Source organism: Hyla sarda, chromosome 3, assembly GCF_029499605.1.
Source record: "Hyla sarda isolate aHylSar1 chromosome 3, aHylSar1.hap1, whole genome shotgun sequence".
NCBI classification, from domain to species: domain Eukaryota; kingdom Metazoa; phylum Chordata; class Amphibia; order Anura; family Hylidae; genus Hyla; species Hyla sarda.
In genome coordinates, this window is record NC_079191.1 from 337,793,639 (window position 1) to 337,865,727 (window position 72,089).

The 72,089-nt window shown below is 44.6% G+C and overlaps 1 protein-coding gene across 1 annotated transcript; it reads right to left on the reverse strand.

The window, feature by feature from the left end:
* Window positions 1-4,494: 4,494 nt before the first annotated feature.
* Window positions 4,495-30,314, reverse strand: YIPF4 (Yip1 domain family member 4). The gene is made up of 6 exons (XM_056567395.1): window positions 29,949-30,314; window positions 18,529-18,682; window positions 17,872-18,043; window positions 11,041-11,118; window positions 6,492-6,605; window positions 4,495-5,192 (listed from the first exon to the last, which is right to left on the reverse strand). The coding sequence occupies exons 1-6, from the start codon at window positions 30,028-30,030 to the stop codon at window positions 5,055-5,057; spliced, it is 738 nt and encodes a 245-aa protein (XP_056423370.1). The 5' UTR covers window positions 30,031-30,314; the 3' UTR covers window positions 4,495-5,054.
* Between the last annotated feature and the right edge of the window lie 41,775 nt (window positions 30,315-72,089).

Consider the following 72,089-nt stretch of genomic DNA (forward strand, 5'->3'; position numbering starts at 1 on the left):
TCAGATTCAAAAACCTTTTATATGTTGGGCATCTTGGCAAAACATTAAAGGGGTACTCCGGTGGAAAACTATTTTTTTCATATCAACTGGCACCAGAAAGTTAAACAGATTTGTAATTTACATCTATTTAAAAATCTTAATCCTTCCAGTACTTATAAGCTGCTGTTTGCCCCAGAGGAAGGTGTGTAGTTCTTTCCAGTCTGACCATAGTGTTCTCTGCTGACACCTCTGTCATGTCAGGAACTGTCCGGAGCAGGAACAAGTCCCCATAGCAAACCTCTCCTGCTCGGGAGAGTTCCTGACATGGACAGAGGTGTCGGCAGAGAGCACTGTGGTCAGACAGAAAAGAACAACTCAACTTCCTCTGAAGAATACAGCAGCTGATAAGTACTGGAAGGATTAAGAATTTTTTTATAGAAATAATTTACAAATCTGCTTAACTTAATGATAAAAAATAAAATAAAAATTATCTATCTATTCTAATCTATCTATCTATTCTAATCTATCTATCTATCTATCTATTCTAATCTATCTATCTATCTATCTATTCATCTATCTATCTATCTATTCATCTATCTATCTATCTATTCATCTATCTATCTATCTATCCTAATCTATCTATTCTAATCTATCTATCTATTCTAATCTATCTATCTATCTATCTATCTATCTATCTATTCTAATCTATCTATTCTAATCTATTCTAATCTATCTATTCTAATCTATCTATCTATCTATCTATTCTAATCTATCCATTCTAATCTATCCATTCATCTATCTATCTATTCTAATCTATCTATCTATTCTAATCTATCTATCTATTCTAATCTAATCTATCTATTCTAATCTAATCTATCTATCCTAATCTATCTATCTATCCATCCTAATCTATCTATCCATCCTAATCTATCTATCTATCCATCCTAATCTATCTATCTATCTATCCTAATCTATCTATCTATCTATCCTAATCTATCTATCTATCTATCCTAATCTATCTATCTATCTATCCTAATCTATCTATCTATCTATCTATCCTAATCTATCTATCTATCTATCTATCTATCCTAATCTATCTATCTATCTATCTATCTATCCTAATCTATCTATCTATCTATCTATCCTAATCTATCTATCCTAATCTATCTATCCTAATCTATCTATCCTAATCTATCTATCTATCTATCTATCTATCTATCCTAATCTATCTATCTATCTATCCTAATCTATCTATCTATCTATCCTAATCTATCTATCTATCTATCCTAATCTATCTATCTATCTATCCTAATCTATCTATCTATCCTAATCTATCTATCCTAATCTATCTATCTATCTATCCTAATCTATCTATCTATCTATCCTAATCTATCTATCTATCTATCCTAATCTATCTATCTATCTATCTATCTATCCTAATCTATCTATCTATCCTAATCTATCTATCTAAATCTATCTATCTATCTATCCTAATCTATCTATCTATCTATCCTAATCTATCTATCTATCCTAATCTGTCTATCTATCTATCCTAATCTATCTATCTATCCTAATCTATCTATCTATCTATCCTAATCTATCTATCTATCCTAATCTATCTATCTATCCATCTATCCTAATCTATCTATCTATCTATCTATCTATCCTAATCTATCTATCTATCTATCTATCCTAATCTATCTATCTATCTATCCTAATCTATCTATCTATCTATCCTAATCTATCTATCTATCTATCCTAATCTATCTATCTATCTATCCTAATCTATCTATCTATCCTAATCTATCTATCTATCTATCCATCCTAATCTATCTATCCATCCTAATCTATCTATCCATCCTAATCTATCTATCCATCCTAATCTATCTATCTATCTATCCATCCTAATCTATCTATCTATCTATCTATCCATCTATCCATCCATATCTATCCATCCATCCATATCTATCCATCCATCCATATCTATCCATCCATCCATCCATCTTCACCAGAATACCCCTTTAACCTAATATACTTTATATAGAAATCATATATTTGGGGGGGGAGGGGGGGGGGGAGTTCCCGCTACCCTGTGTCATACACACCCCAAGAACATCAACAGCAGAAAGGGCATTATAGAGCAGTATTGAACAGACTAAGGTGTGAGTTAAGTGCTGGGATGAGATCTAAATGAATGGTCAGGCGATGGATTTCAAACATGTTGGCTTTTGATAGGGACAGAGTACACCTTTAATGTTTTTCACGGTATGGAATCAATCTTCTGCTCATTTTATTGTATGGTACACAATAATACAAAAGTATGCATTTTTTATGAATATGGCATTATGGAAAATAATGTTTTTTTTACTTTTTAAAACAAGTGTAGTGCAATTTTCTGTTTTGCCCAGCTTATGACTTATCTACTTACAGTACTACAAGAAAATAAAGTTAACCACACACTGATACCGTCTGTGTGCCTGTTTAGGCAACTTGGCTCACAACATGTTCAACATTTTTTTTTCTTTGGTGGAGGGGAATAAGTCAGTGTCTTTGGCAGCGCCATACCTGCTGAAGAAACTTTGAAAGCCAGTAGAGATGAGCGAACTTACAGTAAATTCGATTCGTCACGAACTTCTCGGCTCGGCAGTTGATGACTTATCCTGCATAAATTAGTTCAGCCTTCAGGTGCTCCGGTGGGCTGGAAAAGGTGGATACAGTCCTAGGAAAGAGTCTCCTAGGACTGTATCCACCTTTTCCAGCCCACGGGAGCACCTGAAGGCTGAACTCATTTATGTAGGATAAGCTATCAACTGCCGAGCCGAGAAGTTCGTCACAAATCAAATTTACTGTAAGTTCGCTCATCTCTAAAAGCCAGCATGGCCCACCCCTCTTTTCCCTGACACTTGATCTTTGAAAGACTTCCATATAGTGAATTTTCTTAGTTTTACATAACATTTCCTTTTTTGAGCAAGAAAATGTACAGCAACAGACATACAAACCAAAGGCATATTTCATCTTTGCAGTTTATTTTATTTTTTTTATTGAGTCAGAAATTAAATCTATAAAAAAAGTTATATATGTAACAGCAATTAAAGAAATGATGAATATCACATCAATAACTGTTACATTAGCTGAAATTAACATTCATAAATATTTATTTACCATATCTACAGAATAATTTGAAATAAAATAAAAAAAAAACTTTAACCACCAAAAAGTACACCGTCCTGCACAATTGCACTTTAATCTAGGGAACTTTTTTTTTTTTTTTTCTATTTTGTTAACAGCAGCATTATATGATTTCCTTTCTTATAAAAAGGGCAAGATCAACTTTTTATCTCAGGAAATTGAAAGGCATGAACACAAGAGGAAATCATAAACTATAAAGACACAACTAAGACTTGGCTCCAGAGTGACAGGCGCAAACTATGTCAAACCAATCACTTAAAGGGGTACTCCGGTGAAAACCTTTTTTCTTTTAAATCATCTGGTGGCAGAAAGTTAAACATATTTGTAAATTACTTCCATTAAAAAATCTTAATCCTTCCTGTACTTATTAGCTGCTGAATACTACAGAGGAAATTCTTTTCTTTTTGGAATTCTCTCTGATGACATCACGACCACAGTTCTCTCTGCTGACGTTATTATAATAATAATAACGCTTTATTTATTGTTGTCCTTAGTGGGATTTGAACCCAAGTCCCCAGCACTGCAAGGCAGCAGTGCTAACCACTGAGCCACCATGCTGCCCTTAGCATACATCTGCTATGCATGGTTGCTAAAATGGACAGAGATGTCAGCAGAGAGCACTGTGCTCATGATGTCATCAGTGTTCCAAAAAGAAAGGAATTTCCTCTGTAGCATTCAGCAGCTCATAAGTACTGGAAGGATTAAGATTTTTTAATAGAAGTAATTTACAAATATGTTTAACTTTCTGCCACCAGTTGATTTAAAAGAAAAAAGGTTTTCACCGGAGTACCCCTTTAAATTGCTAAGTGGAAGTTTCAGCATAAAACCTCCATGAATATGTATGTTCTGAATGTTCTCCACCTACTTTCTTCGGTACATTAATACAAAATATGTATCAGAACAAGTAAAAAAAAAAAAAAAGTTCTTACAGATAATTAAAAAAATGGGATTTAAAATATAACCCCCATAGAGACACTTAAAATTGGTGAACATATGATTAAACCCTAAAGTTTTTAATCCACCATAACTGCAGCTTATTCTCCTTACAGGCCCAGCTATTATAACAATTGAATCTTTATTCATTTTTCACAACCAGGTGCATAGTCATTTGAGTCTAAAACATCCCAAATCAACAATATGATTTTATCAACCATTTAAATTATCAGCTTGTTAGCTATGAAGATTTTGGTAAACCTTGGTAATTTTTTTGTCTATTAAAAGGTAAAAAAAAGTTTTGGACAAGGTGTGTATATATATATATATATATATATATATATATATATATATATATATATATATATATATATATATATATATATATATACACACACATACACACATATATATGCCAATAAGTCGTGAAATATTTAAATTCACTTAACAAGAAGATTATCCCAGAGAGAAAATCGATAACTTACTGCTTACAATCAATTTCTTACTGCTTACAAGGGCAAGCTGAATACACATCTTCCTTTTGCTTACTGTAAAATAAAATCAAGTTGGCCTCTGTACCCAAGATACAAAGAGTGATACGTGTTCCAGATCTGATAACAGTCATGTGCTATATACATCATGTAAGGGTGGAAAAGACCAATAAAATCGCTGCTTTCTTTTTCTCAAGATATTCTTATACTTTCAATGTAAGACAAATAAATGCTAACATCATAAAAAAGTTAGAACTTTAATTGCTTTGTAGGTCCCTTCTATGTCAGATAGGCCTGCACCATATTGCCATAAAGAATGAGCCCCCTTACAAGAGCTTCAGGTTTAATATATACAACATAGGCGTAATGCACACCAAAGGTTTGGGAGGGCGAAACCTCTCACCGATCATCCAGCACTATACTTGACCACTGTACCAAATGAATAGAGCATCTTATAGGTCCTCACACTCCGGTGTACAAAGATAGAAAATAAATGTACAATAAAAAGATGGGATAAATAAGAAGTGGCTTTTTTGTCTTGAACTCTTCTCCAACTAATAATGAGGCCGCGCTGTAAGCCGCCCAGAACACTCCGAACAGCTGCAAAACAAAAAGCACTGTCATTGGTATCAAAATGAGCAATTTAACACTGAGGAAATTTACTAAGGCTGGCATTTTATACGTCAGTAAAGTGCGCAAGTGCAAGATGCACCAAATTTAATAAAAGGTGAAGGCCTTTTAGGAATTTGTGCATCTATGGCAGCCTATGTACCAAACACAAAAAAAAAAGCAGTTTCTGGTTAATTTATAATTACCGTATTTTTTGCCGTATAAGACGCACTTTTTCTTCCCCAAAACTGGGGGGGGGGGGGGGGGGAAGTTGGTGTGTCTTATACGGCAAATACACACCTATCGGGTCAGTCCCGGCGGCCATCAACAGCCGGGACCTGCGGCTAATACAGGACATCACCGATCGCGGTGATGCCCTGTATTAACCCTTCAGACGCAGCGATCAAAAGTGACCGCAGCGTCTGAAGCGAAAGGGACACTAACCCGGCTGCTCAGTCGGGCTGTTCGGGACCGCCGTGGTGAAATCACGGTGTCCCGAACAGCTCATAGGACACCGGGAGGGACCTTACCTGCCTCCTCGGTGTCTGCTCCGTGCCGGGATCCCCTGCATGGCCAGCGCCCTCCTTCGACGTCCTCACGTTGTCGCGCACGCCGTCCCGTCATCCAATAGGAGCGGCGTGCGTAGCGACGTGAGGACGGCAACGGAGAGCGTGGATCCAGGGGAAGAAGATGTCCGGAGTGTCGGGGACACCACGGGGATGCGGCGACAGCGATAGAGCGACATCCAGGGCAGCGGTGACGGGTCCGGAGCAGCGGGGACACGTGAGTATTACCTCCTACCAGTGGTCTTCAACCTGCGGACTTCCAGATGTTGTAAAAGCTACAACTCCCAGCATGCCCGGACAGCCAACGGCTGTCCGGGCATGCTGGGAGTTGTAGTTTTGCAACATCTGGAGGTTCGCAGGTTGAAGAGCACTATTGGGTTCAGAATTTTGTTTTTCTAGATTTTGCACCTATAGGGCGAAAAATACGGTAATGTGACAAGCCTCTGGAATCCATGCCCCTCCTGCTAAGAGGCCTGCCTTGTAAGACTTTTCATGGGGTCGGCTGTCAGTTTTAAATGAAGAAACTTAGATAGAAATATTTTGTGTGCCAAGACTTTCACCGAAAACAAAGGGCTAAAAGTAGTTGAGCTCTGTGCCTTCCCAGATTCAAAAAAAAAAGACTATAAAGCTTTCTAGTAGGGTCTGTTAAAATATTTAAGAAAATAAATAAAAATTTGCTACATAATTCTCAATTGTACCAGTTTCTCAGTTGTAAACACCTTACCTTGATTATCGTAGACACAATTTCAAAGGATCCAACAACTATAAGTGCAGGGACAATAACAATTAACGGCAGTAAGGAGTATCCTATAACACCAAGCACCTGTCCATAAGAAACCTAAAGAGACAAAAAAAAAAAAATGGTAACCATAATACACGCGGTGCAGTTAGCTATGCTCTTTACTATGGATCTTAAAGCTTGCATGTACTTGTTTCAGAGTAATAGTTACCTTTGCATCAATCTCAAATAAATGGAAATATAACTAGACACGGGTTAGGATTTAATATATGTATAGGAAATGAGAGAGTGTTATTAAAGGGGTATTCCAGGAAAAAAAAAAAATTTTTTATATATCAACTGGCTCCAGAAAGTTAAACAGATTTGTAAATTACTTCTATAAAAAAATCTTAATCCTTTCAGTACTTATGAGCTTCTGAAGTTAAGGTTGTTCTTTTCTGTCTAAATCCTCTCTGTTGACACCTGTCTCGGGAAACAAGAAGCAAATCCCCATAGCAAACCTCTTCTAAACTGGGCGTTTCCTGAGACAGGTGACATCAGAGAGGACTTAGACAGAAAAGTACAACCTTAACTTCAGAAGCTCATAAGTACTGAAAGGATTAAGATTTTTTTATAGAAGTAATTTACAAATCTGTTTAACTTTCTGGAGCCAGTTGATATATATAAAAACGTTTTTTCCTGGAATACCCCTTTAACCCCTTTCCGACCTATGACATACCTGTACGTCATGGGTGGCAAGGTGTTCCCGACCCATGACATACAGGTACGTCATGGATATTACTGCCGCTACTCGCGGCATCCCGCAGCGCCCGGTAAGATGGTGGCTATCACTGATAGCCAGCCATCTTACCGTGCGACCATGGGGGGTTTCGTCCCCCACCCCCCCCCAGCGATCGCTGCTATCAGCTGGTCAAATCTGACTAGCTGATAGCAGCGTTTCGCTATCAGAATACTTAGCAGCGCGGTGTGCGAGTCCCGATCACGGGGATCGGGACACACACCGCTCTGCTAAGTGTCCCTGTCCCGTCCCCCGGCGTCACTTACCCGTCCGAGCGGTGTCCCGAGCGGTCCCGGCGCTCCCGGCGTCCTCCGTGCGGTCCCGGCTGCGCTGCGTCCCGGAGGTGAGTTTCCGGCAGCAGTGCGGCATCTTCATTGGCAGCAGTGAGATCGCCGTAAAGCGATCTCACTGCTGCCTCTGAGAGTTTCAAAACTGCAACTCCCAGCATGCCCAGACAGCCTTTGGCTTTCTGGGCATGCTGGGAGTTGTAGTTTTGCAACATCTGGAGGTCCACAGTTTGGAGACCACTGTATAATGGTCTCCAATCTGTGCTCTTCCAGATGTTGCAAAACTACAAATCTCAGCATGCTCAGTCTGTCCAGGCATGCTGGGAGTTGTAGTTCTCTAACATCTGGAAGAGCACAGATTGGAGACCATTATACAGTGGTCTCCAAACTGTGGACCTCCAGATGTTGCAAAACTACAACTCCCAGCATGCCCAGACTGCCCAGGCATGCTGGAAGTTGTAGTTCAGCAACATCTGATCCTTCAGATATTGCCGAACTACAACTTCCAGCATGCCTTGGCAGTCTGGGCATGCTGGGAGTTGTAGTTTTGCAACATCTGGAGGCACACTAGTTGGGAAACATTGTCCGTTTCCTACTTCAGTGCCTCCAGCTGTTGCAATTGTTGCAAAACTATAACTCCCAGCATGCACTGACAGACCATGCATGCTGGGAGTTGTAGTTTTGCAACAGCTGGAGGCACACTGGTTTGGAAACACTAAGTTTGGTTGCAAAACACTTGAAAGTTTATTACTTAACTTAGTGTTTCCAAACCTGTGTTCCTCCAGCTGTTGCAAAACTACAACTCCCAGCATGCACGGACAGCCAAAGGGCATGCTCGGAGTTTGCAACAGCTGGATGTTTGCCCCCTCCCCCCAATGTGAATGTACAGGGTACACTCACATGGGCGGAGGTTTACAGTGAGTGCTGCAAGTTTGAGATGGCGCAAATTTTGCGCTGCAGCTCAAACTTCCAGCGGCAAACTTGCTGTGAACCTCTGCCCATGTGACTGTACCCTAAAAACACTACACTACACTGACACTAACCTAAAATAAAAAGTAAAAAACACTACATATACACATACCCTTACACAGCCCCCCTCCCCCCAAAAAATGAAAAACGTCTGGTACGCTACTGTTTCCAAAACGGAGCCTCCAGCTGTTGCAAAATAATAACTCCCAGTATTGCCGGACAGCCATTGACTGTCCAGGCATGCTGGGAGTTTTGCAACAGCTGGAGGCACCCTGTTTGGGAATCACTGGCGTAGAATACCCCTATGTCCACCCCTATGCAAATCCCTAATTCAGGCCTCAAATGCGCATGGCGCTCTCTCACTTTGGAGCCCTGTCGTATTTCAGGGCAACAGTTTTGGGACACATATGGGGTATCGCCGTACTCGGGAGAAATTGCCTTACAAATTTTGGGGGGCTTTTTCTTCTTTAACCCCTTATGAAAAGGTGAAGTTGGGGTCTACACCAGTATGTTAGTGTAAAAAAATAAATTTTTTACACTGACATGCTGGTGTTGCCCTATACTTTTCATTTTCACAAGAGGTAAAAGGGAAAAAAGACCCTGTAAATTTGTAACGCAATTTCTCCTGAGTACGGAGATACCCCATATGTGGGTGCAAAGTGCTCTGAGGGCGCACAACAAGGCCCAGAAGGGAGAGTGCACCATGTACATTTGAGGCGATTTGCACAGGGGTGGCTGATTGTTACAGCAGTTCTGACAAACGCAAAACAATAAATATCCATATGTGACCCCATTTTGGAAACTACACCCCTCACGGAATGTAATAAGGGGTGCAGTGAGCATTTACACCCCACTGGTGTATGACAGATTTTTGGAACAGTGGTCTGTGAAAATGAAAAATAAAATTTTTGATTTGCACAGTCCACCGTTTCAAATATCTGTCAAACGCCAGTGGGGTGTAAATGCTCACTGCACCCCTTATTACATTCCATGAGGGGTATCGTTTCCAAAATGGGGTCACATGTGGGGGGGTCCACTGTTCTGGCACCATAGGGGCTTCCTAAATGGGACATGCCCCCCAAAAACCCTTTCAGAAAAACTCACTCTCCAAAATCCCATTGTCGCTCCTTCCCTTCTGAGCCCTCTATTGCGCCCACCGAACATTTTACATACGCATATGAGGTGTTTCCTTACTCGAGAGAAATTGCGTTACAAATTTTAGGGTGATTTCTCTCCTTTTACCCCTTGTAAAAATTAAAAAATTGGGTCTACAAGAAAATGCGAGTGTAAAAAATGAAGATTTAGAATTTTCTCCTTCACTTTGCTGCTATTCCTGTGAAACACCTAAAGGGTTAAAACACTTACTGAATGTCATTTTGAATACTTTGGGGGGTGCAGTTTTTATAATGGGGTCATTTATGGGGTATTTCTAATATGAAGATCCTTAAAATCCACTTCCAACCTGAACTGGGCCCTGAAAAATTAAGATTTTGAAAATCTTGAGAAAAATTGGAAAATTGCTGCGGAACTTTGAAGCCCTCTGATGTCCTCCAAAAGTAAAAACTTGTCAATTTTTTAATGCAAACACAAAGTAGACATATTGTATATGTGAATCAATATGTAATTTATTTGGAATATCCATTTTCCTTTCAAGCAGAGACTTTCAAAGTTAGAAAAATGCTAAATTTTCAAAATTTTCATGAAATTTTTAGATTTTTTACCAAGAAAGGATACAAATATCAGTGAAATGTTACCGATAAAATAAAGTAGAATATGTCACGAAAAAACAATCTCGGAATCAGAATGATAAGTAAAAGCATTCCAAAGTTATTAATGTTTAAAGTGACAGTGGTCAGATTTTCAAAAAATGCCCAGGTCATGAAGGTGAAAATGGGCTGGGTCATGAAGGGGTTAAGCATGATTTCCGCAGTGCAGGGCCTACATGTATACGCGACATCACGTGAAAAGAATACTCTACTAGATCATAGATAACATAGTCAGAAAAAAAAGTCACATCCATTTTGATATATTTTACCACAGATTTTTGAGGTATTCAGCAAATTTGTAATATTCTGTATGTGGTACATTTTAATAAAGCACATTGGTTAATACAATTCAGCTTGTAAATATATTCCTGAAATGACATGCTCATCCGTTTGGATGAAAGAAAGGGAAGGTTAAAGGGGTACGCCACTTGGAACAAACTGTTCTGAACGCTGGAGCCGGGAGCTCGTGACGTGACGTCACGTTCCGCCCCCTGAGGACATCATGCCCGCCCCCTCAATGCAAGTCTATGGGAGGGGGCATGACGATGTCACGCCCCCTCCCATAGACTTGCTATAAGGGAGCGGGGCTATGACATCACAAGCTCCCAGGGCCGACTCCAGCGTTCGGATCAGTTTGTTCCAAGCGTTGAGCAGCGGAGTACCCCTTTAAGCTAAATTAGGTCACAAGCAACTTATATGCATTAGCTTAGGAGCAAAAAAAAAAATGGACTTACTTCACCACCAAGAACTCTTGCCAGTAGAAAGATGGTCAGTGATCCAAATATCCAAATTGTAATGATCCAAGACACAACCTTTTAACAAAAAAATACACATGTATCTAAAAAGTCTAAAAAGGTTTTATACAGTTGAAACAAAAATATCTTTACATCTACAATGGAACTTAAAAGTTTGTAAACCCTTCTGAATTTTCCAAATTTCTGCATACATTTTACCTAAAACTACATCAGATTTTCACAACCTTAAAAGTACATAGATAACAAAATTTAATTTAAGTGTACCTCTCATGAAACAAACTTTTTATACATTAAAGATAAAGCACTACTGAACAACTTTTTAATTGCTTTAATTAAAACATTTTTCCTCCTTTCATGTTTTTTTTTACTTTAAAAACCATCTCCACTAGGGGGTCTCCCTAGCAAGCATTTCGGACTTCGTGGTGGAGATTAATTAAAGTTGTCAATGTCCCGCATCAATATAGACCAAACTACAGAGGGTTAGGCTGGTCTATTGTGCACCTAAATTATCAAAAGGTGCACTGCTCTTGATAAATTCTGTGCACAGACTTTGGGATCTATGCTTTAGGCTATATTTAAACCTGCTCCAACATGGTCTGACATTTCAGTGTACTTTCAGCCGATGCGAATTGACGCTTTTCTGTCTACAATAGACTAGAATGCATCATATTCTAAAATCCTCTAAAGCAAAAGTCGCACGTATTTAGACTGCAACTTTCTGTACGACAAATTTAGTCTAAATCCTTTGAAAAATATCCCCCAGTGAGGGAGTCTGAAATCAGCTCAGTGCAGTTCCCTGCCTGTCAGACAGACAGACAGACAGGCAGGCAGGTGGGAGGGAGGGAGCACTGAGCTGTACACAAGCAGGGAGCGAACAAAGAGGATACATTCCCTCTTCTATTTTCATGTTCCTCTCCCCTCTGTCCACTTTCCACATGGCTAATTATATATGCACTGCTTATCTCCTCTCTCCACCACTTGCTGTTGCTATGACAACCTCCCCTGTTCTTTCCCTACAAGTGAGCTACTGAAGAGCATAGACAAAAGGTATTTTTAGGGGGTTTTACTGTGCAACACACAGCAGTTTGTTGTTGCAAAACTACAAATCCCAGCATGCCCAGACAACAAACTGCTGTGTGGGCATTCTGGGAGTTGAAGTTTTGCAAGATCTAGGCGGCCACAGTTTAAAGACCACTGCACAGTGATCTCCAAACTGTAGCCCACAAGCTGTTGTAAAACTACAAATCCCAGCATGCCCACACAGCAAACAGCGGTCTGGGCATGCTGGGATTTGTAGTTTTGCAACATCTGGAGGGCCACAGTTTGGAGATCACTGTACAGTGGTCTCTAAACTGTGGCCCTCCAGATGTTGCAAAACTGCAAATCCCAGCATGCCTAAACAGCAAACAGCTGTCTCGGCATGCTGGGAGTTGTAGTTGCGTACCTCCAGCTGTTGCATAACTACATCTCCCAGCATGCCCTTCGGCGATCAGTACATGCTGGGAGTTGTAGTTTTGCAGCAGCTGGAGGCACACTGGTTGGAAAATACTGAGTTAGTTAACAGAACCAAACTGAAGGTTTTCCAACCAGTGTGCCAGCTGTTGCAAAAGTACAACTTCCAGCATGCACAGTCTGTCAGTACATGCTGGGAGTTGTAGTTTTGAAACAGCTGGAGGTTTGCCCCCCCCCCCCCCCCCCATGTGAATGTACAGGTTACATTTACATGGGCGAGTTTACAGTAAGTTTCCTGCTTCAAGTTTGAGCTGTGGCAAATTTTTCACCGCAGCGCAAACTCCTAGCGGGAAAATCACCAGTGCGAATGTACCCTAAAAACACTACACTAACACATATTAAAGGGTAAAACACTACATATACACCCCTTACACTGTCCCCCCCAATAAAAATGAAAAAAGTATCGTACGGCAGTGTTTCCAAAACAGAGCCTCCAGCTGTTGCAAAACAACTCCCAGCATTTCCGGACAGCCACTGATTGTGCAGGCATGCTGGGAGTTTAGCAACAGCTGGAGGCACCATGTTTGGGAATCACTGGCATAGAATAGCCCTATGTCCACCCCTATGCAATCCCTAATTTAGTCCTCAAATGCGCATGGCGCTCTCTCACTTCGGAGCCCTGACGTATTTCAAGGAAACAGTTTAGGGCCACATATAGGGTATTTCCATACTCGGGAGAAATTGCACTACAAATTTTGGGGGGGCTGTTTCTCCTTTTACCTCTTATGAAAAGGAAAGGTTAGGGTCTACACCAGCCTGTTAGTGTAGAAATATAATTTTTTTTACACTAACATGCTGGTGTTGCCCCATACTTTTTATTTTCACAAGCGGTAAAAGGAAAAAAAAAGACCCCCAAAATTTGTAACGCAATTTCTCCTGTGTATGGAAATACCCCATATGTGGGCGTTAAATGCTCTGCGGACGCACAACAAGGCTCAGGAGTGAGAGCGCACTATGTACATTTAAGGCCTAAGGTGATTTTCACAGGGGTGGCTGATTTTACAGCGGTTCTGACATAAATGCTTAAAAATAAATGCCCACATGTGACCCCATTTTGGAACGTAACAAGGGGTATAGTGAGCCTTAACACCCCACAGGTGTTTGACAAATTTTCGTTAAAGTTGGATGGGAAAATGAAAAAAAAAAAATGTTTTCACAAAAATGCTGGTGTTACCCTAAATTTTTCATTTTCACAAGGGAAAATAGGAAAAAAGCACCCCAAAATTTGTTACCCCATTTCTCCTGAGTAAGAACATACCCCATATGTGGATGTAAAGTGCTCGGCGGGCGAACTACAATGCTCAGAAGAGAGGGAGCGCCATTGGGCTTTTTAAGAGAAAATGTGTCCAGAATTGAAGGCCACATGTGTTTACAAAGCCCCCATAGTGCCAGAACAATGGACCCCATGTGACCCCATTTTGGAAACTACACCCCTCACGTAATGTAATAAGGGGTACAGTGCGCATTTACGCCCCCACAGGTGCCTGACAGATTTTTGGAACAGTGGTCCGTGAAAATGAAAAATTTTATTTTTTCATTTGCACAGCCCACTGTTCCAAAGATCTGTCAAACGCCAGTGCGGTGTAAATACTCACTGCACCCCTTATTAAATTCTGGGAGGGGTGTAGTTTCCAAAATGGGGTCATATGTCGGGGGGTCCACTGTTCAGGCACCACGGGGGGCTTTGTAAACTCACATGGCCCCTGACTTCCATTCCAAACAAATTCTCTTTCCAAAAGCTTAATGGCGCTCCTTCTCTTCTGAGCAATGTAGTGCGACAGCATAGCACTTGACGTCCACACATGGGGTATTTCCATACTCAGAAGAAATGGGGTTACAAATTTTGGGGGTAATTTCATTTTCATCCAACTTTAACAAAAATCATCAAACACCTGTGAGGTTTTAAGGCTCCCTGTACCCCTTGTTACGTTCCTTGAGGGGTGTAGTTTCCAAAATAGTATGCCATGTGTTTTTTGTTGTTGTTTTTTTTTTTTGCTGTTCTGGCACTATAGGGCTTCCTAAATGCGACATGCCGCCCCAAAAACCATTTCAGCAAAATTTGCTTTCCAAAAGCCAAATGTGACTCCTTCTCTTCTGAGCATTGTAGTTCGCCCGCAGAGCATTTTACGTCCTAACATGGGGTATTTCCATACTCAGAAGAGATGGGGTTACAAATTTGGGGGGGGGGGGCATTTTCTCTCATTACCCTTTGTAAAAGTGGTTAATTGGGGGGGAAAAAAACTACACTTCAGTGGAAATTGTTTTTCTTTTTCATTCACACATCCGACTTTAAACGAAAAGTCATTAAACACCTGTGGGTTGTTAAGGCTCACTCGACCCCTTGTTACGTGCCTTGAGTGGTGTAGTTTCCAAAATGGTATGCCATGTGTTTTTTTTCTGCTGTTCTGGCACCATAGGGGCTTCCTAAATGTGACATGCCCCCCAAAAACCATTTCAGAAAAACTCACTCTCCAAAATCCCATTGTCGCTCCTTCCCTTCTGAACCCTCTACTACGCCCGCCAAACACTTGACAAACACATGAGGTATTTCCTTACTCGAGAAAAATTGGGTTACAAATTTTGAGAGGATTTTTCTCATTTTACCCCTTGTAAAAATTTAAAAACTGGGTCTACAAGAACATGTGAATGTAAAAAATTTAAGATTTTGAATTTTCTCCTTCACTTTGCTGCTATTCCTGTGAAACACCTAAAGAGTTAACACACTTACTGAATGTCATTTTGAATACTTTGAGGGGTGCAGATTTTATAATGGGGTCATTTATGGGGTACTTCTAATAAGAAATCCACTTCAAACCTGAACTGGTCCATGAAAAATTACGATTTAGAAAATTTTGTGAAAAATTGCTGCTGAACTTTGAAGCCCTCTGATGTCTTCCGAAAGTAAAAACATGTCAACTTTATGATACAAAAATAAAGTAGACATATTTTATTTGCGAACCAAAATATAATTTATTTGGAATGTCTATTTTCCTTACAAGCAGAGAGCTTCAAAGTTAGAAAAATTCAAAATTTTCTATTTCTTCATCAAATTTTACAATTTTTCCCCAAGAAAATATCGAATAAATTTTACCACTAACAAAGTAGAATATGTCACGAAAAAATAATCTCGGAATCAGAATGAAAAGTAAAAGCATCCCACAGTTATTAATGCTTAAACGCAACTGTCATGAAATTTTAGTGTAATAACCTGCACACAGCCTTTGTACTGTGTGCAGGTGTTGTGTACAGCAATTATTTTACCTCATATTTGCAGGCTTTCGTGAAGCTAAAAAGTGCTTTTAATCAAAGCCACTGATGGTCGGATAGGCGTGGTGCGAGGTACGCGATGCCCCGCTGCCGCCACGCCCACCCACACGCCCACTTTGTATCTCAGTGCTGGGACCGCTGTGTGATTGACACACAGGTCCCAGCGCATGCGCCATTCAACTAATGTAACATGCGCGCTGCTGCGTGTCATCCAGCAAGCGCTCGCTCCCACGCTCTCTGAACCTAACCCTTCGCAGGCGCACTGAGGAGGAAGACGGTGACAGGAGAGAGCTTGCTGGATGACATGCAGCAGCGTGCACGTTACATTAGTTGAATGGCGCATGCGCTGGGACCTGTGTGTCAATCACACAGCGGTCCCAGCACTGAGATACAAAGTGGGCGTGTGGGTGGGCGTGGCGGCAGCGGGGCATCGCGTACCTCGCACCACACCTATCCGACCATCAGTGGCTTTGATTAAAAGCACTTTTTAGCGTCACGAAAGCCTGCAAATATGAGGTAAAATAATTGCTGTACACAACACCTGCACACAGTACAAAGGCTGTGTGCAGGTTATTACACTAAAATTTCATGACAGTGGTCAGATGTGCAGAAAACGCTCTGGTCCAAAATGGGCCTGGTCCTTAAGGGGTTAAAAGAGCAGCAATAACTGCATCTAGACTTTTACAGAAATTGTTGATAAGTCTTGTACAAGCTGCTTGGGGGAATTTTAGCCCACTCCTCCATACAAGGGTTCACAAACCTTCAAGTGGGACTGTAACAGTACAGCAAGTAACTCCAAGGGGGAAGCCCTAATGCTTCCAAGACAATAGGTAATGTAATGTAAAATATCCACTTTTAAGCACTGTATTACTGTTAACCCCTTAAACATTAGTGCACACATTTTTTCCAGTGGTTAAGAGGACTCTATGGGTCCTCCTGTGCCACTCTGGAATAGGAGCTCAGCCATCTACTGAAAGCCCAACTCCGTCTCTAGCAGCCATGATCCAAGGAACCTCTGATCCTGGGGATTTAACCCTTTGACTGCAGTGGTCAAGAGCAACTACAGCATTAACTAAAAGGGATGACCTCTTCATTGGGTCACTGGGCTTTTCAGTGACCTGATGAGGGACCTAGAAAGGTCTCCAAGGCTGTCTGTATACAAAGCCTGCTGGAAGAATGACAATTAAAGTGTCAGCTCTAACATTCTGTTGGTTGTAACAAGAAAAAGAATGCAAGTTTTTTTTTTTTTTTTTTGTCAGACACATCCTTACCAGCTTATCTTGGCTTATGGTCACGGTCCAAGTGCATGAAGCACACTCATAAGCTAAGAGCGTTTCATATGTGAGGGTTAACCACTAAGGCCGAAAATCAGCGATCACGCCAATGACCGGTATTAAACTTTTAGACTCCAGCTGTAAAAGTTGCAAAATACACGTGCCAGTCATTCAGGATGGCTGATCGGGGTCTCTGTAAAGTGATTGCGGGGTCCCAATCAGATGTTATGACAACCCGATGGAGCTCTGCTTCGGCAGGCTGGAAAAGCAGAGCACCGATATCGCTGATCAATGCTCTGTTTGCAATTGAAAAATTGCTAATTATTAGCAATTGAGTGACATGATTTTGTTTGCACCAAATTTATGGTAAAATGAAAGGTGTCACTACAAAGTACAAGCCCTCATATGGCACCGTGGATGAAAAAATGTAAGTTACGTCTCTTAAAAGGAGAGGAGGAAAAATGCAAAAAATGAAAATTTGTCCTTAATGGCAAAATGGATCTCCTTATGAAGGGGTTAGAGATCCTTTGGTTAAAGCCATAAGTACTTCTCACTTGCTGAAATGACTACATATATTCGTTGCTGAGCACCTCTTACTGTTCTCTAGGAATGAAGTAATAATGCTGTATTCTACCAACATCAGTGGGTTCAGCCAACATTAACCTAATGTTTACAGTCCGCTAAACTTTACAAAGTTATTTATCAGGCAATCATAGCATAATCTGTGTAACATTGCATATGAAGCTAAAATACTTACCCTAAATTGTCCATACAGGGAGATCATTGAAAAGAACAGAACAACTGCAAGTGGCCCCCAGAAATCAGGGTTGTCTCTTACTACTTGTCTGTTGAACCCAAGGGATGGCATTGGCATAAGAACGCAGCGGATTTTATAGTAAATGTCTTTAAGGTCTATGTCCAGCTCCTCCCTGCAAAACAGTAAATTAATACCATAAAGAGACATCAAATACAGCCAAAGGGGACGTTCACACGTGCAGATTTTGCTACCAATAGGTAGTAAAATCCTCTGCAGAAAATCTGCAGCAAAATACGTATCTGTGAACATAACTGAATGGTAAATTTATTGGGGAAATTGGGAGAAATAACTGGTGGCCGAGATCAATGTTTTTATATTGAAAAAAATTAGACCTCACAGAAAAAAATAAAAAGTTTTTCATCTGCCTTTGGTTGGCATCTGTCTTTCGCATTCATATTATGTAATATAAGAATATTATGTTATTGTCTAAAATCTGTAGTGCATGGCCACTTCAAATCTGCCACATCATTAATCCATTGTTTAGAACACAGCCAGTAAACCCTCAGCTATTGCCACTTGTCTTTTAATGCACTGTATTGTATTGGTTATTACAGTAACAATAAGTCTATATACTGCAGAACCTAGGCAAACACTTACAAGAGAGGTTTATTGTCTTCAGGGTCATTTTCTTCAACTTCTAGTAACCATCCATACCCTCTTTGTCGAAGAAATGTTGTGGCCGTCGATTCCTTCGAAAAATCTCCACCAAGGTTTAACTTTACATCGGGAGCAGCAATGGAGCCACTAAGGTCTATGAACAGAAGACAATTAAAACATTGCAGGGGTTATTTGGTCATGAAGAGTAACAATGCATAATCAGCCAACTAACTTCTCAGTATGCTTAATGCATAATTCTTTTAACAAGTAGCAGGAAAGACTTAAAAGGGGTTTTCCAGAGAAATACTACTCGTGGCTGGGAGTTACATAACCGCATGCACAACTTTGATTTAAGTCAATGGGAGTTATGCAAATTGTGTAACTCTCCCACTTTGACTACTTTCGGCTTCCTGTCCACCCCCCAGCACACACAGATAGACCAGAGAGGGACAGAAAGCTGAATTTAGGAGATGGAAATACTAGGGATGTCCCGATACTAGTATCGGTATCGGGTCCGATACCCGGCATTTGCATGGTATCGGGGACTCGTTTAATATCCCCCATACCAAGGCCGATACCTGCTACAGTGTGGTTGTCAAATGCCCCGCTCCGCTGCCCCGTCCTGCTGTCCGCATCCCCGTTCTGCCGTCCGCATTATGGCGTCCTATGTAGGATCATGTGACACACATGTCACTCCACCTCCTCCACTGCGCCCAGCGTAACGCTACGGAGGAAGCAGAGTGACATATGTGTCTCATGATCCTCCATAGGACGCCATGATCCTGACGGGAGAACGGGGCAGCGGAGCGGCAATCGCCGGTGAGCAACTATCGTGGGGGTGCTGTCTAGAAGGGGTGCACTGTTTACAAGGGGGGCCTGCTGTTTACAAGGGGGCACTGTCTACAAGGGGGGGGCTGCTACTAATGTCTGCAACTATCTATACTACCTACAAGGGGCTACTACCTACTATTGAAGGCAATCTTACAGCAGAGTCACCTGCACTAACTTGAATTTATAGGTAGGCAGTGCAGGTGACCCGGTTTCTACCGCTGCTCACCATGTGAACATCAGCGTAATCACTCCGGAGACATCGGTCTCGATGCCAATGCAAATTCCCTGTCCTGTCTAATGGAGAAGAGAGAAATCTTGGCTCATACTACAGCAGCCGCCTCCATTGTACACAGGGAACCCACATATCAGCACGGTAAACAGCACCAGAAACCGCGTCACCTTGGTGTCAGATTCCCTTTAAAATAAAAATACTCGTACTTGGTATCGGCGAGGACTAGAATAAAAGTATCGGTACTCGTACTCGGTCTTAAAAAAAAAATGGTATCGGGACATCCATAGGAAATACCTCTTTATTCTGATCAATCATCTTCGGGATATGTTTGATAAATGTTCAAAAACTATATCCACCCCTATGTGCTCAGCTGCCTGGCTACAACAGCCTGACATAAGTGCCCGCAGAACAGTTCATTCACAGGTGCTGAAATAATACCAATAACCCTAGGGCTCCATGTACCAACAATTGTGTACACAGCTTATAACCACTAAGTCCTGAGTTATAACACTGGGAAACAAATACAACTTGAAGGTTTGTTTCTTCTTATAGTTTCATGAAGTACTGGTTTGTTTAGCAGAAAGAATGTACATTCTCCATTTCCAGCATAGCACAGATATAAATCAATCACACCTATCACAGCATGACTATGACTATCACCAGTTTTACTTAACCCCTACCTAACCATTGTTTTCCTTATTTCCATTATATGTATATTCGAAATATACATTGGTTAAAAAAGGTGTATATTTTTGGCTGAAAGAATACAGGGACAAGACAAAATACAGAAAGTGTGGACATACAAGCAGGGCTCTATGCAGTGAGGCTCTGCGACATGCTCCCGGCTCACACAGCAGGCTCACTGACAAGCCAGAAGCCAGCACAGGGCCCTACTTGTCCGGTCCTCACTTGCTGTATTAGCTGCAGGGACAGCATTTTTTACCCCAAAAAAAAAAAAAATGTTTTAACCAATGTATATTGCAAATAAACATATAATGGTATTATATACATTATTTCAAATGTTTTGCGAACCACAGGTACACTAAATGTGTCCAAAATTGAGTAAAAATTAAGAACCACATACTCACCTGTCTTGATTCCCCTGCCGCCACCGATGCCCAGTCCCACTGCTTAACAACTTCACAATGAAGTGCCTGCTCAGCCAATCAGTGGCTTAGGTAGTTCTCCACTGCAGCCACAGATTGGCTGGGTGGGCATTTCCTTGTGTTGAGACCAGGAAGTGCTGTGCACCAGGACTTTGCTCCATCTGGACAGCTGTGGTTGGGGACTGGGCAGGTAAGTACGCCTTTATTTCTTTTTAGCCCTTCCTGTGCACATTTCCATACAAAAGTAAGTCTCTGCAGTACCCTTTCAATGAACAACTAGGGGGGAGATTTATCAAGGGATTTAGAGCTCTTTTTTGCTTACAAAAGTCGCACAAAATGTCGCATCTGCGCCTAAGCAAATTTTTGTGCGACTTTTGGCAAAGTCTACAAGTAAGCAAAAATCTACAATAGAGCTTACCAAAGCAAATTTCAGTTTTCACTTTGCAGTGGTCAGGGATTTAGTGCGACAGTCGCACAAAAGTCGCAACCTCCTCCAAAACAGCGTAAATGTAAGCCATCCCAGACCTGGATTACAAAACTGGCTTTGGAGAGTGAGATTTCATACCTCCTGCCGGGAGCAGAGACCATGGCTCCTGCGGGAAATATGAAATCACGTCCCCCCACTCTCCTCCTGTGTGTCACGTCCCCCCCCCACCTGCCGCCTATGAGCCCCCGCTACACATTCCCCATCCGCCGGCTAGCCGTTACAGGACTACAACTCACAGTAGCCCTAACTCCATGCTGGGAGTTCTAGTTGCAACAGCTGTTAGTTGCGGGAGGATGGCAGGGGAGCAGAGCTGGCCGGATGCAAGGAGTATGAAACTACACTGTAATTTTATATTCCTTGCATCCGGCCAGCTCCGCTCCCCGAATGTCCTCACTGACATGGCATGCTGGGAGTTGTAGTCCTGTAACGGCTAGCCGGTGGGCGATCTAGAGCGGAGGCTGCTGCGAGTGGTGGTGAGGCAAACATAGGCGGCGGTGAGGGGGACGTTACACACACGGGAGCAGAGCGGCCAGGGGGGGGGGGGGGGGGATTGTCAATAAGCAGGGGTGGGGTCGGCAATAAGCAAGGTGGGGGTGGTGGGCTCTCCAGCCACCCGCCCGCAACTACCAGCCGTTGCAACTACAACTCCCAGCATGTCCTCACTGTTGGGGCATTCTGGGAGTTGTAGTCTTGCAAGAGCTAGCGGGCAGGTGGCCAGGGAGCGGCTAGTGCCTCCAGCTGTTGCTAAACTACAACTTCCATAATGGGAGTTGTAGTTTAGAAATGGGGTGCTTCCATGATGGGAGTTGTAGCTTATGAATGGGGTGCCTCCCTCTGTTGCTAAACTACAACTTCCATGATGGGAGTTGTAGTTTAGAAAACAGTGAGACTCCAGCTGTTGCTAAGCTACAACTTATATCTTTCCTAGACAACCAAAGGCTGTCTGGAAATGATGGGGTCGTAGTTTAGCAACAGCTGGAGGCTCCTTATTAGGAAACACTGGTTTATGGGCGTTTTCTTTAAGGGAGGGCACTATAAATGTACTAGCCTATTCTTCATGTTTTTTCTTATTATTTCAGATCCGTGTATGCATAGGACTCCTTCGGATTCGGTGGACTACCTCGTTGACCAGCGTTTTTTTTATTTAATAAAATGGCTAATAAAGGATTGTGGGGGAAGTGTTTTTTAGAATAAAAGTTTTTAAAAAGTGTTGTGGATTTTTTTGTTTAAATTTACTTTACGGGCTGTCTTATAGACAGAATCCATTACTAAGCCAGGGCTTAATGCTAGCCACAAAAACAGTTAGCACTAACCCCCAATTATTACCCCGGTCCCCACTGTCACAGGGGTGCCAGGAAGAGTCAGTACCAACAGGCCTGGAGCATCAAAAATGGCACTCCTGGGCCTAGGCGATAACAGGCTAGGGAGGGCCAGTAACAATGGTCCTCGCCCACCCTGGTAACATCAGGCTGTTGCTGTTTAGTTGGTATCTGGCTGAGAATGAAAATAGGGGGAGCCCTATGCATTTATTTATTTTTTGTTTATTATTTTGGGGGTTATTCATATTTTCATTCTCAGCCAGATACCAAGCAGCAACAGCCTGACGTTACCAGGGTGGGTGAGGACCATTGTTACTGGCCCTCCCCACCCTAAATAACACCAGCCTGTTACTGCTTAGGACCAGGAACCCCATTTTTTTACCCTCCGGGCCTGTTGGTACCGGCTCTTCCTGGCACCCCTGTGGAAGTGGGTACCGGGGTAATAATTGGGAGTAAGCGCTAGCTGTTTTTGTGCCTAGCGCTAGTCCTGGTTTAGTAATGGATTCTGTCTATTAGACGGCTTCCACTACTAAGCCTGTAAAGTAAATTTAAACAAAAAAAAACACTTTTTAAAAACTTTTATTCCAAAAAACACTCCCCCACAAGCCCTCGTTAACCATTTTATTAATATTTAAAAAAAAATACACTGGGCATCGACATAGTCCACCGAATCTGAAGAAGTCCTCTGAAATAATAAGAAAAAAAAAAAAACACACAGAAAATTGGTTAGTACAATCATAGTGCCCTCCCTCAGGGAAAAAGACCATAAACCAGCTTTTCCTAACAGGGAGCCTCCAGCTGTTGCTAAGCTACAACCCCATTCTTTCCAGACATCCTTTGGCTGTCTGGGAAAGATATAAGTTGTAATTTATCAACATCTGGAGTCTCGCTGTTTCTAAACTACAACTCCCGTGATGAAAAAATGAGCTCCCACACATCCCCATATACGGAAAAATAAAGTTAGAGGGGTCAGAAGAGGACAATTATAAACATGCTAATTTTCATATAAATAGGTTTAATTTTTTTTGAAAAAAGCAAAACAAAATCAAACCTATATAAGGTCCCTTTCACACTGCCACAAACATCAGTCAGCCACTTTTTTTTTGTGCCTTAACGGACGTTATTTATGACCGGGCTCAACAGGAAACAATGGGTCCCAACAGATGCCATTCACTTTTATAGGGTGTCAGGTGATGAAGTTTTCTGACAGGAGTAGCGGGAGAAAAAAAACATTGCATGATGTATTTTTCCTCCCGCTATTCTCCCCAGGTTCCCCGACGGACGTTACACTGCCGTGTCACAACGGTAGTGTGAAAGAAGCCCAAGTTGAATATCATTTCAATTGGATGGACCTACAAAATACATACATGGGTAGAAACGGAAGGTCCTAAAAGTTACAAAATGGCATTTTTTTCCCCCCCAATTTTGTCCCACAAATATTTTTTTATTTAGTTTCACCATAGATCTTGTGGTGAAATGATTAATGTCATTACAAAGTAAAATTGGTGGGGCAAAAAACAAGACTTTATATGTAAGGTGGAAAATTGAAAGCGTTATTTTAAGAAGGTGAGGAGAAAAAAAACTAAAGTGCAAAAAAAAATAAGTACATTTTTTTTTTTTTAAATATTTCGCAAATTTTTTTCACAAATGTAATTTTAGAGCAGAAAATTCACAGAGGAGAAGAGGTGGTGTTACAAAGTGCTGTTCTGAAGTCATTTCATGGTTTTTGCTTATGTGTGCTAAATAAATGGTATTCAAAAGTGATTTATCGTTTATTGCTAATGTAAGCCACATTTATCAACCCCATGTGATAGTGTAATAAATGTCACACATAAGCAAAACCAAAAGCAAGAAAAAAATGCCTACAGAACTCGCTTACCAAAGCAACGATGATACATGTCCCCGTAGATTTTTCTGTGTTTTGGCAGCCAAATGTTTATATTTTGTTGAATGGCTGTATGATCTATTTTAAGAGTTAAATTGTAAAAATAATCGGGGAGATTTATCGAAATCTGAGCAGAGAAGAAGTTGACCAGTTGCCCATAGCAACCAATCGGATCGCTTCTTTCATTTTTGAAAAGGACTCTGAAAGATAAAAGAAGCGATCTGATTGGTTGCTATGGGCAACTGGTCAACTTTTCCTATGCATAAGTTTTGGTTAATCTCCCCCAGTGTGTGTATTGTTCAGGGGTACGTATAAGTTAATGTGTAATTTATATGGATTTTTTTGGAGGCTTTTTTGTTCCCTCATTACATAAAATCCTATAAAAATAAAAATAAAACCTACAGATAGTTACAGTCGCATGGATCATTTAATTTGTATGTACAACTTTTTTTTAATACTAAAGCTCTTTTTCTTTGCAGCTATTTGAACCTTTTTATTGTATTGTTTCTTTCTACATTAAGGTAATTTCACATTTTGTACCGATAGATTAACGCCAATCACAGCTCAGCTTTTGTTTCTCAAAATGAGTCAGGATTGGTTTTAGAGATGAGCGAAGTTACAGTGATTTGATTCGTCATGAACTTCTCGGCTCGGCAGTTGCTGACTTTAGCCTGCATAAATGAGTTCAGCTTTCAGGTGCTCCGATGAGCTTGAAAAGCCGAATACAGTCCAAGGAGAGAGTCTCCAGCCCATCGGAGTCTCCTAGGACTGTTTTTACCTTTTCCAGCCCACCGGAGCACCTGAAAGCTGAACTCATTTATGCAGGCTAAAGTCAGCAACTGCCGAGCCGAGAAGTTTGTGACGAATCAAATCACTGTAAGTCCTCTCATCTCTAATTGGTTTCTGTCAGACATTTCTAATTTCAGGCAAATTGATAAATGAAATTGCATAGTCCTGTATGTTAACCCCTTAACGACGCAGGACGTATATTTAAGTCCTGCGCCGGCTCCCGCGATATGAAGCGGGATCGCGCCGCGATCCCGCATCATATCGCGTCGGTCCCGGCGCTAATCAACGGCTGGGACCCGCGGCTAATACCACACATCGCCGATCGCGGCGATGTGTGGTATTAACCCTTTAGAAGCGGCGGTCAAAGCTGACCGCCGCTTCTAAAGTGAAACTGAAAGTGACCCGGCTGCTCAGTCGGGCTGTTCGGGACCGCCGCGGTGAAATCGCGGCGTCCCGAACAGTTGACCGGACACCGGGAGGGCCCTTACCTGCCTCCCAGGTGTCCGATCATCGAATGACTGCTCCGTGCCTGAGATCCAGGCAGGAGCAGTCAAGCGCCGATAACACTGATCACAGGCGTGTTAATACATGCCAGTGATCAGCATAGGAGATCAGTGTGTGCAGTGTTATAGGTCCCTATGGGACCTATAACACTGCAAAAAAAATGTACAAAAAAAAAAGTGTTAATAAAGGTTTAACCCCTTCCCTAATAAAAGTTTGAATCACCCCCCTTTTCCCATAAAAAAAATAAAACAGTGTAAAAAAAAAAAAATAAACATATGTTGTATCGCCGCGTGCGTAAATGTCCGAACTATAAAAATATATCATTAATTAAGTCGTACGGTCAATGGCGTACGCGCAAAAAAATTCCAAAGTCCAAAAAAGCGTATTTTGGTCACTTTTTATACCATTAAAAAATGAATAAAAAGTGATCAAAAAGTCCGATCAAAACAAAAATCATACCGATAAAAACTTCAGATCACGTCGCAAAAAAATGAGCCCTCATACCGCCCCGTACGTGGGAAAATAAAAAAGTTATAGGGGTCAGAAGATGACATTTTTAAACGTATAAATTTTCCTGCATGTAGTTATGATTTTTTCCAGAAGTGCGACAAAATCAAACCTATATAAGTAGGGTATCATTTTAACCATATGGACCTACAGAATAATGATAAGGTGTAATTTTTACCGAAATATGCACTGCGTAGAAACGGAAGCCCCCAAAATTTACAAAATGGCGTTTTTTCTTCGATTTTGTCGCACAATGATTTTTTTTTCCGTTTCGCCGTACATTTTTGGGTAAAATGACTAATGTCACTGCAAAGTAGAATTGGCGACGCAAAAAATAAGCCATCATATGGATTTTTAGGTGGAAAATTGAAAGGGTTATGATTTTTAAAAGGTAAGGAGAAAAAAACGAAAGTGCAAAAACGGAAAAACCCTGAGTCCTTAAGGGGTTAAGGACGCAGGGTTTTTCTGTTTTTTTCACTTACGTTTTTTCCTCTTTACCTTTTAAAAATCATAAGCCTTTAAATTTTGCACCTAAAAATCCATATGATGGCTTATTTTTTGCGCCACCAATTCTACTTTGTAATGACATCAGTCATTTTACAGAAAAATCCACGGCGAAACAAAAACTGAAGAAAAAACACAATTTTGTAACTTTTGGGGGCTTCAGTTTCTACACAGAACATTTTTCGAAAAATCTACCAACTAATCGATTATGAAAATATTCACAAGCTGCAGCCCTACACCACTCATATCAGTCCCTGTCTCCAATGAGGCACATATATCAATATGTTCTAGAGCAGTGGTCCCCAAACTGTGGCCCTCCAGATGTTGCAAAACTACAATTCCCAGCATGCCTGGACAGCCGTTGGCTGTCCAGGCATGCTGGGAGTTGTAGTTTTGCAACATCCGGAGGGCCACAGTTTGGGGACCACTGTTCTAGAGTGTGAATAACCAGAGGAGACAGGGAGAACATACAAACTCATTGCAGATATTGTCCTTGGTGAAATTTAAACATAGGACCCCAGAGCTGCATGCAACAGTGCTACCACTGAGCCACCATGCCCTAACAATGTAACTTACAGTGCAGCCAGATCCCCTAGACTATGTTCACGTCAGAATGTCCATGTGGAACGTTGCATAGAGATTCCACAGCAGCAGAGTCCCATTGTATTCAATGGGATTCTGCTGCGCTGTGCACATGGCAGAATCTCCATGGAAATTTCTATTTCGCTGTCCGGACAGAAACACTGTCCATTCTTTCTGCGGACTCTGCACAGAATGCCTTGCCGTCTATGAGACGACGCATTCCAGAGCAGTCCTAGCGCTGGCATGTTATGCTGGCACCTGCAGTCTGCAGAATGTCCACATGGAGATTTCTTAGCAGTTGACTGGAGGAAATCGTGCATTGTTCTATGTTATGCTGTCTGGCATTTTTGCCTAAATCCGTGACAAAGGCTCCTAACAGAAAACAGGGCCCGACATATTCTGTGACAGGGCTTGTTACATATACGGTGGTGTGTCAGTCTATTGCAGGGGTCTCAAACTCGCGGAACAAAATTTTGCGGCCCGCACCAGGGATCTGGAGTTTGTATCGCCCAACGCCCGGGACATGCAGTTCAGGGCGCGGGCAGGTGATTTTTATTCAGGCATTTAGCCCTGCTTTGGCTACCTAATGTGGGAGATCTGTGCTACGGCTACCTAATGTGGGAGATCTGTGCTACGGCTACCTAATGTGGGGGATCTGTGCTACGGCTACCTAATGTGGGGGATCTGTGCTACGGCTACCTAATGTGGGGGATCTGTGCTACGGCTACCTAATGTGGGGGGATCTGTGCTACGGCTACCTAATGTGGGGGGATCTGTGCTACGGCTACCTAATGTGGGGGGATCTGTGCTACGGCTACCTAATGTGGGGGGATCTGTGCTACGGCTACCTAATGTGGGGGATCTGTGCTACGGCGACCTAATGTGGGGGATCTGTGCTACGGCGACCTAATGTGGGGGATCTGTGCTACGGCGACCTAATGTGGGGGATCTGTGCTACAGCGACCTAATGTGGGGGATCTGTGCTACAGCGACCTAATGTGGGGGATCTGTGCTACAGCTACCTAATGTGGGGGATCTGTGCTACAGCTACCTAATGTGGGGGATCTGTGCTACGGCTACCTAATGTGGGGGATCTGTGCTACGGCTACCTAATGTGGGGGATCTGTGCTACGGCTACCTAATGTGGGGGATCTGTGCTACAACTACCTAATGTGGGGAAACTATGCTACCTAATGTGGGGAAACTGCTACCTTCATAATGTGGGGAAACTGCTGCCTACTTAATGCTTCCCCCCCCAGCAGTATCACCACCATCATCCGTCAGCTCAAGCTATTACCACAGGGGGGTAGGGGAAATGGGGGGGGGGGGGGGGTTTCTGGTGGATGATGGGGGTGCTACAGCTGGTGGGGGTGTTGCTGGTAGATGACGAGGGGCTTTATGTGTGAGAGGCGCATGATGGGGGCATTATATGTGAGGGGCACATGCGGCCCAGCCGCTACCTACAGTGGCCCCCAGATAATTTGAGTTTGAGACCCCTGGTTTATTGTCACACATCAAGTCTATGGACATTGCTCCAAATGTGTCAAGACTAGGACTTCACAAATCCAGGCTCCATAGCGACTAAGAATTTCATGATTGTGCCTACAAGGCATAAGCAGGGTCAGCGGGGAAACGTAGGCAGAAGTAAAAAGTTTTTGTTTTGTTTTTTCTTTTTTTTAATGAATGGAACACACAGGAGAGTAATGAGGGGACAGAAATGTGTGTGACACACGGGAGTGGGGTGTTGGGGGGGGGTTATGATGAGTGGACAGTAATGTCTGTAACACAGTGGGAGTAACGAAGGACAAAAATGTGTGATACACAGGGGAGTAATGAGGGGACAGTGATTACTCATACGGGGAAGGGGTGATTAGGGGACAGTAATGACAGTGACACACAGGGGGGGCGATGAGGGGACAGTAATGAGTGTGTCACACAGGGAAGTACTAAAGGGTGAGTAATGCCTGTGACACACAGAGGAGTAAGGAGGTACTGGAATGCATATGACACAAAGGGGAGTAATGAGGGACAGTAATGTCTGAGACAAAAGGGGGAGTGCTGAGGGAACAGTAGTGAATGTAAAACACGGGAAAGGGGGGGGGGGTGGTTATTGATGACTAGGACACCCAAAGGGGGTGTTAATGAGGTGACACTAATGACATCACGTAATGTGCGCCATCCTTGCTCCTAAGATTGTTTATTTGTAAGTGTTTCTAGACACACACAGCTGATGTAACAGGCTCTGGTATAACCACATTGACTTCTCTCATCAACATGAAACCAAAAGAGATACTTCTCCTGACTTCAATAATAAACACAGTGGTAGGGCTGAAAGCTTCATCTATAAATACAGGGAGTGCCCTAAAGATATAGAAACCAATTGGGGCAGAAACAAAAGACATGGAAGGACCCAGCACCTCCACCTCCATAGAAGATACAGAGGAGTGGGTAATAGCACAGTGGCGCCCCCTGTGGTGATCCCCTATGTGCCTGTGACACTTCCTGTGTACACAGTATCAGTCCCACAGCACATAGCTCTATGGCTATACACCGAGAAGGAAGCAGTACAGGACATATATACACATATCTATGTCACCGCCAGTGTCACCTCAGCCCCGGTAAGGACAGCGCAGTGTTAGGAGAGGACACCACACGGGGCAGTGCCAGGCCTCACCTTCAGCCTCGGTGGATGACACGAAGGTGAAGTCCCCCGTGTTGTTGTTGTGGGGGTGCAGGGCAGGGCCCGGCGGCTGCATCCTTCTGCTGGGGGAGATGTAGGTGACGGTAGTGACGTCTCAGGCCAGCTCCACAGCCTCTACGTGGGGAGGAGGACGCCGTGACGTCACGCACACACAAGACACCGCCTCCTAATGTTACGTCACCGCCTGACAGACAAGCTCCTCAGGTCAGGAAGAGAAGGAAAACAAATGCTGGATGCGCAGGCCGCTCCTCCCTCACAGCCACGCAGCCCGAGACACATCCGGCTGCCTTCCGGACTTTACTTTTCCAGTTAATTTTCCGTGTTGTTAATAAAGTTTTTATTGTTGAAAAAAAAAGAAACAAAACAGGAAGAATACGAGTGTTTTTGTACCGTAATGACTGACTAATAACTACCGGCGGGGATTAAATAAAAACGGTCTTTAAGTAAAGCTGTCTTTGTTGCCCATGGCAACCTGTCACTGCAGCTTTCAGTTTATCGAATGCTGTTCAAAAAAGTTCTGTGATTGGTTGCTGTGGGCAACAGTATTACTTTAAGACAGTTTTTAACTGTGTCTGCTCTTTACAGATCTGGCGTAGTCACTGACCAGCTGCACACTGTGTTGGTATGGCATTATTGCAGCGTCTCCCAACCAGGGTGCCTTCAGCTGTTGCAAAACTAGCATGCCCAGACAACCGTTGGCTGTCCAACAGGTTATTGCGGGTGAAACTCATGAGTTTCCCATTAAGAGCACCATTATAAGTGAAATGGTGTGTCTTTAGCTACAATTTGACAAGTTCCATTTTGTCAAGCTTTTGACCACAGCTACTTCTGTCTTACTAAGATGTGATCCAGGAAACAGTAGACTTCAACACACCCATCAACTCAGCAACTTGGGTCAAAGACGCCTAGTTCCTTTGGATAGGGGATAAGATGTTTAGGGGCGGAGTACCCCTTTAAGTCTGGTACTGCCCACAGCATTAATGAAAATACCACATTCTTTATTCTCTTTTCACTAGCTCATTATTTGGCAAAAAGTCACAGCATATACAGGGGATCAACAAAATAACTAGAACACCCTGATTTTTTTTAATTAAAGTCCAGTTGAACTTTTCCTGACAATCATTAGCCATCATTGGTAACACTCCCTTTTTCTTCAATCATGCAGCTTATTGCTGTTAATAAACTTTATTAATACAAAAATTTAGGGGTTTGATAGGTTATACCTGACGGAGTTCCAAAGGGGATTGATTGTTGGTGCACACCTGCTAGGCGTCTTTGACCCAAGTTGCTGAGTTGATGGGTGTGTTGAAGTCTACTGTTTCCTGGATCACATCTTAGTAAGACAAAAGTAGCTGTGGTCAAAAGCTTGACACAATGGAACTTGTCAAATTGTAACTAAAGACACACCATTTCACTGATAATGGTGCTCTTAAAAGGAAATTCATCAGTTTCACCCGCAATAACTTGTTGGTACAGGTGTGTGGTGCAGGTGACCCTAGTGATAACTATACTTACCTGTCCCCAATTGGTGGCCCCGTTGGCTTTTTATCTTCCTCGTTCAGGCGGCAGACTTGGACTTGGACCTAGGAGCAGATGTCACTGTGCTCCTGAACATCTGCCCACACACCAGGTCTGCTGTCCAAACAAGGAAGATAATGGGACAACAGGACTACATATCAGGACAGGTAAGTATCATTGTCATTAGTATTACTCGCACTACAACACCAGTATCAACAGGTTAGTGCGGGTGAAACTGATGAAAGTTTCAATTTAAACTTTAATTCTACTCTGTAGTAATTTGAGGGGCAGTTGTTTTGTATTCTTTGACTACAATTCAGTCTTTTTACTTTTTATTTATTTATTAATTATTATTATTTTTTCTAACCAGTAGCCATATTACCTGAGCTTTTTGCACAGGATTTTAAGAAATGCTTTACAACAGCTATAGGAAACAACAGACTGGAAGAGACTTTTTGACATCTTTGGGAGAGTTTTTTACATATGCTCCGTGACCTGTGCTAAGGTAATTGTGCAATAGGTCATCACCAATTGTGGGTGGCCTGATCCTGTGTTATCTACAGTATATTATGGTGTCACCAGAAGGGGCTGTAGACTTTGTGAGGCCTTAGGCAAAGGTTAAACATGGGGCCCTCATATACATTCATGATTTAAAAATAAATTGCATATTTTAAGATGAACACACAGCAACTAGGAATTCACAGCTCCTATAATTTTAGTTGAGTCAGAACGTGAAAATTTAGAATGGATGTATCCTTCCCTGTCCAGTAGACTACAGAGCAGATTTATCAAAACTGTAAACTAATTTGTGTCCTATTGCCTGCTAAGAAAGTTATCTAAAGCTGAAGCTTATCTGTGGGGACTAAGCACCCTTAACACTTGATATAAGTGATTACAGTGCATATACAGACTAGTAACTTACAGGGGATGTCTCCTTGGAGTTGTTTAATTGAACTTTTCTTCTCCATCTGGCTCAGACTTTCATACTGACTCCTCCCAACTTGTCAGGGCAGAGTTTCCTTACTAACATTGAGTACCTCCTCCTTCCTAATATTGATGCAAACCTAGTGCAGTCCATGTTGTAATAATGTCCCCCTATTGCCCCACTCACTGCCAACCGGTCATGTTCTTTGCTCCACCTCCCCCTGTCTGCTCTAGGATTCCTCCTCTGGCCTCTCTAGCTCTTGGCTCTAGTTCCTGGTCTGCCCTTTAGGGGCGACACTCATGCACTGGCTGCAACTTGAAGCTATTTCTGCTACAAATTGTTAAACCTACACGGAACTGTGATGGGTTTACTGCAAGGCTGCTGACCTGTTGCACCAGACTCACTTTTGCCTGTATCCCAGTGTCTGGCATCAGAGGCTATCTGGCCCACCATTACCTATACTGGATTTCCAGGGAGAAGCAAAAAGTTCTGGCCGTTAGGCGCAGACCATCAGGCAGGTAGTGATTAGATGAATCATAAACATCTTTTATTTTTCAAACAGCCAATACATTACCAGGACCACTCTTATAGCAACTTCCTGGTATCCTTTAGCAACAGAAGTCCAGTTTCTTCATCCTGGAGTGGGACAAGGGGTGAAAACCTAGAGGATTCTTTGACTCCACTCCCAAGTTTGGTCCTAAGACGAACTGGTAACGTAACACAGCAGGTCTACACCAGGGTGTTACACACGCTATTTCTCATTCTCTCCATATTGGGTGGGACCAGAATCAGGCTTTTTGCCAGTATCTCCCAAGACTTCCTTTCCCTTGCTTGTCTGGCCAATGACAACACATAGTACTTTCTGATATGCCATGACACAGTGCTGGTGAAAGTACTTGCCTAAAAAGGCTGCACTGTGCTGGGCTGATGATTTACACAATGGGTGGTGAGAGATAAAAGGAAGGCCTTAATTTAACTTTCAGGCTTTCTCAGGCTCTCTTTCCCCCTCTCCTGCACACAGCACATGCTGTGTTCTGTGTGGCTCGTGCTGTTACTTGAGACAAACTTGCCCTAACAACAGGCAATGGAGAGTAGATTGCAAGGAAGGGAGACACTTTGTGGCAAAGATTTTGGAGCTGTTTTTCTGGGTAAGCAGTCATTTTTCGTAAATAAAATTTACCAAGATTTGCAGAAATGGTACAGATCACTTATCAGCTGCTCACAGACACTTGTCCAGCTCACCAAAATCCCTCCAATGTGCACGGATCGGTGTCCAGCCAACACCCAATAGTAGAACAAAGAAGCAGAAGATCCAGCACTATTCTTTGCAGTTTTATGGAAACACAGCACTTGGATAAAATCAGCCAACACATCAGACGCGTTTCGAGCGCATGCGCTCTTTTTCGGTGATGTCACAAGTAACTCCAGGTGAGGTTAAATACCTTTCCATCAAAGGGAGGGGAAAATAATTTTCCCATATATCCCCACCTCTTGCTGGAAATTTGTGACATAGTTCACATTAGTAAAAACAAGCATTTATTTAAGATATATAAAATCTAAGAGGAACATGCATGCAGTGAATATTGCCATATTGTTCATACAATTGTGGGATCAAAGAAATGGGAAAAAGAGGTTTATAATGATACTTTGGTCATCAGTATTTCACTTAACAATTTTTGTTAAGTGGGATATTAAATATTAATAGTACAACAGCAGTTCATGACGGACATTAAGTCCCATCGGGGAACGAGTCCCCAATGGGAACTGCCAGTAAGCCTCACGGTCTGCAAGTTTTTTCTTTATTCAACCTCCTCTTGTTCCCATTTTCACATGCTCAATGGCAAAGATTTTAAAAGAATTTAATTTTCCAGCGTGTACAGAACGAAAATGCACAGATGCCGCAGATCGTTGTCTCACTGCAGTGAGTATACTATCATTCAAGTGTTCGAGTGCTCTGATTTTCAGTTTTCTTGTGGTGTATCCTACGTACTTTAAATTGCACTCTGTACATTCTATCATATAAATTACATTGCTGTAATTACAGTATTTTTTTTCTACCATCAAAGTTTTCAAACTGGGTGGTCTGTTTCACATACTGACATGTGCGGCATACCTTATGCCCACATTTGAAAAAAACCCTTTCTTTCTATCCAATTATAATTTTTCCTTTTTTGTGAAACAACCCCACTAGGGGATAATTTATCCCCAAGTGTGGGTGCCCACTTGGAAACTATCTGGCATCCTGCTCCCAATATTTTAGCCAGGGTTTCATCCTGCCTTAAATATTGCATGTGTCTCTGCACTATGCTTTTAATCTGGCCAAAATATGGTGAGTAGGTGATGGCAAGTACAGGTTTTTTATCTTGGGTTACTGCCTGACATGTTGGATTTAATAAGTTAATTCTTTATTTCTTAGACACTTTTTGTTCTGCTTTCTTAATAGTGTGTGAAGAGTATCCCCTCTGTTTTTATCTTTGTTTTAACTCACCAGCTTGAGTATTATACATTACAGGGTTTGTGCAGTTCCATTTTAGCCTAGTTAATTCCCCAACTGGAATCGCTTGTACAGTATGTCTGGGGTGATTGCTGTTGGCTCTCAGGACAGTATTACCTGATATGGGTTTTCTGTATGTTGAAGTCTCAATTATTCGGTTCTGGAAGCCTCTCAGCTCTAAATCTAGAAATGTAATGTTGGTAGAATCCACATGGTAGGTAAATTTTAAATTAAACGTGTTATTATTCAAATAATCTACAAACAGTGATACTGTCATGACGCCCCCCCTCCAAATTAGGAGGAGGTCGTCAATAAATCGATCGTACCACTGTAGGTTTTCTTTGAAGGGATTCTCAGTGTTATAAAGGAATTGTGACTCCCAGAACGACATGGTTAAATTAGCTAGGGAAGGTGAGTGCCTAGCCCCCATGGAAACACAGCTGACTTGTAAAAAAAAGGTTTTATCAAAAATGAAATAGTTCCTGGACATAAGAAACCAGATAACCATTTCGATGTATTCACATAAGTTCAAAGAATAATCACTGTGTGTAGTCAAGTGGTAATCCAAGGCCCGCATGGCAACAGTCCATGGGATGCAGGTGTATAAAGACACCACATCACAGGAAAGCCACGCAAAACCTGGATCCCACTTGGTATTTTCAAATACATTTAGAACGTCTCTAGAATCCTTTAAATAGCCTGGGGCTCTTTGAACTAATGGTTGCAATAATCGATCCACCCATGTGGACAATCGCTCCAGCAATGAACCATTGCCCGATACGATCGGCCTCATGGGTGGGGGTATGACACCCTTTTGGGTTTTTGGGAGAGTATATAACACTGGGGTAATGGGCTGATCTACATATAAATAATCTCTATCCCTTTCTGTAATGACTCCAAGTGCTACACCTTCATCCAGTAGTTTGCTTAATTCTTGTTGAAATTTTACAGTGGGATCCTGGTCCATTTTCTTATATGTTTTTTCATCTGTTAGTAACACATTAATTTGGGAGATGTACATCTCTTTGTCCATCACTGCAACAAGGCCCCCCTTATCGGACATCCTGATAATAATATCATCGTACGACGCAAGTTCTTTTAACACTTGGCGTTCTTTTTTAGTCAGGTTGTCCGATTTGGGATGTCCCGTTCTGATGCTGTTGCTAAGGGTCTTTTTCAACCTAATTTTGGAATTTATCCATGCCCTCCGTGCGGGAGGACAATGGATAAAATCCAGGGTTTTTATTAACATGCCATATTTTGGTTGAAATACCCAATTCACAAGAATTATTACATTCTAAACCCTGTAACTCATTTAGAACAATTTGATCAGAAAAAGCAAGTTTATGAAATTCATTGTGTACTTTGTGATCATTAATATTAGAATTAACCTCAATTGTACCATTTGATGCACTATTTATAATATTTGATGTCACAAATTTCCAGCAAGAGGTGGGGATATGGGAAAATTATTTTCCCCTCCCTTTGATGGAAAGGTATTTAACCTCACCTGGAGTTACTTGTGACATCACCGAAAAAGAGTGCATGCACTTATCAGCTGCTGTATGCTCCACAGAAAGTTATTTTCTTTTTGAATTTCCTTTCTGTCTGACCACAGTGCTCTCTGCTGACACCTCTGTCCATTTTAGGAACTGTCCACAATAGGAGAAAACCTATCCTGCTCTGAACATTCCTGACATGGACAGAGGTGTCAGCAGAGAGCACTGTGGTCAGACAGAAAATAAATTCTAAAAGCAAAGAACTTCCTCTGGAGCATACAGCAGCTGATAAATACTGGAAGGATTAAGATTTTTTAATAGAAGTAATTTACAAATCTGCTTAACTTACTGGCACCAGTTGATTTTAAAATAGTAGTTTTCCACTGGAGTACCCCTTTAAGGGAACTAACTTACCCCAGCAAGCACTCCCTAAAACTGGCCAGGCACAGCCTGATGTGACACTGACGCCAACTGTTAAAACATCATCATGCCCAGGAGCAAAGTGTTTATCTCATTTGGTACTTCTTCAGGCCCTTGTACATAGGCTCTTTATTGGGCAAATGAGCTTCCATAGGAAAGCTTGTTCCCAATAATCGCAGTGCATAAAATGAGCAAACAATCGTTCGTTGGCTGATTAGATCTTTTTTGGAGCCAATGAAAGCATCACTATCTTCCACACCTCTCCCTTTGTAAAATACTCCTAAATATTGAGAGGTTTTCATACTATTGTGTTTTTATATGTCGTAACTGTAAAACTGTAACTGAGGATAATTTAACCCAGACAGTCATAAACATGCACTGTGGTATTTTCCTCGTGACAAAATTACAATCATCCACTAGATGGTGGTGTTTTTTCATGTAAAGTAATATTTGTTTCAATAGGAGTCTATTGGAAATAAAGTCTATTGCTATTTTCTAGAAATATATAACAATTTTAATAGTATTATAATTATTTCAATTGCCTTGATTAACCTGGCAACACAGTATTGTACAGTGTGTTATATGCATGTTTGATAAATTGGGTTAACCCCTTAAGGACCCAGCCATTTTACACCTTAGGACCCGGCCATTTTTTGAACATCTGACCACTGTCACTTTAAACATTAATAACTCTGGAATGCTTTTAGTAATGATTCTGATTCCGAGATTGTTTTTTCGTGACACATTCTACTTTAACATAGTGGTAAAAAAAATTGTAACTTGCATCCTTTCTTGGTGAAAAATTTGAAAATTTTATGAAAAACTTGAAAATTTAGCATTTTTCTAATTTTGAAGCTCTCTGCTTGTAAGGAAAATAGATATTCAAAATATTTTAATTTTTTTTTCACATATACAATATGTCTACTTTATGTTTGCATCATAAAATTGACAAGTTTTTACTTTTGGAAGACACCAGAGGGCTTCAAAGTTCCGCAGCAATTTTCCAATTTTTCACAAAATTTCCAAACTCACTATTTTTCAGGGACCAGTTCAGGTTTGAAGTGGATTTGAAGGGTCTTCATCTTAGAAATACCCCACAAATGACCCCGTTATAAAAACTGCACCCCCCAAAGTGTACAAAATGATATTCGGTCAGCCTTTTAACCCTTTAGGTGTTTCACAGGAATAGCAGGAAAGTGAAGGAGAAAATTCACAATCTTCATTTTTTACACTCGCATGTTCTTGTAGACCCAATTTTTTTATTTTTACGAGGGGTAAAAGGAGAAAATGTATACTTATATTTGTAGCCCAATTGCTCTCGAGTAAGCACATACCTCATATGTCTATGTAAAGTGTTCGGTGGGCGCAGTAGAGGGCTCAGAACCGAAGGAGTGACAAGGGGATTTTGTAGAGTAAGTTTTTCTGAAATGGTTTTTGGGGGGCATGTTGCATTTAGGAAGCCCCTATGGTGCCAGAAAAGCAAAAAAAAAAACACATGGCATACCATTTTGGAAACAAGACCCCTTGAGGAACGTAACAAGGAATTAAGTGAGCCTTAATACCCCACATGTGTTTCACGACTTTTGCATATGTAAAAAAATAAAATAAAATTTCACTAAAATGTGTGTTTCCCCTCAAATTTCACATTTTTGCAAGGGTTAATAGTAGAAAATACCCCCCAAAATTTTTAACCCCATCTCTTCTGAGTGTGGAGGTACCCCATAAGTTGGCCTGAAGTGCACTACGGGCGAACAACAATGCTCAGAAGAGAAGGAGTAATATTTAGCTTTTTGAGAGCAAATTTTGCTCGGGGGCATGTCCCATTTAGGAAGCCCCTATGGTGCCAGGACAACAAAATAACCCCCACATGGCATACCATTTTGGAAACTAGACCCCTTGAGGAACGTAACAAGGGGTACAGTGAGCATTTACCCCCACTGGTGTCTGTCAGATCTTTGGAACAGTGGTCTGTACAACATTTTAAATTTGCACAGCCCACTGTTCCAAAGATCTGTCAGACACCTGTGGGGTGTAAATTCTCACTGCACCACTCATTACATTCCGTGAGGGGTGTAGTTTCCCAAATGGGGTCACATGTGTTTTTTTTTTTTTGCGTTTGTCAAAACCGCTGTAACAATCAGCCACCCCTGTGCAAATCACCTCAAATGTACATGGTGCACTCTCCCTTCTGGGCCTTGTTGTGCGCCCCCAGAGCACTTTGCGCCCACATATGGGGTATCTCCGTAGTCGGGAGAAATTGCATTACAAATTTTGGGGGGCTTTTTTCCCTTTTACCTCTTGTCAAAATGAAAAGTATAGGGCAACACCAGCATGTTAGTGTAAAAAATTTATTTTTTTACACTAACATGCTGGTGTAGACCCCAACTTCACATTTTCATAAGGGGTGAAAGGAGAAAAAGCCCCCCAAAATTTGTTAGGCAATTTCTCCCGAGTATGGCGATACCCCATATGTGGCCCTAAACTGTTGCCTTGAAATACGACAGGGCTCCAAAGTGAGAGCGCCATGCGCATTTGAGGCCTAAATTAGGGATTTGCATAGGGGTGGACATAGGGGTATTCTACGCCAGTGATTCCCAAACAGGGTGCCTCCAGCTGTTGCAAAACTCCCAGCATGCTTGGACAGTCAACGGCTGTCCAGCAATACTGGGAGTTGTTGTTTTGCAACAGCTGGAGGCTCCATTTTGGAAACAGTGGCGTACCAGACGTTTTCAATTTTTATTGGGGAGGGGAGGGGGGCTGTGTAGGGGTATGTGTATACAGTGGTCCCTCAACATATGATGGTAATTCGTTCCAAACGACCCATCGTTTGTCGAATCCATCGTATGTTGAGGGATCCGTGCAATGTAAAGTATAGGCATCTGTACTCACCTGTCCCCGTCGCTCCGGACCAGGTCCTCACCGCTCCTGCTGCTGTCCCAGGGGCTCCCGATGCTGTCCCGCTGCTCCAGTGTCTTCTTCGCGATCCTCCGGTGTCTTGCGCATCTTCTGCAGGGTCCGGGCCTTGCTTTCCGGTGACGTTATTACGCTGCTGCGCCGGCACAGCGTGCTTAGTGACGTAATAACGACGCCGGAAATCAAGGCCCGGACCCTGGAGAAGATGCGCAAGACACCGGAGGATCGCGAAGCTGACCCGGAGCATCAGGAATAGGTAAGTGAACCTGCTGGGGCACATTACACTGCTATCCGACAGCAGCTTAAGCATTTTGCGCTGTCGGATAGCAGTTAATGCGATGGCCCCGACATATAAAAGCATCGTATGTCGATGCTGACATCGACATACGATGGCCTCTGAGAGGCCATCGTATGTCGATTTTATCATATGTCGGGGCCATCGTAGGTCGGGGGGTTACTGTATGTAGTGTTTTTTGGGTACAGTAACATGGGCGGGGGGTTACAGCGAGTTTCCCGCTGCGAGTTTGAGCTGCCGCGCAAAATTTGCTGCATCGCAAACTTGCAGCCTGATACTCACTGTAAGCCCCTGCCCATGTGAATGTATCCTGTACATTCACAGGAGGGGACCTCCAGCTGTTGCAAAACTACAACTCCCAGCATGCACAGTCTATCAGTGCATGCTGGTAGTTATAGTTTTGCAACAGCTGGAGGCACACGGGTTGGGAAACACTGAGTTAGGAAACAGACAATGTTTCCCAACCAGTGTGCCTCCAGCTGTTGCAAAACCACAACTCCCAAACATTCTCAGGCATGCTGGGAGTAGTAGTTCGGCAACATCTTTAGAGGCAGATGTTGCCGAACTACAACTCCCAGCATGCTTGGAGTTGTAGTTTTGCAACATCTGGAGGACTACAGTTTGCAGACCACTAATACAGTGGTTCTCAATCTGTGCCCTTCCAGATGTTGCAAAACTACAACTCCCAGTATGCCAAAACTGTCCAGGCATGCTGGGAGTTGTAGTTCTGCAACATCTGAAGGGCCAGATGTTACAGAACTACAACTCCAAGCATGCCTGGACAGTAAGGGCATGCTGAGGATGTGTAGTTTTGCAACATCTGGAAGGGCACAGTGGTCTCCAAACTGTGGACCTCCAGATGTTGCAAAACTGCAACTCCCAGCATGCCCAGACGCCAAGGGCTGTCTGGGCATGCTGGAAGTTGTAGTTTACAGGGTCCCATTACAGCAATGCATGTCGGTTTACAGCGACGTACATTGCTGTAAAGGGCCCGACCGCGGCTGAAGATCAACTCACCTGTCGCCGCCGCCGTCTTCATCGCCGGGATCCGGGTCTTCAGGGACGAGGTAAGTACCGGGGCCGGTCCCCAGCACTCCCCCGTCCCCCGCCGCATCCTCCGGTCTTCCTCCCGTCCTCTCCGGACTTCCAGGGGCCGGGCAGGACGGGAGGAAGTAACCGCCCCCCCCCCCCCCCCCCCCCCCCCCGCCTGCGATCGCAGGGTATAGGAGGAGGTGGCCGGTTTGCCACCTCACTCCTATACTTCAGCATGGTCCTGGCTGTCTGTGTTAGCCGGGATCATGCGAAATTACCGGGCGGTCGGGTCCCAGAGACCCGATCAGCCCGGTATCGCCGCAGATCGCAAGGGCGATTTGCGGCGATCGCCGACATGGGGGGCCTACATGGCCCCCCTCAGCGTTTGCCCTGGATGCCTGCTGAAGGATTTCAGCAGGCATCCAGTTCCGATCTCTGCGCGGCGCACGGCAGAGACCGGAAAACGCCAGGGCGTATGGAAACGCCCTGGGTCCTTAAGGCCCTGGGTCCTTAAGAGGTTAAAAAAAGATGCCTGTTATACAGTGATCCCTCAACTTACAATGGCCTAAACATACAATATGTTCAAAATACAATGGTCTTTTCTTGACCATTGTAACTTGAAATCTGACTCAACATACGTCCAACAAAAGGTGTACTCGGCACTACATGTAATGAACAATCGGACTGAGCAAAAACATTCCCAATTTGCAGTAAACGGTTCCCTGGAAGCTGGATGCATCTGTACAGGTGCTGACTCGTGAAAGGCAGAGAAACAAGGCAAGGAGTATTCAGTAGAAGAACAGAGCACTCACCCAGAACTTGCTAGTAGTAGCTTCTTTATTGTTCATTAGAACATGCGGGATACAGCGTACAGGAGGGCAGGTGGTGAGGACGCGGGGGCATCGTCTGGCGATGGGTCGTTATTGTCTGGCCTGACGAAGTGCCTCGGCGCGATAACGGCCCGTCGCCAGACGATACCCCCGTGTCCTCACCACCTGCCCTCCCTGCACGCTGTATCCTGCATGTTCTAATGAGCAATAAAGAAGCTACTACTAGCAAGTTCTGGGTGAGTGCTCCGTTCTTCTACTGAAGACTCAACATACAATGCTACAGACAGTCCAGATCTGTGAAATGTATCGATAGCTGGAAGAACCGACCAATCAGAATTTCACTGGTAAAACCTGTGTATTCCTGAAGTGAATGCACTGACTAGTTGTCTGGTAGTGCCCCCTACAGTACAGGGAGGTACTACATGTTCTGTACTACTCTACATAAAGGCCCCTCAAATCCACTTTAAACTTAACTGATCCCTGAAAAATTCAGATTTTGAAATTTTCATGAAATTGTTGAAAATTGCTGCTATACTTTGAAGCCCTCTAATGTCTTCAAAAAGTTAAAACATGTCAACTTTCTGATGCCAAGATAAATTAGACATATTGTATTTGTGAATCAATATAAAATTTATTTGGAATATCCATTTTCCTTACAAGCAGAGAGTTTCAAAGTTCGAAAAATGCTAAATTTTCAAAACTTTCATGAAATTTTGGGATTTTTCACCAAGAAAGGATGCAAGTAACAATGAAAATTTTACATTATGTTAAAGTAGAATATGTCACAAAAAAACAATCTTGGAATCAGAATAGTAGGTAAAAGCATTCCAGAGTTATTAATGCATAAATTAACAGTGGTCAGAATTGCAAAAAAGGGCTCAGTCCTTAAGGTGAAAAAGGGCTCAGTTCTTAAGGAGTTAAAAGGAAAACTGTCACCCTGATCACCCACACTAAACCCAATACACAAAGCGCAAAGAGGAGTCAGTTACCAAATTCCATCCAATGGCTCCAGTGATATTGCTCGAAGAAAGTCCCGTTCTCAATTCGGTTACCTGCACGCAGGAAGCGGGGCACTGATGGCTGTCCGCCCCCTGCTTCTTTATGCATCGTGAAACAATCTGCCTTTATTAGTATATTCAAATTCTGCGCTGCGCTCCGAGGCAGGGGTGCAAGGGCAGTTAGTTTACAGACAGCTCTTCTGGCCAGAGCATTCTGCTACTATGCCAGAGCGCATGCGGTCCAGTGATGTAAAGTTTTCTACAATCCATAAAAAACTGAAAGCGCATGCGCAGCACTCCGCTGACAGCGTAGGGATAATGTAGGCAGCGTTAGGAGCGTAGTACTAGTGTAGAGGGGAATGTAGACAAAGCGATTGCCACTACCTCATGCAGACCTACAGTGGCACGTCAGATAATGAGGGCAAGTGTGAACAGTCCTCTAGAGTGGTTCACCGTATGCGGTGCACCAGTCACCAATCTTCGGAGCTCTGACCCCTTGCGGACAGCATAGCAAATCAACAGTGAAGAGCAATATGAACAATAAAGTAGTGGGAGCACTCACGAGAAGCCGGTCTGAGTTGCGGTGCAAAATGATTCTTTATTCAGGTGCCGGTAAAAACAAGCTGGACGCCAGGAACGCCGATGTACAGGTAAGCTTTCACGCCACCAACTGGACGCTTCCTCAGACCACCATTGTAGTACTAGTGTAGCCCTGCGCATTCGCAGTTGTCCTTACCACACAGGGTTAGCCTAATGAGCGTAGTGCTAGTGTAGCAAGTAGCATGGTTTAACATCAGTGTAGCATTGCTAGCTTAGATTGTAGCATAGTTAGCATAGCATAGGTTTTAAAGTGAAAGGACGTAGGTTAGTTTTTAAAGTAAAGAGACTACAACTCCCAGCATGCCCAGGCAGCCTAAGGATGTCCAGGCAGGATAAGAGTTGTAGTTTTATTAAGGTATAGTGTAATTAGCGTAGAGTAGTGTTAGCGTAGTTTTATACAGGTGTAGTGTAGATAGCATAGTGTAGATTTAAACAGTTGTTGCATAGTTAGCGTAGCACGGGTTAGCGTAGTTTTACACAGGTGTAGTGTAGTTAGTGTAGCGTAGGGTTGGTGTAGTTTTACACAGTTGTAGCGTACTTAGCATATCGTAGTGTTAGCGCAGTTTTTTACACCAGTGTAGTGTAGTCAGCATAGCGTAGGGTTAGCATAGTTTTACACCAGTGTAGCGTAGTTAGCGTAGCATAGTGTTAGCATAGTTTTACACACTTGTAGCGTAGTTAGCTTAGCGTAATGTTAGCGCAGTTTTATACAGGTGTAGCGTAGGTAGTGTAGCGTCGTTTTTCACAAAGGTATAGAGTAGTTAGTGTAGCTTAGTATTAGCGCAGTTTTACACCAGTGTAGTAAATATGTACTAATCCATTTTTTTGTGTTTTTCTTTTCTTCCCGTTTCAGATCCACGAATGCGGAGGACTACGTCGGATTCGGTGGACTACACTGGTATAAAACTACGCTAACTACTCTATACCTGTGTGAAAAACTACGCTATGCTAACTATGCTACACCTGTGTAAAACTGCGCTAACCCTACGCTACGCTAACTAAACTGGTGTAAAAAACTGCATTAACACTATGCTATGCTAACTACGCTACAACTGTGTAAAACTACGCTAACCCTACGCTACGCTAATTATGCTATAACTGTGTAAAACTGCGCTAACACTATGCTATGCTAACTACGCAAAACCTGTGTAAAAACGACGCTACACTGGTGTAAAACTGCGCTAACCCTTCTCTACGCTAAATACTTTATACCTGTGTAAAACTACAACTCCCATCCTGCCTGGACAGCCTTTAGCTGTCTGGGCATGCTGAGAGATGTAGTCCCTTCACTGTAAAACCTGCAAAACTATAAATTCAAGCATGCCTGGACATTCTTAGGCTGCCTGGGCATGCTGGGAGTTGTAGTTTCTTTACTTTAAAAACTAACCTACGTCCTTTCACTTTAAAACCTGTGCTACACTAACTACACTACAATCTAAGCTAGCTACGCTACACTGATGTTAAACTACGCTAACCCTATGCTGGTCTCCCTTTCTCTCTGCCTGCTACTTTACACTACCTACTCTAACACAGACACGGAGTCCGTAGTAAACTGTGCATGCGCAGTTTTCTACCAACTTCTGCTTGCTACACTAGCACTACGCTCCTAATGCTGCCTACGTTAGCCCTACGCTGTCAGCGGAGTGCTGCGCATGCACTTTCAGTTTTCTAGGAATTGTAGAAAACTTTACATCACCAGCCTCTGAGAACAGCGCTCACGTAACATGCGACTCACGTCACTAGGATGTGAGAGCTGTTTGTAAACTAACTGTGCTTGTGCTCCTACCTCTGAGCACAGACGCAGCGCAGAATTTGAATATACTAAGGGTGCATTCACACCACGTTTTTGCAATACAGTTCCCGTTTACGTTTTCAATGTGAAAACCGTACGGAACCGTATTGAAAACCGTATGCATTGACTCTCCATTGAAAACCGTATGCCAAAAGATGCATCAGGTTGTGTCCATTTTGCATCCTGTACGGTTTTTTCAGTTTTTTTTCCCTTACCCAAAACCGTAGTCTAACACGTTTTTTGGTCCGGGTGAAAAACTGTATTAAACCGTATACGTTTTTTTTTTAACATGGGAGTCAATGGGAACCGTACGGAACCGTATGTGCATACGGTTCCATCCGGTTTTCACCATATGGTTTTTGACTTTGCACAGTTTTTTTTCTTGGAATTTGAATCACACAAGTGAAACTTTATTCAAAATGGAGTGAAAAGTTCAAAACGTATACGTTTTTTCTTACAAAACGGATGCAACCGGACATCATTTTGCAAACCGTATACGGTTTTTAACCGTATACAGGTTGAAATTTGTACGTTTTGATACAGTTTAGTCAGGTTTTGAGGAATCCGTTTTTCATCAAAAACCTGATACGAGAACTGTATTGCAAAAACGTGGTGTGAATGCACCCTAATAGAGGCAGATTGTTTCAAGAGGCAGATAGAAGCAGAGGGCGAACAGCCATCGGGCCCCGCCTCCTGCGCGCAGGTTACCGAATTGAGAACAGGACTTTTGTTGGGCAATATCACAGGAGTCACTGGATGGAATTTGATAAGTGACCCCGCTTTGCACTTCTGGTCAACCACACTATAACCCTGTGTATTGGGTTTAGTGTGGGTGATCAGCGTGACAGTTTTCCTTTAAAAGAACAGTGCTTTACAGATATTTCTAGCTTATTGTAATAGATTCCCAGGCCAGGCACACTGCACCAGACCAAGGGAACCTTTCCCCCCCATACACAGCGGTGGCATGCTGCCAGCTGCAGACAGCTACAGGGTCTCCCAGCCAGAAGACTTGGGCATGAAGGAAGCTGTAGTTTTTCAACAGCTAGAGGGCTACAGGTTGGGAAGCAGTGCTCTACACTATACAGCACAGCTCCCATGCTGACTACAGCTTCCATAATGAGATACTGTCCAGACATGAGAGGGGGTTGTGGCTTGGCGACCAAGGTGTCACCAAAGCTGTACATGACTAGGGGAGATTGTAGGTGTCTGGCCTTGACCATAAACCCACCCAACCAATAACGACTGACACATCTGTATGGTGCAAAGGCCACAGCAGCCCAATTTTATTAAATAACAATTTCAACATTGTGCATAAATATAATATAACTTTGTATGAACATCATACATAACAACATAACAAAACCATAACTCTTAACCCAAACTTTACCAGGAGAAGACCCAGAGGCACTGTCCACTTTATTTCAACCAGCATGACTTTCTGGGGCCTCCTACTCTTACTCCCGGCCAACCAACACCTGGCCCTGGAGCACCGCCTTCGGATCCCCGTATCCTTCCTAGGGCCCCCCGATGGCCACTGGAACCATACCACTGGGGCGTATCTCCTCCACGCCCCACTTTACTCTCACTCCACAGTACCTGATGCCTCCGGATCCTTCTCCTTCCCCATCCACTGCTGCGACAAAACAGGATACCACCAGGGCGGGTGGGCGGAAACCTTCTTTCTTCAGCGTAGCTACTGACTGGCTCCTCCTCTTCCTACTAACTCCTCCCACTTCTCTCCACAGCACGTCCTACAGCACGTCCTACACTATGCTTAACCCCTTCCTGCCCTGGCCATAATCCCCCTGTCATGTGCCCCTACTCTCCGATACTCTGCGTTCCAGGGCTTACTTGACTAGGGGAGATTCTAGGTGCCTGGCCTTGACCATAAACCCACTCAACCAATAACGACTGACACATCTGTTTGGTGCAAAGGCCACAGCAGCCCAATTTTATTAAATAACAATTTCAACATTGTGCATAAATATAATATAACTTCGTATCAACATCATACATAACAACACCCTCAACGCACTCTCCACCACCTCCCGAATATCCAGCAGCCAGAGGTCCATACCAAAGACATTAAGGTGGACCCCGAATTCCAGCTCTAAATGGCGCACCACCAACCCTCCGTTTCGGGTCATGAAACGCCCCACCGCCTTGTTCACCTTCGCCTGGGCACGATTCAGTCCAGCCACCGACCTGGCACCCCTCCAGCGCCTCCTAGCCACCATGTCTGACCATATTATAATCAGCCCAGGGAAAGCCGACCATAGCCTCAGCATATCCAGCTTAATGTCCCGCATCAAGTCCCTTGAAGTACGGAAGCCCATGTTGTTCCCCCCCAAGGTGCAAGACCACGACATCCGGCGCCCTGCCCATCCTAGCATAATAATGAAAACAGGGCAGCAACTCGGACCACCGCATACCCCCTTGACCCAGTCAGCGAACCTCCACCTCCGACCTGGAAAACCCCAACTGGCGACCCTCCGGGCGCACCGCAGCCCTCGGCCCACCTCTGACAACATAGGAATGGCCGATGATCCATACAAGGCACTTCCTGGAACCTAAAAGAAAGAGAAGAACATGACAGCATAAAACATAACCAACCACTTACAATAAATCCGGCCTCACATAAATTTTAAAATGATCAGATTCCCAACGCCCAATCCTCTTAATCACACCCGGATCTAAACCCCACCACAAAGCCTCCATCGCCGCGCCAATATGAAAAGAATGAGAACTGTAGTCCCCCTCCGGAAAGCCAGCCTCCCGCAAACATTTGCGGAAGACCGCCGTAAACTGAAAACGTGACAAAAAGCTACCATGCTCATGAACCAACAGAGGGCCCAAAACAGCCGGGCAAACCTCCAAAAAACTCCAAAAACAAGCCACTGGGCACATCCCCGACCCCCCCCCCCCCCCCCAACGCAGCAAGCCGTATCACCACGCCTTTACCCAACTGATCTGTCTTGGAATGACGCAGGACACACTCCAAGACAACCGCCTCCATCCGCACGTCGGAAAAAAACAGACCCCCAGCCCGGACCCTACTGGGCGCCACAAGTTCAGAAATACGAAAAGCCCCAAAAAATGCCAAGGCAAAAGCCAGGCGGAACAAACAAACTTCATAATGGGAAGAACACAAGCTCTCCAATAAAACCCCCAGCCTCAACAGAAGAGGAAACGACACCGGCTTCCTCCCGTCCCTTCGAACCACACCCCTCCGAAATCCCCGCACCGCCTGGCGCACCAAGAAAAGCTTGGTGACATCCTGTAACCCCTTAGCCTTAAACCAAAAAGCAAGGGCGGACAAACGACGCCCCAACCCGGAAGGGGAAACCCCTTTGCAAAATGCCCGTCCCACATAAAAAAGCAGAGCCGCCTCCCAGTCTGAAACATCCGTCCCAATCGACAACTTCTCCACCAGCGACTCCCAATCCCTCCACCATCTACAGTATGTTGCCCAAGTACCCCCACCCACCGACCGGCTGACCAGGCCTAATGCCACCTCTATACCAGACTCCAAAGCCAGTCGAGACATGGGACTACCTCCTCCGCCGCCTCTGAAAATGAGAGAGAGCATCAGCAATGTCATTACACACCCCTGGCACATGCAAAGCCACAAAATGAGAATTCAGTTCCAATCCCCGCAGCACCAGCCTGCGAAGCAGGCTCACCACCGGCAGAGAATTCGCCATCTGCCCATTAATAGCCCGAACCACCCCCATATTGTCACAGTAGAAATACACCCTCCTACCCTTCAGCAATTCACCCCACCCCACCGTAGCCACCACAATAGGAAACAGCTCTAGCAACGCCAAATTCCTAGTGTACCCTGCCGTAACCCAAGCCGTGGGCCACTTCCCACACACCATTGGCCACCCAGATAAGCCCCAAACCCACAACTACCCGCAGCATCCGTAAACAAGGACAACTCCCTGCTGGACACAGGCTTGCCCATAATCAATGAGCGGCCATCTATCCAGAAAGTCACTCCAGACGACCAAGTCCGCCTTTGCCGCGGCCGACAGCCTAACAAAGTGGTGCGGCCAGACCACCCCAGCCGTAGCAGTCGTCAATCGGCGCCAAAACACCCTCCCCATCGGCATAATGCGACATGCAAAGTTTAACCTCCCCAACAAAACCTGAACTTCGCACAGCCTCAACTTGCCAACTTTCCTCCCAAGTGCAACTGCCTCCCGCAACTCCACCAATTTATCCTCCGGCAAGCGGCATTCCATTGCCACAGTATCAATCACGATACCCAAAAATTTGACCACCGTCGCCGGGCCCTCGGTCTTGTCAGGGGCCAACGGGACCCCAAACCCCTCCGCCACTGTCCTCATGACTTGCAGCAAAATCGCACAAACCATGGAATTACCCGGACCAATGAACAAAAAATCATCGAAGTAGTGAAGCACCGAGTCAACCTGAGACTCCTGCCGAATCACCCACTCCAAAAACGAACTGAACTGCTCGAAATAAGAACATGAATCCGAACACCCCATCGGGAGACACAGGTCTACAAAATAACGTCCCTGCGAACAGCAACCCAACAGCGAAAAGCTGTCAGGGTGAACAGGAAGGAGCCGAAATGCCGCCTCAATGTCCGTTTTAGCCAGTAGGGCACCAATCCCATACCGCCTAACCCACACCAACGCCTTATCAAAGGAAGTATAGGACAAGGCACGGAGGGCCGGATCAATCCCATCATTCACCGAATCTCCGCTGGGTAGGAGAGATGGTGAATCAACCTAAATTTATTCGGCTCCTTCTTGGTCACCAGACCTAGCGGAGAAATCCGCAAGCCCGGCAAAGGAGGGGATTCAAACGGACCCGCCATCCTGCCCAGACCCACCTTCTTCAACAACTTCGCCTCCACCAAGTCAGCACGGACGCGGGCGGAAACCAAATTCTGCACTGGTCCAACCGACCCCCCTGCCAAACTGGGTATCCTAAAACCGTCCGAAACCAAACCCCCCCTACCCCCCGTGCCAACTCGGCCGCCGCCCTATTTGGATATCTGTCTAGGAAAGGCCCCATCCTGTCCACCGACACTGGAGTCGCCCCTCTTAAGGTCAGCGTCGCCTGATTTAGTCCCACTTCCTTTCTTAAAACAGCGGGACAGGCCGTGAGAGCCCCCTCCGCACCCGGAGCACTCATGCCGGAAACGGCACTCAGCCCCAAACTTACAGGCACCTTCATTGAATTGCCAGCACACCCCTTTACCCCCTCCCCCAGACTGGGCAGCACCAGAGCTGCCCCCGCCGTCCCGAAAGGACTGCTGGCCACCACGTGGAGCCACCATCAGCCGCATCCACAGGCTGATGTCATTGTGATCCTACCGTAAGGAAGGTCGGACCGCCAACCATGCAGTCCCGCCATAAACCCTATAAGCTTCCCCGATGGCATCCATATAGCAGAAGAGGCCGGAACAATCCTCCGGCGCCTTCTCGCCCACCACGCTAGCCAGTATGGCGAACGCCTGCAACCAATTGGTGAAAGACCGCGGGATCAGCCGATACCTCCTCCGTTCTTCCTCCTCCTCCTTCAACCTCTTCTTACCCTCATCTGGCTTAACCCTATCCAGGTTAAATGTTTCCAACAGAAGCAGGGAGAAAATCTCCACATACTCCCCTTTCCAAACCTTCTCCCTCACCTCCGCCTTGAGGTGGGCCCCCAAATGCCCTTCGTAGCATACATACACCTCCCCGCGCAAATTATCCGCCAACCGCACATCACCCCCAGTCCCAGAAGCAGCCAGCACAGCTGACGATTTGGTCACCGGCCCCTCTGCGCCGGTGGGCAACCCGCCCGGACCGGAAGATCTCACCGGGTCAGCAGACGATGCAGAGGCCATTGAGCCCGTAACAGGAAGCACCACAGCCGCACCAAGCCCGGACTGGGCCACACCAGCCGTCCTCGAACCACTCTGAGAGGAGCCGACCCGCTCCCCCCCTCCTCCCAGCCACCACGTGTGTGGGACCAGCTGCAGACTCAGCTGCCGTGTTGTCCAGCAAAATGGTGTCCTCACCGTCCTCGCTCAGAGCTGGGCCAACCGCCCCCTCCACCAACATGGAATCCTCCTCCTCCGGGAGGAAGGCAGCCAGGCTTTCCTCGTCGCTGCTAGACCCAGCTGGGTCCGTTACAGGGGCCTGGGTACTCTCCAGGCTGGACGCCGACCGCCTCCCCTCCAAGGGAGTGGGTGCAGCAGCCGCACCGCGCCGGCTCTCAGGTAAGCCCCGCCCTCCAACAGCAGCAGGTACACGGGAGCGGGCCGCCGCCTGCTCCTCCCGCCGTACTGAATCCACCTGGGCCTCACGCCGCCCATCCTGAACCCCCGTGCCCGGACGGCCACCTGCAGCCACCCCGGACCTGCCCCCCCCCGACCCGCCGGAGCGGGAAGCGGGAGGACCTGGCCGGGGACTTACCCTGCGCCGCCGAGCACGTGGGGACGATGTGGGAGAAAGCCGCGCTGGTGGGTGAGAGCGCCGTCCACTCACCCTCACTCCGGACCCACCAGCTGGCTGCAACACCTCCCAAGACAGGGCCGCGAACTGCTCCTCCAGCCACTGCGGTCCTCGCAGCAGCGCCTCTTCACGGAGCCTCCTCATCACGCCGTCCAGGGAAGCCATCAGAGTAGCAGGGAGAAGCAGGTAACCTTCTTTCTTCAGCGTGGCTACTGACTGGCTCCTCCTCTTCCTTCTCTGCCTTACAGCCTACTAACTCCTCCCACTTCTCTCCACAGCACGTCCTACACTATGCTTAACCCCTTCCTGCCCTGGCCATAATACCCCTGTCATGCGCCCTTACTCTCCGATACTCTGCGTTCCAGGGCTTACTGGAACAGTACACTATATTTTACACCTGTAGCTCTCCAGCTGTAGCAAAATTACAACTCCCATCATGTCTAAGTCTCTCCATGTATGATGGGAGCAACAGTATCTTTTTTGTTTTTCTTTTCTTTGTCTTACAGGAAGACCAGATTACTTTAGTAATTATTTAATATACTTATTAAGTAATTATTTAGTGCCCCCCCCCCCAACAAAAACAAAAAGAAAAACAAACACACACACACAATTACCTTTCTCATCTGCTCAGACAATCAGCGACTGCAGCAATGTCCTGCCTGAGCTGCTGATTGGCTGAGCGGGCATGTGATGTCATGTTCCTGAACCCAGAAGAAGAAACCGGAGCTATGTGATACCAGAGGCAGCACAGGAGAGTTGAAGGTAAGGTAAGTGTGTGTGTGTTTTGTTTTTTAACAGACCCCTCCTGGAGCAAATATGGAAAAAAAAATAAAAAATACTTTGCCTGGACAACCCCTTTAATAGAAGGGGTAATGAGGGGACTTAGACATTTTTTTTTTTTTTTTAAACACCACTTTTTAAGACTGGAAACAGCTAAAATAAATGGTCCTTTTCACTCTGGTAACACCAGGCTCGAACTGTTTTTGCTTTGTACCTAGCAGGTTATGAAAAATAGGAGGGCTTCCTCATATTTTCCATAACCAACCAGGAACAAACCAAACAGCAACAGCCTGGCTTTACTAGGGTCATTTATGCCAACATAAAGCATTTCCTCCAGCTAGTTTTGCCTCTACTTAGCTCTTCCTAGTACCCCTGTTGCGGGTGGATACTAGGGTAATAATGGGGGGTTGTTAGCCTTTTTAAGGGCCTGGGGAATCTACTAAAAGTTATATAAAGGAACATCTAGTTTTGACAGATCTAGTTCTGTCTGGACCTGACATTTTGTTGAGGTTGGCTTATCTCCCTTAAATAGTCCACATTACAGTATGTTTAGATGTGTAGGATATAGGCCTCTCTTGGCTTACAGCTTGTACATTCTTCCTACAGACACAAGTGAAATAAAAAAAACCCTGTGAATGAAGGGTCTACACTCTACAGCAGTGGTCTTCAACCTGCAGACCTCCAGATGTCGCAAAACTACAACTCCCAGCATGCCTGGACAGCCGTTGGCTGTCCAGGCATGCTGGGAATTGTAGTTTTGTAACATCTGGAGGTCCGCAGGTTGAAGACCACTGCTCTACAGCATTAAATAGGTCAGTGCTGCAGCTCCCTGCACAGAGTGTGGCCAGATGTCATTGTGCATGAAAAAACAGTGAAGGAAAACCAAGGCTTTGGCCCCTTCATTCTCCAACAGTTCTAGTTACTTTATGTGATAGGAATAACAACATCACACATTCATTAATAATAGCATATTTTGCACCGATGAAATTGGAGTGGGATAGATAGAAATGTACATGTGGTAGCCACTAGAGGATGATGAGGGTTATGCTGAATTTAGCAGTCCAGTCGTGGTATTAGCTTGATAAACTACAGCTTAGGAGTCAGGAGAATGTATATTTGGTCACTGTCTCTCTTAGTTTGTGTTTTTCTAGCAGCTTAGCTGAATGTAAGGTCTACTGAACATGTATGTGCAGTTATGTTTTTTGGTACTCAAATTCTTGGTTTATTGTGGTGCAATGAGGAAATGTAGACTTCACTTTACTCAGCAATCTGGAACATGACACTAGGACAGGTAGCACTGACCCTACCATAGGCCTGCAAAAGATCAATGGAATGCAGAGAGGCCCTTGTTCAACTTCTCTTCACTTTTCAAAACTCTCTGAGACTGGAAAATAGTAGAACATATCATCACATATGTGGACAGGAGCAGGGATCAAGGTGTAGCATTTGGTGTAGCAAGGGAGCGGTGCCTGCACTCTGTTAGAATAGCAAGCTCATGTGGGCATAGGCACTCATGTTATTATGACTTGAGAATAAAGAGGTTATGCATATTTAAAAGGTGAATGGGCAGATCAGAGCACAAGGGACAGAGGCAGTGAAGCTCAGAAAGCTGGCTCCCGCCACCACAGCGCAAAGGTTGAGATTTGCATCCTAACAACATGGGCTATATCTCAGCAATGGAAACAATGATTTCATTAGGTAACAGCTCCTTTTAATTGGGTTCACCAGCACTATAAAACTGTGTACTAGGTTTCGTGCTGGTAAACCAGCTATGAGATTCCTTTTAAATTATTGCGATATCACAAGTGGTTTCCAGTTGTGTTACGGTGACATCACAAGTGGGTTTCAGTTAAGTAGCTGTTGTGACATCACAACTGTATCACTGCCAGAAAAATTACTGTGTCAACTGTTTTAGACAGCTAAGCTTTAATGACATTTTAAAGGAGTTGTCCAGTGAAAAATGTTATTTAAAGGAGTTTTCTGGGATGCAACTTTTTTTTACCTGCCCAGAATGCCAGCATTAAAAAACAACAAAAAACAAATGAACACTGTACTTCCTCCCTCCACTCCGGCGGCATCTCCAGTATCCCGCTCCCAGCATACACTGCAGGCTTCTTGAGTGCTTCTAGTAATCTCTGGCCACATCCATGTCCTGCGTCGGCCGGTGATAGGCTAAGTGGCAGTGGGACATATTGAGCCCTGTTCCCAGTCTTTTTCACGGTGATGGGGCTCAATACATCACACTGCCACTCAGCCTATTTGTGGCCGAGACAGGATATCGCTGAGGCTGGCGATTAGCTGAGCAGCAGTGTGAGGAGTCGACCACAAGAAGAACACTGTAGCTGAGGCTGGGAGCTGGATACTGGAGGTAGTTCCAGTTTTTATTTTGTTCATGTTGGCATTCTGGGCAAGTAAAAAAAAGTTGCATCCCGGAGTACCCCTTTAACTAATGTGCCCAGGCTGCATATTTAAAACAAAAAAAGCTTCTACTCACCTCTCCTGCAGCCTTCGGTATCAGCGGCCGGTCTCAGCCACAGCACTTCATGAAACTTCAGATGCCAAATCACATCACCGTACAGCCAATCATTGGCCACAGTGATGTTCCGCCTCAGTCAGTGACTGGATAAGCGGCAATGTAATATGGGGCCTGCAGCTCTGTGAAGTGCTGTGGTGGCTGAGGCCGGGCACTGATACAGAAGGCTATGAGGAAGGTGAGTAGAAGTTTTTCTAGTATTATCATGCAGCCTGGGCACATTGATTAAATTTAAAAAATCACTGGATAACCCCTTTAAGTTGGTTTCAGGTGTGTTGCTGGGAAATCACAAGTAAATTTAAATTATCTATCTGAGCTGATCTCACAACTGTATTGCCGTCAAATAAATGACTGTGGCATCACGACTGCTTTAGTCAGCTAAGTTATTGTGACATCTCAAATGTTTTTAAGTCAGGTAGTTGAGCTGACATCAAAACTGTATTGCTGTCAAATACATTACTGTGACATTACAACTCTTTCACTCAGCTAAGTTATTGTGACATCATAACTGGGTTCAGTTAGGTGTGACATCACAAGTGAGTTTCTGTCAAGTAAGCTGCTGTGGCATTATAAGGCGTAATTTCTGTGCTTCTGCTTAGATTTCATTCTGCCAAGCTAGCAGCGGATGTTTAGAGGAATTTTTAGCTGAAATTATGCAGAATTTCTTACACTCAAACACAGATTGCAGGCATAATTCAGAGTCCTATTGCGGAATTCCACAAACGAAATGAAATGTTTATGCTTTTTTCAGAATCCTGAATGCAGAGTTTCTGCCCCGGAATATACAGTTTACTGTTTAGCAAACCTTATATTTGCTTTAGCCACCCAACTATGTTTTCAGAGTAGCAGATGGTACTTCTCGCACTGGGCCACCACATAAGCGAGTTTGGGAGACTTGATAATTGAGGACACTAGAAACTTCTCTGGAGGTTGAGATATGAGAGAGAGGGCCTAACCTCTCCTTATTATGTCCAAAACCCACTTGTCCATTATTAAGTTTTGCCAAGCCAGAAGAAATCTTAGGAGAAGGACACCTACAGGCATGCCTACCGAGTCAGAAATCTGCTTTATTGGCACCTCTGGCTCTAGAGGAACCTCTTCTAGAGGATCCAGATCCTCTTCCTCGTCTAAAGCTTCGGCTCTGTCTGGATCTTGGAGGAGACCTTTCACGCCTAGACTGATTGTAGCGCCCTTGAAAGGATCTAGAAGACTGGGGAGGATTTTTCCCTTTGTTGTCAGAAAGTTGCTCCATAATCTAATCTAATTCAGATCCGAACAGCTTTCCTGGCACCTACTCTAGATTACAAAGAGTATATTTAGATGGATTATCACCTGACCAGGGTCTGAGGCAAAGAGTCCTTCTGACAGCAGACGAAAGAGACATATTTCTTGTGGAAAGCTTAATCTGCTGGCAATAGGCTATCCTCCCTACTGATACCAGAGTCAATATCATCTTAGACTCTACTAAGCCATATCTTCATGGCTCTAATTACTTCAAATGAAGCTATACCAACTGTACTCTGGTTGGTAGCAGTGGTGTATGAACGCTTTAAGGTGACCTCAATTCAGTGGTCAATGGGATCTCTCAAGCTTGACCCGTCATCAGATGGAAGTATTGTTGTCTTAGAGAGCTTTGCAATTGCGACATCTACTTAGGAGGAGGTATCCAATCCTTAGATTTAGACTGCTCCAGAGGGTTCATCCACTCGGATTTCATCAAATCCAGAAGCATATCATCCACCGAGAAAGCCCTGGGCCCTCCAGAAGTGGAGGGAGGTTCCCCCTGACCCGCAGGCAAAACCCTCAGCTTGCGCTGCTTTAATGAATTGTGGAAATTTTTCCAAAGGAAAATTATTCTTTCTCTGATCTTCTTCAGAAGTGGATGATTTAGTCTGATCCACCACCCTAAATTCTTCATCAGAATGGATTATAGTAGGAGTCTCATCCTGTCTACGTCTTTTGCTAGTAGGGGTTGTAGTAAGAGAATCATTTAATTCTTTAATCGAACCAAAAATGAATTCTTTAAACCACACAAACATTTCCTGTATAGTGGTCTCCTGATTAGGCGGGAGTCGGCGTGAAAGGCAGATGGAATAGTCATAATATTCCCCTGTGGATAGGGGATAAGTTGTTTTTGGCTGCAGATGGCCTTTAAATAAGGAGGTTTTTGGCACCAGGGCTAAGCTCCGCAGAAAACTTCAATAAATAAACAATTCTTAAGAATAATAAAACTAAAACTAAATATAGCTGCCGGCCGATAGGTCACTTCTGGTGACGTCACCGGATGTAATGCTGCAGGATGCGCGCTCACTCCGGAATCAGCGCGGGCACCAAACTTCACCAGTAACATGGCGCCGAAGTTAGTACTGGGAACAGCAGTACATCCAGCTCACATAAAGACAGAAAAAAACTCACTGTCCTTGTGTAAGGGGTATTACAGAGGCAGTGAAGGAGGTACCTTGAGTGTTTTCATAAAACATCGTTCTATCCCTTAGCTCACAGGGGCGGAAATACCCCATACTCCGCTGCTGAGGGACAACAGGGAAATTATACTTACTGTCCATTTTCTTTGATAGGGACAACCCCTAGAACAGTGTGTCCCAACCCAGTCCTCAAGGCACACCAACAGTCCGGGCTTTTAATTTTTCCCTGTTCTATTCCAATGGAGTAACTGAAAAAACCTGGAAAGTTGGTGTGCGGACTGTGAGGACTGGGTTGGGAAACACTGCCCTAGAAGACCACTTTTCAATGCAGTTTTGGATGGCTGTCGCAAATGTGTTTTTATGACATAATTACATGACTGCTGACTACTCCTACCGTTGTCCTATATCTTTTCGTCAGGGGACAGAAAATATTGAAATTGTCTCTGGCAGAGTTATGTCTGCCAGGGATATGTTTAGTCCAATTTTAGATGTTACTTTTTAACTTTCGCAATTTGTACCAACAAAACACGGATGTCTCTCGAGCTGCATAGTTTAGGGGTCTCTTATTTGCAACAGCTTATCAGTTTCCTTACTATAAATCAGGATCACATACTGTCGTGCTTTTAAAAATGCAGATTTTAGGAACTGCAATTAACTTATTCCAGATATAAAGAAAAAACATTTTTCCTTCCTCATTAAGACAATTCTACTTTGTTAAAGTAAACAAGTCTGTATGATCCTTATAATGAACCTAATGATATTTATGCAAGCTATAATCTGTTTGGGACCAAAAAAGGAGATTTTTATGCTTACCGTAAAATCTCTTTCTCAGAGGATCCATTGGGGGACACATAAACTGTGGGTATATGCTGCTGACACTCGGCAACAAAAAGAAAGTCAGCCCCTCCTAGAAGGATATACCCCGCTTACAGACTCTGAGCTATCACTTTAGTCCCAAAGCGGTAGGAGAGGACCGACAGGGAAAGAAAAAACAGCAACCGTCCGAGGAAACCACAGACAAAAAAATTACCGAACCAACCCCCAGGCAGGCAACCGCACCAAGGACACCAGAACAAATGGGTGGGTGCTGTGTCCCCCAATGGATCCTCCGAGAAAGAGATTTCACGGCAAGCATAAAAATCTACTTTTCTCATTCAGCTCCATTGGGGACACAGAGACCGTGGGATGTACCAAAACAGTCCCCGGGGGTGGGAGAGAACCAAAACAACTCAGGTGGAAGGCTGGGCCACAGCCGCCTGCCACACCTTGTGACCCAAACCAGCATCAGCGGATGCAAAAGTGTGCACCTGGTAAAATTTAGTAAAAGTGTGCAAGGACAACAAGGAAGCCGCCTTACATACTTGCAAGGCAGAACCCCTGTTACGGAGAGCCCAGGAGGCCCCGAAGGAACGAGTGGAATGAGCTGAGACTCGGAAAAGCGGAGTCTTCCCTTTGCAGCAATAAGCTTGCGAGATGGCAGATTGGATCCACCGCGAAATGGTCACCTTCGAAGCAGGAAATCCCTTATGACTGCCCTCTGTAAGCACAAAGAAAGAGTCCCACTGGCGAAAGGATGAAGTGACCGAAAGTTAAATCTGAACTACTTGTACCACGTCAAGGCCATGAAGCAACCGTTCCCTGGGATGGGACGGAGCTGGACAAAAGGAAGGGAGGATGATATCCTCATTTAGGTGAAAGGCAGAGACCACCCTAGGCAAAAAAAAGATGGGACCAGACGAAAAACATCTTTGTCCTGGTTCAAGACCAGGTAGGCGGTGCCGCATGAGCTACACCGGGCAGAAAAGTACGGATGTGAGGGTCTGACGCCAGGGGGCACTGAAAAAGTATGGAGAGAGACGACACCTGACCCTTAAGGGAACTGAGAGCCAAGCGTTGTTCCAGCCCAGACTGCAAAAAGGAGAGAAGGCGTGGAAGGGAGAAAACAACTGGGGAGAAGGATTGAGACTCATACCATCGAAAGTAGGACCGCCAAGTATGATGATAAATTTTCGCAAAGGGCCGCACTAAGCAATTATAAATTAAATGTTTCTAAGAGTGTTGCCCTCGATGTCTCCCTGGGCCCGCAGGCTGTTTCGGTGCTCAAGGGGCGATTCGCCTTTCGTTGGGCGTCCTCCTCCTTCACATATTTGGGGATTCAGGTACCGGGTGACTTGACACGTATCTTCGACCTGAACTTCGGCCCCCTCCTTTCCTCCTTTACTTCAGATCTGACGAAATGGGACAGACGTGACTTTTCCTGGTTGGGACGAGTGAATATCATTAAGATGAATCTGTTACCCAGACTCCTATATCTCTTCCAGACTCTTCCTACCTTCCTCCCCCGCTCCTTCTTCCAGACTCTCAATAGACTGTTTACCCGCTATGTCTGGGGCTCACATGGACACCGTATGGCCCGACGGGGTCTGACTCGACCGAAGACGGACGGGGGACTGGCCCTTCCCGACCCCTATTTATATTACCTGGCCTCGGTTGCCACTAGGATTATGGACTGGTTCCACCATCAAGACCGAAAGCTTTGGGTGCGTTTGGAGGCCCTCCTTTCCCCGCTCCCACTGACGTCCCTTCCTTGGATGCGAGCGTCCTATTGGTCTGCTGCTCACTTGACGGGTCTCCCGCTGGTGGCGCGGTCGGTGCTCCGGGTGTGCATCCGTTACTTGGGTGGGGCGGGCCTCCTATGCCCCAATGGCCCTTTGACACCGATATGTGGCAACCCTGACTTCCCCCCGGGGAGACTCTCTAGCTCTTTCCTGACAAGGCCGCGTGGGACAGTCTTCCAGTTTGTCCATGTCCTTCACTCTGGATCCCTGAAGTCTCTAGCGGAGGTCCTACAGGGGGAATCCCTAACCCCCTCCATGCGTTGGCAGTACACCCAACTGACACACTTCTACGCAACCTGGAGGCTCTCCTTAGACCTCCACAGGCTTCCTCTTCCCTTCGAATCCTTGTGTATAGCTGACAACTCTCCAGGTCATCTTATTTCGGCGCTCTATGCCCTTCTGCAGTCGAGTGATGATGCTCGGGCTCCGGCCCATAGGGAGGGATGGTCCCGGGAGTTGGGCCGCACCTTTGCCCCTCAGGACTGGGAAAAGGCGTGTACCTTGTGCCATAAATCCTCCGTGTCTGTTAAAATTCAGGAAACAAATTTCAAAATCCTGTCGAGGTGGTACCGTGTGCCGACTTTGCTTCACCGATGCTACCCGTCAGTACCTGACACGTGTTGGAGGTGTGGCTCTGCCCCTGGGACCATGGTACATATCTGGTATGACTGCCCTCTTATTACGCCCTTTTGGTCGGGAGTCCTAGACGCAGCCTCCAGGATTGTGGGCTTTGCTGTTCCGAGATCCCCTCAGGCTGCCCTGCTGTCCATGCTGCCGGGCCAGGTGAAATCCCTAAAGAAGGGCCTGGTTGGAATCTTACTCTCAGCTGCTAGGAGGGTGATCCCCCGCAGATGGAAATCAGTACAGCCCCCGTCGCTAGCTGACTGGGTTCAGGAGGTTCAGACTATCTACGGGTTGGAGGAGTGTAGGGCGGATCTTGTGCATTCACTGGATCGTTTTGTGCGGAGATGGTCGCCTTGGGCGGCCTTTCTGTCCTCCCCTGAGTTTCAGGCTATCCCCCTCATCCCTATCCTTAAGTGAGCTGAAGTGCTGGGTGCTACCTGACGAACCGACCTATCTCTCTACTCCCTGCTGCTCGAATCTCTTTCCTGTTACCCCCCTTTTTTCTTTTCTTAAATTTTTTTATTTTTTTATATATATTTTTCTTAATCCTACTCCCCCCGCCTATTGGCTTTGCTGAGCCTCTCCTCTTCTCTACCCTCCGTCCTCTTTACCGCTTTTTCTTCTCCCCACTCCTCCCCCCTCCCTATAGTTCCCCCCCCCTCCTCCTTGTTTTTTTTTTTTATTTTTTATTTTTTTTATTTCCTTCCTCCTCCTTCCCTCCTCGTTTTACCCTTACCTTCTATGTGTACCTCCTGTTTCAGTTTAACCCCTGGGTTTTTGTATTTTTTTTTTGTTTTAGTTCTTAATGGGTTCCTTCATAATCATTTGCTGGTTTATGGGATTGAATCCTGTCTTTTTTGCCCCGCTATGTAATTTCTCCTGATAGTTCCGCACCTATACTAATGCAGTAGACTGTATAAGATTTCTTTCATTACCATTGTTATATGATCTCGCCAGTGATTGTCAACTCTGCGAGTGCTGTAGTTGGAGATTTATTACCACCCTACTTGTGGTGGATGCTGTTTGTTCTCCCATATTTGTTCAATAAAAACTTCTTGAATACAAAATTTTCGCAAAGGAAGGCTTGCGCACCCTGATCATTGTGCGGATCACCTGGGGAGAGAACCCCCTGGCCTTTAGAACCGCGGTTTCAACCGCCACGCCGTCAAATGAAGCGACAGTAAATTGGGGTGGCAAAGGGCACCCTGAGAGAGCAGGTCAGGACGAACTGGGAGGCTCAGAGGTACGTCGGACACTAGTCAAACAACGTTGGCGTACCACGCGCGCCTGTCCGGAGCCACGAGAATGGCGGGACGCCCTCCACTTTGGGTTTCCTCAGGACCTTAGGAAGGAGAGAAAGAGGAGGGAAGAGAAAGAGGAGAACAAAGTGTGACCATGGGATCCCTAAGGCATCTACGGCTAGGGCCAGAAGATCTCCAGACTTCGCCACAAACTTTCTGGTTGTGGTAAGACGCGAAGAGGTCCATGTCCAGGTTACCTGTGGCAAAAGCTGTACAACGTGCAGACTGTGAGGAAGCAGAGCACAAGTAGTCTCCAGCATTGGAGAGTTGAAGAGCAAGATCTGCCAATTCCTCCAAAAGGGCTCCAGATAAAATGCCCTGGCGGAGTTGGGAAGCCCAAATAGATAAGGCTTGTGACACCCAAGCTGATGTGAAAGCGGGAAGCAAAGCTGAACCAGCCGCTTCAATAGTGAACTTGGCCAGATTCTCAATCCTCTTGTCCGCTGGATCCTTAAAAGGAGGCCGCGTCCGCCAAAGGGTGAGTAGTTGATTTTGACAGGAGGGAAACCGGAGGATCCACAGCTGGCAGCGTTGTCCATTTCACAATCAAGTCCTGGGAAAATGGAAACTGCGCCTAAATCTTCTTAGTCACTTGGATGCTTCCATGCCGCTTCCAGTAAGGAGTCGAATTCAGCATGAGAGCTGAATACCTTAGGAGAGCGACGGGAGCGGTGGAAGGAAACTTCAGGAGCTAAGTCCGAAGTTCCTGGGTCCTCTAGGTGAAAGGTGTCCCTGGTGGCTGACACCAAGCTGTCCATCTTGTCGGACATGTTGGTCTGGTTCTCTGGATCAGATGTAGAACCTGATGCCTCATCTCCCAGCTCCCCAGGAGAATGGGAGTGGTTGGAAGCAGCCTTAGATGAAGGCGAGGCGGACCTAGGAGGTAAACTTGGAGACCTTGCATGGCGACCAGGAGAGCAGCCTCTGGAACAGGGGCGCTGCCCCGGGATGCTGGGGAGGAGGAGCGAGACCCATGAGGGGAGCATCTGTCCCAAGCTAGGGAGTCCGGAGAAGAGCCTGAGGGCATTTGTGAGAGCGCCCGAGACAAGGGTCAGGGGAGGGAGAGTGAGTCTCTCTGGAGAGTGTTATAGAAACTGGACCTATGGGTGGAGGGTTAATTTCCACAATTATTTATTTACAATTGATCACTAAGTGATCACTGAAACCCTAATTTTACCACCCACTAATAACCTGAAAATTAAAACGTAACTTTTAATTCTTGCCAAAAAGAAGTTAAAAATAAAATGGACATCTCTCCAGCCAGTATTGGTCTTATGCAATGCGCGTCACTACATGCTTATTTTTACTTTTCTTACTGTGGCTGTAGTCCACAACAGTATACTGGAGTGTACACTGAATTAAAACCTGACACACATCAGCCCCCCCCCCCCCCCCCGACGTTTCACCACAAGCTGTGGCTTTATCAAGGACTAAAGGGTCAATGGCGTGTAATAGAGCTCTGTTTGGGTTTTTATAACCTCCTATTTTAGTGATGTCATCACAGGAAATGACCTCATCGCATCTTCCAGCCACTTCATTGGTATTCAGCATGATTCTCATTCATTGAACCAATCCTGGATCACTGTGTCATTAGATCCGACCTGAACAAACAATTGTGTCAGCATGATTGACAACCTTCAACTCCAATCCCTCATCAGATACTTACTTTTATCTTTACTATTGGTTGAGGTGTTCTCTACGTAACTGTGCAAACCTACCTGCGTGAAATGATAGAGGAACCCTGCATACATACTTCTCCGTGCGCCGTTGCCGCGTTTGTTTACCTCTCACCCCATTGGTTCTAATAGCGGTGACGTAGCTGCGCAGTGAAAGCTGCGCGAGTTAATAGTATCTGTACTCTTTCCTCTCCATAGGTTATAATAGCAATGACGTGAATGCGCAGTCAAAGCTGCGCGAGTTGATAATCTCTGTACACCTGCTTCTCCATATACTAACGCTGTGTTTCAATTCTGTCTGATCTCATTGGCTGCAGTAGCGATGACGCAGCTGCGCAGAATGAGCTGCGCAGCCTAATAGTGCAATGAACAGACTGTTCCCTAGCTGATTGGTTTAAGGGATACAGTATCACAATTGGCTAAGCAAAGGGAATGACGTATAAGCGCAGCTTGCCCTGCGCCAACTAATGGTCTCAAACACTAGAAATAATAATATTTATTGACAGAACTGCGCAGACTAAGCTGCGCGAACTGTTAGTTTATATCACTGTCACTATATCAGGCTGTGCACAATCCGTTGCATGAACTATTAGTCCACAGAAAGTTCCTGACTCAATTATAGGTCATGATAGATGTTTCTAAAATTTACTAATTATCTATTAATATCACTACCAGTGGTTCATAATCGCCATTCATAACAGGAAGATAATTTTTCTCCAGCCGTATTGAGATCATCCTATATTTTCACTATACACATACTGTATGATGTTCTAAAATGGACCCTATCACCAATAGGGTAAGTATTTATTGGTAGCCGTGGTAAGTATCTAGGTGATTCCATTATTAATTATCATTATAACTAGTGATTGTGTTTTACACACAGACAATTATTTACTTCAACAGTGATAGATTTATCCTCTATTTTTAATTTCTCCCATCATGCTGTATAATGGTCTGTAATTTGCGATGAGACCAACTCCCATCATGTTTTAGTCACCTCATAGTCAAAATATCAATTGACATCACTATTGAGCTCTTTTTTGGCATTATCTATATAGCTCATGATTTAATTTATTTGAATTCTTGCTGGCTAAATCATCCTATAAAAAAGCGGAAAAGGTGAAGCCTTCGTTTAAACCATTTGGACTTTTCGTTTTTAAACGGTATATCCACCGTGCCTCTTCACGTAGTAGTTTTTTGTTTCGGTCCCCACGTCTGGGTCCTAATCTGCAGTGCTGCACTCCCCAAAGTTTCAAGTTTAGAGGATTCCCTGGATGTATTTCCCTCATGTGTCTAGAAATAGGTGGAACAGCACTAGTATTTATAGTGCTGATATGTTTGGATATGCGTCTACGTAACTCCTGCACTGTCTTGCCCACATATAATTTGGGACAAGGGCACTCTGCCACATAAATTACTCCCTTTGTTTTGCAATTAATGAAATCTTTGATGGTATATCGACAGAAAGTGCAGGAGCCACCACCTTGAATAGAGGATCTAAGCCACTCAGTGCCTGATCTCTCTTGATACAGACTCTTCACAAGTTGTTCCAGGATATTTCGCCCCCTCCGGTAAGTAATGGATGGTCGTGGAGTTAACACTTCCTGTAAATCTGAATCTGATGTTAGTATTGGCCAAAATTTCCTCAAAATACCCAACACTTTTTGATTATTTTGGTCAAAGGTGCCGATGCACCTTATTACTCTGCCTTCTGGACTTTTTGTTTTTTCTCGTAATAAAGTTTCTCGTGGAGTCGCCCTGGCTCTAGCATACAATCCCCGTGATGTAAACCTCCGAAAGAGGAGATCGCATTCCTCCTGGAAATCCTGTTCATTGGAGCAATTTTTTTTCGCTCTTAAATATTGGCCTATAGGAATTCATCCTTTTAGGGGTTTTGGGTGGTAACTCTGCCAAATGAGAAAATTATTCGTAGAAGTGGGTTTGCGGTATATTTTTGTTTGGATGTGGCCAGATGAATCTAAAGTAATTGTTAAATCCAAAAAGTTAAGATGAGTCTGGTGAATTTCAGAAGTGAAGTGCATACCAATGTGATTAGTGTTGAGTGTAGTGACAAAAGATTTGAACTGTTGTTCAGTGCCATCCCAAAAAATCAAAATGTCATCAATAAAACGTCCCCAAAATAAAATATGTGATGTGGATTGTATTACTGTCAGAAAAAACAATTGTGTGCTCCCACCACCCGAGGTATACATTAGAATAATTTGGTGCACAGGTAGTGCCCATTGCTGTGCCTTTTAATTGAAAGTAAAATTTGTGATCAAATAAGAAGAAATTGTGAGTAAGCATAAAGTGTAATAGTGACAAAATAAAGTGGTTGTGTGCAGTGAATTGTGTACCCTTAGTTTTCAAAAAATATTCTACTGCAGTTAAACCTAAATTGTGATCAATATTAGCATAAAGTCATTCCACATCCAAACTAGCAATATAAGTTCCAGGGGGGAATGCAATCTTCTGCAATTTCAAAACTGCATCCTTTGAATCTTTGATGTAAGACGGAAGCGTGCTTACATGTGGAGCCAAAAATTGGTCCACATAGGTACTAATGTTTTGTGTCAGGTTATCACAACCTGACACAATTGGTCTGCCAGGGACAGGGCGACTCAATTCATGCAACTTTGGCAGTGCATAAAAGGTAGCATTGGTCGGTGTTGGGTTAAAGAGGAATTTGTGCTCCTCCTCACTAATCAATTGATCTTCTTCAGCCTTACACAGTAAAAGTCTCAATTCTTCCAAAAATCTGGGGAGGGGGTTAATATTCAGTTTTTTATAGGTGTTCCTATCATTAAGGAGGCGCATTACCATTTCCTTGTAATAATCGATGTCCATTAAAACGATGTTTCCACCTTTGTCTGATGGTTTACAGATTAGTTGGTCATTATCCTCGATTTCTTTTAGTGCTCTCTTTTCTTCCCTACTCAGATTAGATCTCACTCTCTGGTTATATGGTTTCAATTTGGACAATTCCTCTGATACCAGATGAACAAACGTATCTATTGTCGAATATTGTGCTATCGGTGGAGTAAACCTTGATTTAGGTTTTAATGATGAAAGTGGGGGTACAACATTCATTACCCCTGTTTCATTTTCCTCCAACAAATCTTCCAACATATTTGTCACCATAGCATCTCTCCTTTGATTGGTGCTTAACTCATTCTCAAGATTTTTATGATATTTATGTAAGGCCAATTTTCTGGCGAATAAATTGATGTCTTTCACCCACTCAAAGACATCAAATCTCGGAGTGGGAGCAAAAGACAATCCTTTTTGGAGTGCCGATATATGTTGAGGGGTGAGTATGAATGAGGAGAGATTGCAAATTTGCAATGCATCCGCATCTGATGTTAGTAACCCTTGGGCTGGATGTTATATGCCCATGTGTCCCAATCCCTCAACTGGATTCCTGTCTCTAAAAAATGATGGGACATATTTGGAGTTTGAGTTGGTGGCATATTGGTGGTTGTGCCCCCTTGTATGGAAATCGGGGCTGTTAGGGTCATTGTTGGGTGAGCAAGCATAGGAGTTAAGTCCACTCTGGTAGAGGATGATTGTCCAGATGAAGTAGCATCTCCATTCGGCAAGCTTAGTGTACATGATTGTTGATGATTATTAATATTGCTCGTTTGATTAAACTGAGTATTTTGAGTATTTGGTCCCTTCTTTGTATTTTGGGGCTTGCGGTATGTTCTAGATCTCGATCTAGGATATGGTTTCCTAGAACTATTAGTTGGACCCCCTCTATCTTCAGTACCAGAATAATCCGAGTCTGAGATGTCTGTTTATCTATTATATGTTTGGTCTTGCTGCCTAGATTTGAGATATATACGTCCGGTTTCAAAATCACATTTATCACATTTATATATTTTCTATGTTTGCGTTCCTTTATATCTGTTTGAAAGCTTTCAATATGCTTTTTCAATTTTAATTCTGCTTGGACAAACTCTGAATTATTGTGAAAAGTCTGCACTTCGCTGATTTGCTTCTGCAATTGTTCACTTATCTGATTGAAGGCTTTCTTTTCGTAATCCAACAGATATTGGAGCATACGCAATTAATTTTCAGTGAGCAGGTTTTGCCAGCCAGCTAAAAATTCAGGGTCGTCTTGGTGTGAATTTGGGGTGATGTTAATCCGCAAACCCCTATATACAATTTTCTGTTGGAGATAAGTGTCGAGACTAGCTATCTCCCACCAGGATCTGTAATATTGTTTGTATGATTTTTGTAATTCACGGAAGGCTGAGCCTATATCCGTTTGACTTATGGAAAGATTCTGTAAAGAGAACACTTGAAGTGCCTCTACTCTAGCACTTTCTAAATCCGGTATATTGGACAAGTAGCCTGCCATTACACCATTGGTTGGTAATGGTCCAAAAATGGGGTAATTAACCCACAATTACAAGAAATTATAGAAACTGGACCTATGGGTGGAGGGTTAATTTCCACAATTATTTATTTACAACTGATCACTAAGTGATCACTGAAACCCTAATTTTACCACCCACTAATAACCTGAAAATTAAAACGTAACTTTTAATTCTTGCCAAAAAGAAGTTAACAATAAAATGGACATCCAGCCAGTATTGGTCTTATGTAATTGTTACGCCGAGCGCTCCGGGTCCCCGTTCCTCCCCGGAGCGCTCGCCTCATCCTCGTTGCTGCAGCGCCCCGGTCAGATCCACTGACCGGGTGCGCTGCGGTACCGCCTCCAGCCGGGATGCGATTCGCGATGCGGGTGGCGCCCGCTCGCGATGCGCACCCCGGTCCCCGTACCTGACTCGCTCTCCGTCGGTCCTGTCCCGGCGCGCGCGGCCCCGCTGCCTAGGGCGCGCGCGCGCCGGGTCTCTGCGATTTAAAGGGCCAGTGCACCAATGTTGGTGCCTGGCCCAATCTTCCAATTAGCTTAATTAGTTTCCACCTGTGCACTTCCCTATATCACCTCACTTCCCCTGCACTTCCTGGCCGGATCTTGTTGCCTTAGTGCCTAGTGAAAGCGTTCCCTTGTCTGTTCCTAGCCCGTGTTCCTGACCTCCTGCCGTTACCCCTGACTACGATCCTTGCTGCCTGCCTCGACCTTCTGCTACGTCCGACCTTGCTTCTGCCTACTCCCTTGTACCTCGCCTATCTTCAGCAGTCAGAGAGGTGAGCCGTTGCTAGTGGATACGACCTGGTCACTACCGCCGCAACAAGACCATCCCGCTTTGCGGCGGGCTCTGGTGAAAACCTGTAGTGGCTTAGAACCGGTCCACTAGCGCGGTCCTCGCCAATCCCTCTCTGGCACAGAGGATCCACCTCCTGCCAGCCGGCATCGTGACAGTAGATCCGGCCATGGATCCCGCTGAAGATCCTACACTGGTCGCCCAGCTAGCCCTAAAGATCGCCCAACGAGATCAACAGCTGGCATACTTGACCTCCGAGGCACTGCGTCTTCAGTCACAGATACAGCAGCTGCAGCCGCAGATACAGCAACAGCTACAGCTGCAACTACCATCTCCTCCGCCGGCTCCTGCAACTCCTCCGCAGCAACCGGCCGTTCCTAACCCCTGCTTGTCCCTGCCGGACAAATTTGGCGTAAAGATCGCCCAACGAGATCAACAGCTGGCATACTTGATCTCCGAGACACAGCGTCTTCAGTCACAGTTACAGCAGCTGCTGCCGCAGATACAGCAACTTCAGTCACAGCTACAGCTGCAACAACCATCTCCTCCGCCGGCTCCTGCAACTCCTCCGCAGCAACCGGCCGTTCTTAACCCCTGCTTGTCCCTGCCGGACAAATTTGATGGGGACCGCAATGATTCTGCCACAGCCACAGTCCAGTCCTTCTTCGCTGAGGTCCGTGGTGTCTTCGAGGAGCCTGCCCGAGCTTCTTCTGCCGAGATTGCCCTGCTGAACCTGGAACAGGGTGTTTCTTCCGTTGGCGAGTACGCCATTCAGTTCCGTGCTCTTGCTTACGAGTTGTCCTGGAATAGTGAGGTTCTCTGCGCGACCTTTAAAAAAGGCCTATCCAGCAACATTAAAGATGTTCTGGCCGCACGAGAGACTCCTGCTGACCTACATAAACTCATTCATCTTGCCACTCGCATTGACATGCGTTCTTCCGGATGGCGTCTGGAGCTCCGCCTGGATATGGACTTTGTTCGCATGAAGCGTTTTTTCTCCCCGGCTCCTCTCTCCTCTGGTCCTCTGCAATCCGTTCCTGTGCTTCCCGCCGCGGAGGCTATGCAAGTTGACCGGTCTCGCTTGACACCTCAAGAGAGGACACGACGCCGCATGGAGAATCTTTGCCTGTACTATGCCGGTACCGAACACTTCCTGAAGGATTGTCCTATCCGTCCTCCCCGCCTGGAAAGACGTACGCTGACTCCGCACAAAGGTGACACAGTTCTTGATGTCAACTCTGCTTCTCCACGCCTTACTGTGCCTGTGCGGATATCTGCCTCTACCTTCTCCTCCTCCACTATGGTCTTCTTGGATTCCGGATCTGCAGGAAAAAATTTTTTGGCCTCTCTTATCAACAGGTTCTACGTCCCTGTGACCAGTCTCGCCAGACCCCTCTACATCTATTGTTTTAACAATAAAAGATTGGACTGTCTCGTGCATTTCCGCACAGAACCCCTCCTAATGTGCATCGGACCTCATCACGGAAAAATTGAGTTTTTTTTCCTCAGGTTCTTTGGCCCCAAGAAGAGGGGGAGACCCAAGGGGGGGGGTACTGTTACGCCGAGCGCTCCGGGTCCCCGTTCCTCCCCGGAGCGCTCGCCTCATCCTCGTTGCTGCAGCGCCCCGGTCAGATCCACTGACCGGGTGCGCTGCGGTACCACCTCCAGCCGGGATGCGATTCGCGATGCGGGTGGCGCCCGCGCGCGATGCGCACCCCGGTCCCCGTACCTGACTCGCTCTCCGTCGGTCCTGTCCCGGCGCGCGCGGCCCCGCTCCCTAGGGCGCGCGCGCGCCGGGTCTCTGCGATTTAAAGGGCCAGTGCACCAATGTTGGTGCCTGGCCCAATCTTCCAATTAGCTTAATTAGTTTCCACCTGTGCACTTCCCTATATCACCTCACTTCCCCTGCACTTCCTGGCCGGATCTTGTTGCCTTAGTGCCTAGTGAAAGCGTTCCCTTGTCTGTTCCTAGCCCGTGTTCCTGACCTCCTGCCGTTACCCCTGACTACGATCCTTGCTGCCTGCCTCGACCTTCTGCTACGTCCGACCTTGCTTCTGCCTACTCCCTTGTACCTCGCCTATCTTCAGCAGTCAGAGAGGTGAGCCGTTGCTAGTGGATACGACCTGGTCACTACCGCCGCAACAAGACCATCCCGCTTTGCGGCGGGCTCTGGTGAAAACCTGTAGTGGCTTAGAACCGGTCCACTAGCGCGGTCCTCGCCAATCCCTCTCTGGCACAGAGGATCCACCTCCTGCCAGCCGGCATCGTGACAGTAATGCACGTCACTACATGCTTATTTTTACTTTTCTTACTGTGGCTGCAGTCCACAACAGTATACTGGAGTGTCCACTGAATTAAAACCTGACACACATCAGACCCCCCCCCCCCCCCCCGACGTTTCACCACAAGCTGTGGCTTTATCAAGGACTAAAAAGGGTCAATGGCATGTAATAGAGCTCTGTTTGGGTTTTTATAACCTCCTACTTTAGTGATGTCATCACAAGAAATGACCTCATCGCATCTTCCAGCCACTTCATTGGTATTCAGCATGATTCTCATTCATTGAACCAATCCTGGATCACTTTGTCTTTAGATCCGACCTGAACAAACAATTGTGTGTGTACAGAAATTGTCATTATCATTATCATGAGAGCGATTGAATATCTATATGCATCCTTTGCTCACTTGAGTATCCACCTTATTTATCCTACTATTTGCTACTGCCAATAATTGCATAACTAATTCAGAATGAGATGGTATATGTGTCTTTAAGTTGATCTATATTTTTGCGGCACGGCTGTCCTTTGTATGTACAATTATTGTGCCCTGATCGGGGGAACCCTGGAGATGACAGCAGTATCAGCATATCTAAGAATTATGATAATTTCTGTATACCTAAGAATTATAATAATTTCTGCTGTTTGGTGCCTGGTGAATATTGATAAGGATATCATCTAGGTTGTAATTAACTGTTTCATTGTAAAGGCATTATACGCTGGTACTATCTCTACAGTAGGAATATATGATAGGGTCATTGATATTATCTTAAGTATCTGTGATTGAATAGTGGGATATTTGGTATACACTGCATACATATATATCTTCTTATCCCTAGTGACATCTGCCTACTACTTTCCTATTAGATCTAGGACATCCCTCTGTATATATATTGCATTATTAGCAATAGGGATAT

Bases quoted from the DNA above. Each gene is read 5' to 3' on its own strand.
- YIPF4 (XM_056567395.1), bottom strand. From the start codon at position 30,030: ATGCAGCCGCCGGGCCCTGCCCTGCACCCCCACAACAACAACACGGGG. The intron at 18,044-18,528 runs GTAAGTGTTTGC...ACTGTTTTGCAG, and splicing joins GAAGACAATAAACCTCTCTT to GGAGGAGCTGGACATAGACC. The intron at 11,119-17,871 runs GTAAGTATTTTA...TTTTGTTAAAAG, and splicing joins CCCTGTATGGACAATTTAGG to GTTGTGTCTTGGATCATTAC.